Source organism: Carcharodon carcharias, chromosome 11 (genome assembly GCF_017639515.1).
Source record: "Carcharodon carcharias isolate sCarCar2 chromosome 11, sCarCar2.pri, whole genome shotgun sequence".
Classification (NCBI taxonomy): Eukaryota; Metazoa; Chordata; class Chondrichthyes; order Lamniformes; family Lamnidae; genus Carcharodon; species Carcharodon carcharias.
In genome coordinates this window covers 162,819,115-162,890,898 of record NC_054477.1, presented here as the reverse complement: position 1 = coordinate 162,890,898, position 71,784 = coordinate 162,819,115, and the positions used below count along the sequence as shown (strand labels likewise).

Here is a 71,784-nt window from a genome sequence, read left to right as displayed (position 1 = left end):
GAAACAAGCCTTTTCCAGTGTTAATGCTTCAGGTGAGCCTTCTCTCAAAAAAAAACTATTGAGTTAACTGAGGGTTAATGAAAAATTTCAAAACTGAGATTGACAAATCTTTTGTTAGCCAAGAATGTTAGGGTTTATGGAACCAAGGTGGGTAGATGAAGTTAAGATCTAATCAGCCTTGGTCTAATTGAATAGCAGAGCAGGCTCGAGGGAATGAATGGTGCTCCCAGTAAATATTGATTTTTTTTAATGATATACTTGATATATGTACAAAAAATTCTGCTCTTTGCCAATGTACACTCATCATTTTATTAGTCAAACTGCGAGAAGAATGAGAGGTGAAATGACATAAGCCAAGAGAATCTAATCTGAAGTTTGCTTGATCCTTCCATTGGGATCATTCTGTGCCTGACTAACTTATCCATTTTCAGATCTAATTGGGAGTTGATGTTATCAAACTGTCAGCTCCATTCAGCATGGGTTGAGAGAACAAAAACGGTGGCTGTGCTCTTTAATTATTGGACTATCCCATTTCATTTGACCTTCTCTTGCAGGTCAAAGCTGCTAAATCGACAATTGACAACAATTCTCCCGAAACCTTCTCTCATCTTAACCTGAAATTTAAGAAGCTGAAGGTAATGTCTGTTGTGTTCTAATTTTCTGCCGTTTCTTATTTCACTCGTTCCCTTCACATTCTTTTAATTGTTACTGGTGTGAGGCTATTCGCTCCCCAGGACTGTGCACTTCCCAGCGTCCATGTGACTGAGATCCTGTGGAGCAATTGTTATTAAAAATAAATAAATGAAACCAGGGAAAGTTTACAAAGTGCGGAAGGAGCCTTTTAGGATGCATAAACCTGCTTTGGACTGCAAGTCAATGATAAAACTGTAGCCCAAGAGACAAGATGTGGGGGAGCTCAAAAACTAAGGGCCAGAAGTATAAGATTGTCACTAACAAATTCAATCGGGAATTGAGGTAAAACTTCTTTACCCAGAGAGTGGTGAGAATGTGGAACTCACTACCACAGAGAGTGGTTGAGGTGAATGGAGGTGAGGGGAAGCTGGATGAACACACGAGAAAGGAATAGAAGGATATGCTTATAGAGTGAGATGAAATAGGGTAGGAGGAGGCTCATGTGGAGCATAAACACCGGCATCAGCCAATTGGGCTGAATGGCCTATGTCTGTAGGTTTTGTGTTTATACTCATGCCAGTATTAATTATAAATTAGATTGATTCTAGAAAATACAGCTCACAGACTTCTACTTCTAAATACAGCTGCTACCCATGCTAATGCACAATAGGTCTCTCAGCGGTCCATCAGAAGTGCTGGTTCAACTGATTTTACACAGCCAGCTTGTGTTAAGATGTGGAAAAATCTTAATGGTGTTGAGTAACTCTGAGAAACAGTGCAGGAAGTATTATTTGCAGTGCTGATATTAGCGAGACACCCAGTTAACATGTTTCCCAGGCTCCAATAGCATCAGGCAAAGTTGTTTACCACCGGAACTGCACATCAGGGGTGAAACGTTGGTGGAAAATAACTGGAATTTGTGCCAAAATGTGGGATGGAAAATGATAACGTGTAGCACAAATGATGAGGCGATGTTTTGCTTTAATTCATTCTCGGGATGCAGGGTCACTGGATGTAAAGTCTGGAAAGTGAAATTGCTTCAGCGTTTTTAAATTTAATTACCCCCTCCCTCAGTTCCCTCCCCTCCTCTTCTGAAGATAGAGTCACCTTGAGTCACTGTTCAAATTTCACTCCAGAGATTTGAGCCCGTAATCTAGGCTGATACTTCCAGTGCAGTACTGAGGGAGTGCTGCACTGCCAGAGAGGACTTTCAGACAGGACATTAAACCAAGGCCCTATCTGCCCACTCAAGTAGATGTAAAAGATCCCATGGACCTACTTGAAGAGGAGCAGGCGATATCTCCCTAATGTCAGGGCCAATATTTATCCCTCAACCAACATCACTAAAAACAGATTATCTGGTCATTAACAAATTGCTGTTTGTGGGTTAAAAACCAAAAATGCTGGAAATAGTCAGCAGGTCAGGCAGCATCTGTTGAGAGAGAAACAGGGTTAACGTTTCTGGTCGGTGACCCTTCATCAGAATTGCTGTTTATGGGAATTTACTGTGTGCAAATTGGCTGCTGCATTTCCTACATTCCAACAGTGACTACATTTCAAAAATACTTAATTGGCTGTAAAGTGGTTTGGGACACTGAGGTCATGAAAGGTGAATGTGATATCGAGTCTTTTTGGGAGACCGACAAAGTAAGTTTCCATAACAATCAGCCAGGGCCGGAAAGTCAGTTTCATGTCCTTAAATGTAAAATATGGATTTGTACTTTCCATAAAGAATAGAGTTAAAAGGTGCTCATTGTGTTTTATATATAACATCCCAGCTTGAGGAAGAGAGACTGTCCACTATTGAAAGAGATAACCAGCTGTTGCTTCAAAAGATGTCCACCATTATGAGGACCACAGGCCGAATTGACAACAAGAATGAGTATAAACTGAAAAGGTAACAGCCCTTACTTATTTTCTTCCTTTTTAGTTGCAGACTCTGACAGTTATTTAGATATGTGCCAATGGCTTTTCAGTTCTGTGGTGGCAAGCAGTTTGAATTCTTTGTTTCTTTTATTAAATATCTAGGGTTACCAACTCTCCAGGATTGTCCTGGTGCTACCGGGAAAATAATTAGGGAATAAAAAAAAATGTTTCATTTTCATTGACTCATACAGCACAGAAGGAGGCCATTCGGCCCATCATGCTTGCACTGACTGTTTGAAAGAGCTATCCAATTGGACTCGAACTCAAGTTCTGTCGAAGGGTCATGAGGACTCGAAACGTCAACTCTTTTCTTCTCCGCTGATGCTGCCAGACCTGCTGAGTTTTTCCAGGTAATTCTGTTTTTGTTTTTGTTTTGGATTTCAGCATCCGCAGTTTTTTTGTTTTTATCCAATTAATCCCGCTGCCCTGCTCTCTCCCCATAGCCCTGCAAAAAAGAATTCCCTTCAAATATTCTCTCCAATCCTCTTCTGAAATTGAATCTGCTTCCACTGCCCTTTCGGTAGCACATTCCAGATCACAACAACTCGCTGTGTAAGTTTTATATCCTCGTGTCGCCTCTGGTTGTTTTGCTGATCACCTTACGGCGTGTGTGGTGCAATGGCCTCTGAGGTTGCTCTGCGCCAACACAATGTATTTGCACATGCGCCAGCCATGCACCATTTAATGGCTGCTTTGTGTTGGCATCAAATGCAGCCATCATCTTAAACCTGTGTCCTCTGGTTAATTACCAACCATCTTGTCACTGGAAACAGTTTCTCCTTATTTAGTCTACCAAAACCACTCATGATTTTGAACGCCTCGATTAAAACTTTTAACCTTCTGTGCTCTAAGGAGAACAATCCCAGCTTCTCCAGTCTCTCCTCATTAACTGAAGTCCCTCATGCCTGGAACCATTCAAGTAAATCTCCTCGGTACCCTCTCCAAGGCCTTGACATCCTTCATAAAGTTTGACACCCAGAATTAGACGCAATGGGTAGGGTGTCATGCTCCCCCACCTGCAGGTTTGATGCCCTGTCCGCTGCCTACCTGCCCCTGCCCCTCCCCCTGCCCCTGCCCCCACCATCATTATACTTAAGGGCCTCAGCCTGCCACTGTTGGACTTTAACTGGTGACTGGAGAGGCACAGGTCAAAGAGTATGCCTGGCAGGTTTCTCAGTGCGGCCTGGTAGCGGGTGGGCCCTCCTCAGCAGGCCTCCTGCAACAACAGAGGAACCCTCAAGGTTTTACTGCACCTCCAGTTTCCCTACCCCTGCTTGACTGTCCAGCCGCCCCCTGGCCACCATGCACTCACCCTCCTTGCCAGGGCCTGTCATACACTTAGCCAAATCCGTTCCAGTGTCACACACCTCTGTCCCGAAGTGCATGGAAAGTAGCCCGCCTCAGATTAGCCGGCACGTCTCTGAGGTGGGAGTTCCTGTTCCAGCTGTGCTGGTGAGGGGTGGGGGAGGGGGAATCCCACCTGCAGCCTTGTGAAGGCTAATTGTCCATTAAAAGGCCACAGGACAGCTGGTGTCCCTCTTGGTGGGCCTCGCCCAACTTTTTAGCTGGCAGTTGAGGGGGTTGGAGCAGGGAGTCAGCAAAAGACTGCAGATGCTGGAAATCTGAATTCAAGACTGAAAATGTTGGAAATTCTCAGCAGGTCGGGCAGCATCTGTGGAGATAGAAACAGAGTTAACGTTTCGAGTCCATGACCTTTCACCAGAACCCCAGTGTGTTAGAGTTAGAACCCCAGGGTTAGCGTAACTTTCTTTATTATTCTATACCTATATAAATGAAACCAAATGTTCTGCAAGGCTTTTTAAAAACCTCTAAATTTTTCCTGCTACGTCCAAAGATTTGTGTACACACATCGACAGTCCTGTTTCTGCACCCACATTGAAATTCTACCATTTGGTTTATATTGCCTCTCAATCTTCCCACCAAAGTTACGCACTTCACAGTTCCCTGCATTAAATTGTGTTTGCCATGTGTCTGTCCATTTCACAATCCTGTCGCTATCCTCCTGAATTTTGTTACTGATTATTTTTTAACACTGATTAGATATAAAATTATTGGAGACAGGATTAGGAAGGATGTTTGACTGACGGCCATTCACCATCCAATCAGGCAATTCAGAGACTGTGGCCCTCCAATTGGCAGTGGTGGGTGGATCATTGTGAGGATAGACATGTTGGGTGGCCAATGGTGGACCATGAGGTGCGGGGAGGTGGTTGGATAATTGGAGGCAGGAATTCATGGGATGAAAACTCCAGGAATGCGTCCAACCTGTGTTGGCAACCCAAGTGCATATCACATTGCTGGAAATCTTGGTTTAAACAGGAGGCTGAGAAGGCCTGATGGTGAGAGAAAATATATGAACAAAGATGATGGTCTGCTGACGCTGTCACGATGCAATTCAGCAATATTATTCTCGGGTTCATCTATGCTGAGTCTCCCAGTGCCATAGGGAGGGAACACTACACTGTCAGAGGCGCTGGCTTTTGGATGATACATTAAACCGAGGTCCCAACAGCCCCCTGTTGTATCATGATCTCATGACACTATTTTGAATAAGATCAGGAGAGTTTTCCCCAGTGTCCTGGTCGATCATTCCTCAAATGGTCATTCCCCTCATTTCTATTTGTGGGAGCTTGCTGTGTGCAAATTGGTTACTGCCTTTGCCCACGTGATAACAGTGACTACTCTTCCAAAGTAATTAATCCCTGGGAAATGCTTGGAGATGTCCTAAAGACTGGATAAGGTGCTGATTGAATGTGAGCTTTATCTTAAACTGCCGTCTTTTCAATAATCAGTTTGAACAATGAAAAGCGTCAGCGAGAACAACTGCGAGTCAATCGCGAGAACAAGACCATGCGGGAGCGCCTCAAGATGGTCCAGCCCCAGTACGATCATCTCAAATTGCATGAGGACTGGTATAAAGCTGAGAAACTCATGGACCACATTGCTCGATACCCCCGGGGCTGGTACAATGCACAGAACTCAAAGGTAATTCCCTCAGTCTCAATGAGACACCAGTGCTGTTCCTTGCCCAGCTTGTGTAACGCGTGTCTGCTGCTTCAGTGAATAATTTAATTCTCTCCCCTCACTTGATCCTACTCCAGCACCTGCTTCTTTAAGACACCCCAGAATGTCCCAAATACAACATTGTGCTTTGTTCACAGTGGCCAACTCAACCCTGTACCTGCCAGGCTGTTCAAAGCTAAAGAGACTAAGCGCAGACTGGGTGAGCGCTTTGCAGAACACCTTCACTCGGTCCACATGCATGACCCAGACCTTCCTGTGACTTGCTATTCCAATTCACCACCCTGCTCTCATAATCACTTGTCCATCCTTGGCCTGCCGCATTGTTCCAGTGAAGCCCAACACAAACTGGAGGAACAACACCTCATCTTCCGATCAGGCACTTTACAGCCTTCCGGACTTAACATTGAGTTCAACAACTTCAGACCATGAACTCTGTCCTCCATTTTGAATTTTTATCCCCCAAATGCCAGTCTGTATCTTATTCTGGTATATTTACTTTCAAACAGTGTTGATCCCTTTTCTGCTATTAACACATTCTGTTATTTTGCTTTCAGACAGTGCTGACCTTTATTCTGCTATTCACACCTCCTCTGGACCAAGGTTTTAGTCTTTCATACTATCATTACCACTCCCTTTGACTTGTGTTCCATGACATCTTTGTCATTTAATCTCACCTGACCTTCTATTTTGCTCCACCTGCCCCTTTACCACCCCACTCTTTTTAAACAGCATAAACCCCATCACCTTCCTGCTTCTCCCTAGTTCTAAAGAAGCCATATTGGACACAAAACCTTAACCCTGTTTCTCTCTCCACTGGTGCTGCCAGACCTGCTGAGTTTTTCCTGTTTCTCTTTCAGGTTTCCAGCTTCCGCAGTATATTACTTTTATTAACCCTTTACCTGCCAGGCTGTTCAAAAACTTCCATACAACCCTCCGAGATCTGTGCGCTCCTTCAACTCTTGCCTCATACGCATCCCCAATCTCCATCTCACCACCAGTGGCGGCCATGCCTTTAGTTACCCGGGTCCTAAACTCTGGAATTCCTTCGCTTCTCTGCCTCTCTCTTCTCCTTTAAAACACTCCTTAAACCCTACCTCTTTGAACAAGATTTTGGCTATCTAACCTAATATCTCCTAAACAAAAACAGAATTACCTGGAAAAACTCAGCAGGTCTGGCAGCATCGGCGGAGAAGAAAAGAGTTGACGTTTCGAGTCCTCATGACCCTTCGACAGTTCTGTCGAAGGGTCATGAGGACTCGAAACGTCAACTCTTTTCTTCTCCGCCGATGCTGCCAGACCTGCTGAGTTTTTCCAGGTAATTCTGTTTTTGTTTTGGATTTCCAGCATCCGCAGTTTTTTTGTTTTTATCTAATATCTCCTAAAGTGGCTCAGTGTCAAATTTTAGCTGATAACCCGCCTTGGGATGTTTTACAACAGTAAAGTCACTACGTAAATGCACTTCGTTGAAGTTGCTAGATTCACCAGACCCCGCACACTCTCTCTCCCCAAGCTGTCCATCACAGTCACCCCAGGAACAGTGAGAGTGTCTTATTTCCTACGAACAGTGTTGATTTATCCACTTGACTGCACCCACAGAGCACACTGCGCTGTGCTGCATTCCTCCTTAAACACATTACAAACCTCTGCACGGGGTTTTTAAACGATAAAAAAGCAAAGGCAAAAATGACTTGAGTAAATTGAAGGGATCCCTGGGTGAGGGACGTTGGAGTAGTCCCAGAGAGTCCCCAGCCCCCTCAGAACTCCCCACAACTCTCCGCCCACTCATTTTGAATTGACGCTGTGTCTCCTGCCAACGCAAGACAGCCGCTGATTATCATGGTACGCAGTCTTGCTGGGTGAGAGTGCAGATTGAAAGATTAAGGAGTGCCCCATTTGCTGTTCAGATGAAACCATCTCCAATCTGCGTTGTTATCTAGCAAGACAAGGTGCCAGGAGCAGCCTTGCTGTTTGGAGCATTGCTGTAATCCCTCTGCAGATTTTCACCCAGGTTTTCTTATGATACATCATAAGATAAAACGAAGAATCATTTTCTCCCCATACACCAGGACATTCTTATTCGATTCCCTCCCCTTTATTTCTCCTCTCCTGAAGATGCTGCCGCTCATCAGACTTTATATTAAAAAAACAGAGACAGTCAGTTTCAGTTCTCTTTAGGATTGCTGCAAGTTTGAATTTTACTTTAAAAAAAGAAGAGAAACTGAATGGAGAGGATGAGTATCACACTGCGGCTGGGGGAATGCGTAGATTTCTGATCTCTCTCACTTGTAATGACATCACGTCGGCACAACTATGCATGCCCTGCGTTGGCAGCAAACGCAGCCTTGAATTTAAGGTGTCAGCTGTGTCTCAGTTTCTCTTGCCTCTGAGTCAGAAGATTCTGGGTTCAAGTCCCACTCCAGGTCTTGAGTCCTGTCATGAAGCTACTAATGAACATAATATTTTGGAAAATATTTTACTTTTAAAATTGAGATTTAGCCTGTGGGTATGTCTCAATTGGATTAAAGCCAGCTAGTCTGGATGCATGGGTACTAGTTTTGATATGTAAGGGAGATAGCGGCATTTGCATTTTTTTGAATGGAGCATTCAAGAAGTGGGGTGGAAACTGATGCCTATCCGGCAGTTGGTACAATGAAAGGATTTTTATTGTTAGAGAGGTTTAGTTCAGAGGTTGTTGATACAATGAGAATTAACATTCAATGGGGCTGGTAGGTATAACTTCAATAGTTTTCAGGTGTGCAGAGCAGAGGCAATGTGAGATCAAAAGGCAGCTGTAAGCCTCCAACTGGCTCCACAGGAACCAAGTGAAAGGAACCTCATGTTGAATTTGTAAGGTGAAAATGCTTTGCCTGGTGTCTGGTTAAGTCTATGGGTTGCTGTTGCCTTAATGGAGATCAGTTTGGGAATTTGTTAAAAGTTATGATAGTAATAATTTGTAGCCGTGTGTACATATATTTTTAACTTGTGTAAATTAATGAAATGTTTCCTTTAGTTTAACATAAAACCTCGAGAACTGGTGACCTGATTCCTGAATTTAGAGTCGCATCTCAAACATAACACTTAAAATTATTGGTTATGACAGTTGTTTAAAGTTTCCCTCTGGGATTTTTAATAACTCCGCTTTACCAACTGCATCGGTCATAACAAGCCCAAAAATCTAGGCTGACACTCTCAGCTCAGTACTGACGGAGTGCTGCACTGTCAGAGGTGTTGTCTTTCAGATACAATGTTAAACCAAGGCTCTGTCTGCTCTCTCAAGTGGATGCCATCTTGATGAGCAGGAGAGTTCTTACTGGTATCCTAATACATATATCCATCAACCAACATCGCAAAAATAGATTTACTAGTCACGATCACATTGATGTTTCTGGGAGCTTGTTGGGCACAGATTGGCTGCCGTGTTTGCTACATCACAACAGTGACCAGACTTTAATAGTACGCCATTGGCTGTAAAGCCATTATGAAACGTGCTATCGAATTGCAAGTCTTTTCTTCTCTAAATGAGCATTTCTGAGAGTAGCGTTTAATTTCCAATGGAAAATCCTGTGTTTCTTTAAGGATTTGGGGGTACAATTGAAAGTATTCGACTTGTTTTATTTAAATTCATTAACTGTAGGGCTTTTCTTCCCTAACCCACATTTTTCATTTTCTTTTTCCAGCCCAAAGCAAGCAAATCCTCATTGGCCGAAGGAACCAATGAGGATAAAAACAAAGCAGCGTTAAGCAAGGGGCTCGAAGTAAAAGACAACAGGAAACATGGAGCAAAGTGAGAAAGCTGGACCAACTCCACAAGATATCCTCAATACTAACCCTCATTCTTAATGTTAGTGCATCTAAACAGTCTGCCTTTTCTTCAAATGATGGATGAAGCTGAAATCCAGCTGTTCATCTGTCGTTACTTCATGTGAGAATGCTTTTGAAAGTTGCGACATGATTGGACAGTCAGACACGCCTCACTTGTACTTTTCCCAATTTTCCCATCAGGCAAGATCCCACATCAAGTGCACATGTCAAGTTCACGTGTCAACTAATCAGGAGGATCAGCGAGTGACAGCCTATTGGGGGGTGCTGGGGGAGGGTGACTTGGGGGGAAGGTGGGAAGAGGGTATGAGGGAAGGGAATTGGGCAGGAAAGGGGGTTATGGGGATGCATTAGGGGAGAGGAGATTGGCTAAGGAGGCAGATATGGAGGATTTGGCTCAGGAGTTTTGGGTATTATGGTGGAAGCAGAATATTGGGGTGGGGGAGTTGGAGGTTTCGGGGTGTATGGTGGGGGCAGGGAGGATTGTGTGGAGAAATTGGGGGAGGTGGGTTTGAGACAGAATATGATGGGGCCATTATTAATATTGGGCAGGGGAGGGGGAAGCTAGGATGTGGGGGGTAATTTGGTGGGGAAGGAGCTATTGGTCAGGTGAGGGATTCGGGGGGGCTGTGATGGGGATACAGAGGATTGGGTGGGGGTTTGGGGGCACAGATGGGGATAGAGGTGAATGGGTGAGGGAGGGGGTTTGGGGGGCTCAGATCCGGATGGGGCAATTGTGGGGGGGAGTTAGGAGGCTCTGATGGGGATGGGGAGAATTGGGTGGGGGAGGGGATTGGGGGGCTCAGATCGGGATGGGGCAATTGTGGTGGGGGGGAGGGTTTGGAGGCTCTGATGGGGATTGGGAGGATTGGGTGGTGGAAGGGATTTGGGGGCTCTGATGGGGATGGGGAGGATTGGGTGGGGGAGGGGATTTGGGGGCTCTTATGGGGTAGGGGGGTTGGGTGGTGGAAGGGATTTGGGGACTCTGATGGGGATGGGGAGGATTGGGTGGTGGAAGGGATTTGGGGGCTCTGATGGGGATGGGGAGGATTGGGTGGGGGAGGGGATTTGGGGGCTCTGATGGGGTAGGGGGGTTGGGTGGGGGAGGGAGAGGGGGCCAGGAGCATAAGAAAATTCTGGAATATAATGTATAGAAATTTCATAATGACCAGAGCATGGAGCTGAATAGAAATAGGTTCAGTGTAAAGGTGTTTGTGTGTTTATTTGGAGATCTGGTGAAGGTTTCTATATTTTAATTTAATTTGTTGTATAACGGAATGAGATTGTGGTGTGGATCCTCAGTGCTCTGTGAAAGGAAAGCTCTAATTGCTGAGACTGCTCAATGTGTTAGTGAGATCACACATTCAGCAAAGTGTTCCATCACTCAGAGAGGTTTGTTTGGTCTCCTCCCTGGAAATATGGTCAGTGTGTGCAGCTCCCAGCAACATCACTGCTGCTGAGTTTAAGGCCCACGTGGTTAACTTGAGTTTCTGCCCCTCACCTACTCCACCCACATCATCTCCACCCAGAATAAACCACAGAAAACACATCCTGTAACACATAGCAACTTTCATATTTTTCTTCAAAGTAATTTACAGCATTTCTGACTTTGTGACCCACCCTGCACTTAAAAACAACTCCACCTTTCCTGCACCTGAAGGTGAAAGATCGCTTTGTGCAAAGTGTTTGCTGCTAATTTGGGTAGGTTGTTGTGATCTGGAGAGGACAGTGGAAGCAGAATCAACACTAACTTGGAAAGGAAACATTTGCAGGGTGATGGAAGAAGAGGAAGGATAGTGGGACTAACTGAATAGCCTGAAGAGCTAACAGGGGCGTGATGGGTTCAATGGCCTCTCTCTGAGCTGCATCGTTGTATGATTCAGTGATGGAACCTGTGGATGTTTGATGGTTCATCTCCGACACAAGAGACCATTGTTTTGAAAATGCAAATGTAAAGACAGACTTATTAGCCCATCTTCTGCTGCAGGTGATGTGCAATCTATCTCATTGCCACCTCTACCCCATCACATGTGTGTCCCTGGGGAAGTTAATGTGTAAATAATGCTCCAATCCCACCAACATAATGCAGGAAAGCTCCACAACGTTAAACTGATCTCCATGGTTCAGGAACCATTGTATCACACGCAGTAACAAATCATCTCAGCCTACAACCTACAGTCACAATCCTGATTAGATATTTTATCCTGTCAGCCAGCGCCTCTGGGAGAGAAACAGAGATAACGGCCGGGATGTTGAGCTCCCACTGGTAGTGAGCTTGGAGGCAGGAAGGGCGAGCGATTAGGTGGATGTCGGCTTACCAGAACTCTGTTGTCTTCCAGCTCCGTCAGAATTAAGTTCTGGGCGGGAAGGCCCATGGTCGACCTTTCCTCCTGCCCACCAAGTGGCCAATTAATGCCGACTTAAAGGTTTTATCCCACCTGGTATTAACCTAGCCACAGGTGGGCTTGTCACTGTGCAGTGTGCATAACAGCTAAAACTGTGCAGCCAGTTTGTCGCCTCCTGGAGGCGGAAGGAGGTTCTTTCAATCAAAGGCATTCAGCACCTGAATGAGATACTGGACATTGGGAAGTGGGGTCCTGCTGAGAGCCATGCCCCTGCCTTTGCTGCTGACCAAACCTCGCCCCCCCGCCCCCCCCACACCCCATTCCCTACAACCCCCTCCATGTGAACCCCACATTAATTACCCCTGTGGCCTGGGTCGCTCTGCAATCCTGGGGCTCCAGTGCCTGTCCTTCAGGCAGCAGCCACTGCCTCCCCAGTGGCGCTGCTGAGCACAAGTGCTGCCAATCTCTGATTGGCTGGCAGCTCTCGGTAGGTGAGACTTCAGCCCCTGAGGTCTTGGTTCCAGGGGGAGAGCTCGCCATTGGCGTCACCACTGTCTGAATGGTGTGTGGGCTCGGTGGGCCTTCCTAAAAAGAGGCAGAGCAGGTCTCCAGCCAGCACACAAGGCCCCTGACACCAGTACAGTGTTTCAGGCCTGTGACCTTTCATCAGACACTTCCTGTGAGTGCAGAAAGCACAGGAAGAACACATCAAAACTAAATTTCTTTTCTTTTCCGGTCATAATGCTGGATATGGGACAGACACTAAGTTAATGGTGGATATGGGACAGACACTAAGTTAATGGTGGATATGGGACAGACACTAAGTTAATGGTGGATATGGGACAGACACTAAGTTATGGCCGGACAGGTCGGTCACGCGCCCACCCACAGGATGTAAAATTCTGGCCATTAATTCTGTTTCTCTCCACAGATGCTGTCTGACCTTCTGAGTCTTTCCAGTATGTTTTGTTTTTATTTCAGATTTCCAGCATCCACAGTATTTTGATTTTGTATATATTTACCCGGTTCTTATCTTGAAGGGATTTATATTTCAACCTTCACTGCCATAACTTAATGTCTGCTCCATATACACCATTAACTTAGTGTCTGAACAATATCCATCATTAACTTAGCGTCTGTCCCATATCCACCATTAACTTAGTGTCTGTCCCATATCCACCATTAACTTAGTGTCTGTCCCATATCCGCCATTAACTTAGTGTCTGTCCCATATCCACCATTAACTTAGTGTCTGTCCCATATCCGCCATTAACTTAGTGTCTGTCCCATATCCGCCATTAACTTAGTGTCTGTCCCATATCCGCCATTAACTTAGTGTCTGTCCCATATCCACCATTAATTTAGTGTCTGTCCCATATCCACCCTTAACTTAGTGTATGTCCCATATCCACCATTATGACTGGAGGGGGGAAAAAATGTAGTTTTGATGTGTTGATCCTGAGCTCTGTCCCTTTCTGCACTCACAGCTTGTATCTGGATGTGCCTGAATAGTTTTCATTACACCTGGTCTCTTCCAGCAAGCCTCCAGCTATGATGTGCAACACTTAGTGAAAGCTCATTGAGCTGAGGCTACAGTGATGTTCTTCACACAAAGGGGAAGAGAAACCTGGAACTCTCTCCCACAAATAACTGTTGAGGCTGGGAGAGGTCAAGTGAATATTTCAAAACTGAGATCGACAGATTTTGTTGGGTAAAGGCATTAGGGTTATGGAACCAAGGCAGTTAGAGGGGTTTGAGGTGCCGATTAATCATGATGTAAGGCTCGAGAGGCTGAATGGCCTCCTCCTGTCTTACAGTATACTCCTTTGAGCATTTCCCAGTGTTTACCAATCTGATGGTGTCCTGCAACAAAATTTAACCCTCAACCACTTAAAACAGATAATTTGGCCATTGTCACATTGCTGCTTGTGGGATCTTGCTGTGTGCAAATTGACTGCTGCTTTTCCTTCATTACAACAGTAATTACAAGTTGTACTTCATTGGCTGTGAAGAGTTTTGGGACATCTTGCAGCTATTATTGACGCTGTACTAGTCCTTCATTCTTTCCGTTGCCCCCTCTCCCAAGGTCTCTCCTGCCTGTCCTCCTACGACATCCAGTACTTCCTGCTCCCACTGGCTTGGAATTCTCCATGGTGCTGCTCCTTCCTGGGTGGCATTTCTCTGGCACTGTCATGGACCTGCTTTTCCTTGGGAAGGAAAAGAGACAAGGGCCCAGAATTTCCTCAGAGCCTCTCCTGTTCCTGCACCCTAAGAAGTGCAGCAACTCCATTTATAGTCGTCTAGTGGCATTTCCAATGTGCACCCGATAAAGTTATGATATCAGACCAGTCTCAGCTCTGAGGAAATTCTGGGGCAGCTTTGAGGTGCAGATGAAGGGCACTTGAAGAACTGGCAATAGCCCCTGTAACAGGCCCATATGAGTCAGTGGAATGGGTGCAATTTCAGATGATGCCTGTGTGTTTGCACTGGTTCCCCTTTCAACAACAACCTGAATTATATAAATACCAGGCATAGAGCCCAAGGGGTTCTACACAGTTTTCAGCCTCTCAGTGTCACATGACTGAAAGGCCTTAGTGACCTTTCCCCATCCACCTGCCTGGATGAGTGTGATTCCAACAACACTCAGGACAAAGCAGCCCCGCTTGATCAGCACCCCCATCTGTCACCTTAAGCATTCATTCCCTCCACCACCGACACACAATGGCAGCAGTGTGTACCATCTACATGAGCCCAAATTGATCAACTGTCACACACCATCCTGACTTGGGAATATATCACCGTTCCTTCACTGTTGCTGGGTCAAAATCCCGGAACTCCCTTCCTAACAGCACAGTGGGTGTATCTGCTAGATTACTCCTGGTCTTTGTTCCAATGTAGGTCAGTGCTCACTGGAATGATGGGTGTTATTGTTATGTTATTCATAAAGAGCTAATTTCTATCGGAAGCTCCATGTTCACTGTTGTACTGCAGACACGTGTCGAGTAATCAGTCTATCAGTCTATTAGCCACATGGAGAACGGCAAGAAATACACTCGATGAAGCTCCTGCGTTTTGAGTCTAAATTATTTCAAACTTACGGGAGCCAGAAAACAATGGGTCGATGGGGCTTGGTTTGAGTTAGGATATGGGCAGCAGAGTTTGGATGAGCTCAGGTTTATGGGTAACACATAGGAGGCTGGCTAGGAGTGTGATGGAATAATCAGAATCAGAGGTAAAAAATGCACGGATGCAAGTTTCAGCAGCATCTGATGAGGGAGTTAATGTTCCAGAGAAATGGGTTCCGGTGTGGAGAGTTAGGGTGGGATTTTCCAGCCCCGCCCATCACCGGGACCATTCGGTCCTGCTGGGCCGGCCCCTCCCCCTCCCCCTCCCGCCCTCTCCCCCCCACCCTGCCCCCGCCCTCTCCCCCAGCCCCTCCCTGGGGCTGAAGTGCAGCCAGGAAATGAGGAGCAGCCTCCTGAATGAAAGAGGAACTGCAACCTGACATGTTCCACATAGATGTGTGGTGCAGAAATTACAGGTGAGTCTGTGAATCGGCTGAGCAGCCTATTGTCCGGGACTGATGCGTGCAACACGTTTACCTTATCTCTCACATTTTGTTGTTCATTACGAAAACAAAAATGCCTGGAAAAACTCAGCAGGTCTGGCAGCATCTGCGGAGAGGGACACAGTTAACGTTTCGAGTCCGTATGACCCTTCAACAGAACTAAGTAAAAATAGAAAAGGGGTGAAATATAAACTGGTTTAAGTGAGGGGGTGGGACAAGTAGAGCTGGATAGAGGGCCAGTGATAGGTGGAGATAACCAAAAGATGTCACAGACAAAAGAACAAAGAGGTGTTGAAGGTGGTGATATTATCTAAGGAATGTGCTAATTAAGGGTAGAAAGCAGGACAAGCAACCTACAGATAGCCCTAGTGGGGGTGGGGTGGGGTGAAGGAATTGAAAAAGGCTAAAAGGTAGAGAAAAAACAATGGATGGAAATACATTTAAAAATAAAGGAAATAGGTGGGAAAAGAAATATCTATATAAATTATTGGGAAAAAGAGGGATCGGAAAGGGGGTGGGGAGGAGAGAGTTCAAGATCTAAAATTGTTGAACTCAACATTCAGTCTGGAAGGCTGTAAAGTGCCTAGTCGGAAGATGAGGTGTTGTTCCTCCAGTTTGTGTTGAGCTTCACTGGAACAATGCAGCAAGCCAAGGATGGACATGTGGGTATGAGAGCAGGGTGGAGTGTTGAAATGGCAAGCAACAGGGAGGTCTGGGTCATTCTTGTGGACAGACCGAAGGTGTTCTGCAAAGTGGTCACTCAGTCTGCGTTTGGTCTCTCCAATGTAGAGGAAACCGCATTGGGAGCAACGAATGCAGTAGACTAAATTGAGGGAAGTACAAGTGAAATGCTGCTTCACTTGAAAGGAGTGTTTGGGCCCTTGGACGGTGAGGAGAGGGGAAGTAAAGGGGCAGGTGTTGCACCTTCTGCGGTTGCATGGGAAGGTGCCGTGGGAGGAGGTTGAGGTGTAGGGGGTGATGGAGGAGTGGACTAGGGTGTCCTGGAGGGAATGATCCCTGTGGAATGCCACTGGGGGGGGGGTGAAGGGAAGATGTGTTTGGTGGTGGTATCATGCTGGAGTTGTCGGAAATGGTGGAGGATGATCCTTTGAAAGTGGAGGCTGGTGGGGAGATAAATGAGGACAAGGGGGACCCTATCATGTTTCTGGGAGGGAGAGGAAGGTGTGAGGGTGGATGCGTGGGAGATGGGCCGGACACGGTTGAGAGCCCTGTCAACGACCGTGGGTAGAAAACATCGGTTAAGGAAGAAGGAAGACATGTCAGAGGAACTGTTTTTGAAGGTAGCATCATCAGAACAGATGCAAGGAGGCGAAGGAACTGAGAGAATGGGATGGAGTCCTTACAGGAAGCGGGGTGTGTGGATCTATAGTCGAGGTAACTGGGAGTCGGTAGGCTTGTAATGGATATTGGTGGACAGTCTATCACCAGAGATTGAGACAGAGAGGTCAAGGAAGGGAAGGGAAGTGTCAGAGATGGACCACGTGAAAATGATGGAGGGGTGGAGATTGGAAGCAAAATTAATAAATTTTTCCAGGTCCAGACGAGAGCATGAAGCAGCACCGAAGTAATCATCAATGTACCGGAGAAGGAGTTGTGGAAGGGGGCCGGAGTAGGACTGGAACAAGGAATGTTCCACATACCCCATAAAGAGACAGGCATAGCTGGGGCCAATGCTGGTACCCATAGCCACACCTTTTATTTGGAGGAAGTGAGAGGAGTTGAAGGAGAAATTGTTCAGCGTGAGAACAAGTTCAGCCAGACGGAGGAGAGTAGTGGTGGATGGGGATTGTTCGGGCCTCTGTTCGAGGAAGAAGCTAAGGGCCCTCAGACCATCCTGGTGGGGGATGGAGGTGTAGAGGGATTGGACGTCCATGGTGAAGAGGAAGCGGTTGGGGCCAGGGAACTGGAAATTGTTGATATGATGTAGGGTGTCAGAGAAATCATGGATGTATGTGGGAAGGGACTGGACAAGGGGAGAGAGAATGGAGTCAAGACAGCAAGAAATGAGTTCCGTGGGGCAGGAACAGGCTGACATGATCGGTCTGCCGGGACAGTCCTGTTTGTGGATTTTGGGTAGGAGGTAGAAGCGGGCCGTCCGAGGTTGGGCGACTATCAGGTTGGAAGCTGTGGGAGGGAGATCTCCAGAGGAGATGAGGTCAGTAACAGTCCTGGAAACAATGGCTTGATGTTCAGTGGTGGGGTCATGGTCCAGGGGGAGGTAGGAGGCAGTGTCTGCGAGTTGACGCTCAGCCTCTGCGAGGTTGTTGTTGTTGTTAGGCTGACAGCACCATCTCCTGCCGGAACCTGGTAGTACAATACAAAACACAGCTTTGTCCCATTCCATTGTCCCCAAAACTACAATCTCAGTTGACAATCCTGTGCATGACTGAAGGAGTGCTGCATTGTTGGAGGTGCCGTCTTTTGGATGAGACATTAAACCGAGGCTTTGTTTGCCATCTCGGGTGGGTGTAAAAGATCCCGTTGTACTACGCGAGGAATAATAGGAGGGTTCCTCCCTGTGCCCTGGGCCAATATTTCTCCCCCGGTGGACTTCACTAAAGAGAGCAGATTATCTGGTGGTTTATTGCGTTGCTATTTATGGGATCTTGCTGTGTACAAATTCACTGGCAGGTTTCTTACATCACAACAGTGACTGCACTTCAGAAGCGCTTCATTGGGACACTTTGAGACGTGTTGAGGATGCGAAAGGTGCTATAGAATGCAAGGTTTTTTTTGTTGTTTTTGTGGAGGGTCTCTGCAGTTGGCAGTGTAGCCCACCACCAACCCTGAGGCTCCAACTGTGCCAGAGCGCGTAGTCAGTGGGGGGAGGGGGGGGGAAGCATAAGGTGTTTAGCGCAGGTGGGTACAGTCACCACCGTGGGAACTGCTCTGACCTGTGAGGCTGATTGCCCGAGCCTCATGAGTGTCACACTGTGAGCCGATGCAGTATTACATTCCTCTTCCTTCTGTGGTTTGGGGCTTGACCCTGCTCACGACCCCAAGTGTCATACTCACACTATATGAGTTACTAATTAAGAACAGAAATCACTCTATAGGAGTGGCAATCACTAACTGGGAGTAAAAGGAAAGCTTGCATTTATATAGTGCCTTTCACAACCTCAGGATGTTCCAAATTGCTTTCCGGCCATGAACTACTTTGTGAAGTGTGGTCACTGTCATAATGTAGTCTGCAGTCCTGCCACATCCAGTTGTGAATGGTGGTGGACAATTAAACAACTCACTGGAGGAGGATGCTCCACAAATATCCCCATCCTCAATGATCAGTGCAAAAGATAAGGCTGAAGCATTTGCTACAATCTTTAGCCAGAAATGCCGAGTGGATGATCCATCTCAACTTCCTCCAGAGGTCCCCAGCATCACAGATGCCAGTCTTCAGCCAATTCAATTCACTCCACGTGATATCAAGAAATGACTGAAGGCACTGGATACTGCAAAGGCTATGGGCCCTGACAATATTCCAGCAATAGTACTGAAGACTTGTGCTCCAGAACTTGTCGTGCCCCTAGCCAAGCTGTTCCAGTACAGCTACAACACTGGCATCTACCCAGCTATGTGGAAAATTGCCCAGGTATGTCCTGTACACAAAAAGCAGGACAAATCCAACCTGGCCAATTACCACCCCGTCAGTGTACTCTCCATCATCAGTAAAGTAATGGAAGGGGTCATCAACAGTGCTATCAAGTGGCACTTGCTTAGCAATAACCTGCTCACTGACACCCAGTTTGGGTTCCGTCAGGGCCATTCAGCTCCTGACCTCATTACAGCCTTGGTTCAAACATGGACAAAAGAGCTGAACTCCTGAGGTGAGGTGAGAGTGACTGCCCTTGACATCAAGGCAGCATTTGACCGAGTGTGGTATCAAGGAGCCCTAGCAAAACTGGAGTCAATGGGAATCGGGGGAAAACTCTCCGCTGGTTGGAGTCATACCTAGCACAAAGGAAGATGGTTGTGGTTGTTGGAGGTCAGTCACCTCAGCTCCAGGACATCACTGCAGGAGTTCCTCAGGGTAGTGTCCTCGGCCCAACCATCTTCAGCTGCTTCATCAATGACCTTCCTTCCATCATAGGGTCAGATGTGGGGATGTTCACTGATGATTGCACAATGTTCAGCATCATTCACAACTCCTCAGATACTGAAGCAGTCCGTGGTCTGATTTTTGCGCACATTGTGTGCACAGGTTCAGCAGGTCTGGAAACTGTTTCATCCTGTGATCGTCAGAAGAATGTGATTGCACCCTGGCTGGTCAATTAAGGGCTGTTTGGCATGAAACATGCCCCGACACTGGGGAAGGGCTGCAGGCAGGAGAGGGAGCATGGCGGGCATCGGTTTCAATGGACACCCAGTCGGGGAGGGGTTTTAAGCAGCCAAGGCAGCACCCAGAAGGCTGCCAGGCATTCCAGAGGAGGCACAGGGAACTGCCCAAATCTAAACGGAAGGTATGGCATCAGCACCCGCTCGACACGCCAGGCGGGAGGGCAAAGCAGGGTGCACCCTGGACCCCGCTTCTCGGACGAGTTCCTGTGCACTCTCGTGCAGACAGTGGGCGCCAGGTGGGACATCCTGATGCCGCGGGTTGGCAAGAGGAGGCCACCCCACTGAACAAGGAAGGCCTGGGCTGAGGAGGCAGCACAGGTCAGCGGGCACGGTGTGCTGCACCACAGCTGGATCCAGTGCCGATAAAGATTTAATGATCTTCTGCGCTCAGGACAGGGTGAGTACCGATTTGGCACGGTTCTGTGTGGAGATGTCCGGAAGATTGGCCGCTCCTCCTGGCGCTCAGGGGTGTAAGACTCAGAGTAACAGAAGCACAGGTACCTGTGCCTGCTAAGGCTGGGAGATCAGACCGGTAACCCTGGGTAACCCTGGGTAACCCTGGGTGCACAGAAGGTCAGGTCAGCAATATGACGGATACTTCAACCTGCTTCCCAGGAGGTCAGTGGCGGGGGAGTGGCCCAGCCGGGTCTGGTGTTGCGGGTAGAGGGTGGACTCGTGAATGGACCTTTGTCCATCCAGGAGCAGAGAAGCCCAGAACGCTGCTGAGCGCACAGGGACGGGTTTGGGGGCGCGGCCAAGCTGCTCAACCTGAGCCAACGTGAGATGGACGGCCTGGATCTGGAGTGCGAGCGCGCACCATGGTCATCAGGTCGCGGAGAGGCGGGCGTCTCGCAGTCCAGGAGGAGTCCAGTGGACAAATGTGGGACAGTCGCAGACTCCAAACAACGTAGGGTCCTCTCGTCATAAAAGGTAACTTCTAATCAAGAGTCCCGAGTGATCCAGCAATGACGATAGCGCTATGGGCGCTGCTGTCCATAGTGTCACCAGGCTGCCTAGCATGTACATTCACTCCGTGATGATTGATACCATCCTCCAGAGGTACTCGGGAGCCCGGAGGATCCTCAATGGACACCAGAGGAGGAGCCACACACAGATCCGCCCATGTCACACCCTCTCGCTACCAGGCACACCAGTGTAGGTACAGGCGTGGCGATGGGCTGTATCTTGTCAGCTCAGGTGGTTGTGCACCGTGGGGAGGGCACCTCACACGCGCTTGAGGAGCTGGCCGGGGCAGCGAGTGCCCAGGGTGCCAGCTGCTGGAGACCAGCACCGCGCCAAGTCTGAGGCGGATGATGAGCCTCTGGAGTCGTCCATCAGGCAGCAGATGCTGGATGCCCAGCGGGATACATGAGGGGATCGGGCGGAGATTGCTGAGAGTTTGTGTGCCATAGCCTCTGGCATGGGGGAGGCCTTAAGGAGCATGAGCACTGAGTTGAACCTGAACACCAAGCACACAGCCCCCTCCATGGAGAGAGTGGCGACTCTCATGGAGAGACAGCTCCAGGGACAGAATCGGGGGTTCCTGGGGTTGCACTCGGACCTGCAAACCTCACACAGGCTGTAACCTCAGGAGGTCACTGCCGGTGTGAGAGGTGGATGAGGCACCTAGTCTCCCTGCTAGGAGCCCGTCCATCAATAGTGAGCAGGGAGGTCCAGATGTGTCTCACCCTGGCAGACGATTTGCCTGTCATCTCTCTGGGCTCCTCTCCGGCCGCTCTGGGTGAGGGCAGCAGCTCCTCCGCCCCTCTGCCAGTGACCGGGGCATCTGATGACTGAGGAGTGCCCGGACGTGGCGCTGGTCTCACCCTCCCAGGCAGAGCCTGCTCAGGCCCCACCAGCCAGAGGACGACTGCCAAGGTCATCAGGGCCGACACAACAGCGGAGTCAGCGGCCTGGGTCCGCTGTCACTCCCAGTGAGGGGGAGGGGTGTGTGGGCAGGGTGAGGGGTGGTGGGGGGGGGTGGGGGGGTGGTGTTGGGCACAAAGTGTAAGTTTAAGGCACCACGAGCACAAGAGGCGATTTTCACAGGTAAGATTCTTTCATTTCGTCAGTGTTACGTATTACCTTGGTGTGACAAATTAGGTTATGTGGCTTTTTTGCAACTCTGGAAAAGAAACAAATCAAGATTTTGTTTCAATGCCCCGAGTGTGCTTCATGTTTTCCATAGGTGCAGCTTCATCAGTGCCTCATGATAGATGGCAGAGGGCGGCAGCCTTTATCGCCCAGGCTGGGAGGTGACATTGGGGTCATGGGATTGCCTCCTCAGTGATGGGTGTGAAGGAGGCAGCACCCTTGCCCTAAGGGTGAAGCCAAGCCTTGGCAGCCTAGCTGAGAGCGCACTGAATCAGACCCTCCCATGTGTCCCTGCCTCCCTGAAGGTTCCTCAAATCTGCTTCCACGTCCCTGCCTCACACTGTGACCGCCCAGGCTCCATATCAGATCCATCAGTGGAGTCTTCCTCTGCAGCTTGTGGAGCTGTGTCACTATCCTCATCCTGCAGTGGGTCCTCTCTTGCCAGTGCCAGTTCGTCTGCTGTGCCCTGAACAACGACGATTAGTGACTGGCGCTCTGCAGGATATAGCAGGGCACCCCCGATCGATCCAGGCAGTGGAACCTCATCTTCAACAGCCCAATGGTTCTCTCAACCTTCACCCTTGTGGAGGCAGGCCTCCTATTGGACCTCTTTTCTGCCTCTGTCCTTGGGCGCTGGAGTGACATCATGAGCCACCTTTCCAAGGGATCTCCTTTGTCACCCAGCAGCCAACCATCCAACCGAGCTGGAGCCATGAACAGCCTTGGCACCTGGAAGTGGTGCAGGATGTGTGCATCATGGGAGCTGCCAGGGTACCTTGCACAGATTTGCAGAATCTGGGTCTGGTGGTCACAGACTATCTGAACGTTCATGGGATGGTAACCCTTTTTATTCACAAAGGCACACAGCTGACCCGCAGGCACCTTGACGGCCATATGAGTGCAGTCGATGGCACCCTGGATGAAGGGGAACCCAGCAATCGTTGCAAAGCCTCTGGTTCACTCAGCCTGGCTGGTTTGGTCCATCCAGTAATTAACAAAGGTAAGGACACGTCTGAACAGAGCGTCAGTGCCAAGCCTGTGGACAGGTGATAAGGACACTCCAGCTGACCACTGGAAGCAAAATGATTGAGGCTACTGTGACCTTCAGAGCCATTGGCATTGGGTGCCTACCCACATAGTTGGAAGTGATCTCTGGGCCAATCATCTGATGTCACGGTGTCCTTAGAGAGGCAGAACCTCCTGCAGCGCTGGACCTCAGACATGTTGAGGTTGCCTGTACATTCTGGCAGCAGGATAGTGGGGTCTTCTGCAGTCCCTTCTGCCTTGCTCTCCCGGCTGGCCCTGCACCCCCTGTGCCAGTGCCTCACCTCCCACAGGTCTGTCATTGGGGTGTGGCCTGCAGATACATGTCCTGCTCTCCCTCCTTTTTTTTATTCATTCATGTGGGCGTCTCTGGCTAGGCCAGCATTTATTGCCCATCCCTAACTGCTCCTGTTCAGATTAAGAGTCAGGCACATTGCTGTGGAGTCACATGTAGACCAAACCAGACCAGATTTCCTCCCATAAAAGCGGCCGATTTCCCCTAAAGGACATTAGTGAACCAGATGGGTTTTTACAACAATCAACAATGGTTTCATGGTCTTCCTTAGGCTTTTAATCCCAGATTTTTAAATGAATTCAAATTCCACCTTCTGCTGTGGTGGGATTTAAATCCCAGTCCCCAGAGCGTTACCCTGGGTCTCTGGATCACTGGTCCAGTGACAATACACCCTGGCTTCCCCTCTCTTCCTCGGGGGAAGAGGAGCCCCCCCCAGCGGTGTAAACAATCCCCATCTGCTGGAATGCAGGTTCACTGTCCCGTGCACTGAAGATTGCACTCAGCGGAAACGCTCTAAGAGAGTTGACAAAACAAAGGACTCCACAAGACAAAGCCAAGAAAACAAAAACTTCAGAAGAAACCATAGGGAAAGGTCTGAAATCTCAGCAAACAAGCAGCAGCTGAACTCCCAACAACTCACACAGCCGATGCTCCACTTGCCTTTTATCCCACCCTCGATGAGAAAGGTGAAAGAAATGAGTTAGCCGCCCCCCCCTTGTTGTCCTCGTGACGAACGCAAAATCGCTCGGGCAATGTAAAATTTACTTCAGCTGAACTTTTAATTGCCTTAAGTGACTGATTAGTTGTCAGCTTCCAAGTCCCGCATGTGTCCATCAACCAAAATATTGCACCAATGCGCGATGCTCGTGCCCAATGTCTTCTCGCGATGTTTAACAGGCTTCCAAGTCAAGCACATGCCCTCTACTAACGGTTAAAATTCTGGCCCATGTCCAAATGCAGCAAGACCTGGACAATATCCAGGCTTGAGCTGGCAAGTGGCAACCACACAAGTGCCAGGCAAAGACCATCTCCGACAAGAGAGAATCCAACCATCACCCATTGACGTTCAATGGCATTACCATCACTGAATCCCCCACTATCAACACCCTGGGCGTTACGATTGGCCAGAAACTGAACTGGACCAACCACATAAATACTGTGGCTACAAGGGCAGGTCAGAGGCTGGGAATCTTGTGGTGAATAACTCACCTCCTGACTCCCCAAAGCCTGTCCACCATCTACAAGGCACAAGTCAGGAGTGTGATGGAATACTCCTCACTTGCCTGGATGAGTGCAGCTTCCACAACACTCAAGAAACTTGACAACATCCTGGACAAAGCAGCCCACTTGATTGGTACCCCATCCACAAACATTCACTCCCTCCACCACAGGCGCACAGTAACAGCAGTGTGTACCATCTATAAGATGCACTGCAGGAACTCACCAAGGCTCCTTTGTCAGCACCTCCCAAATCCACAACCACTACCATCTAGAAGGACAAGGGCAGCAGACACATGGGAACACCACCATCTGGAAGTTCCCCTCCAAGCCACTCACCATCCTGACTTGGAAATGTATCACCATTCCTTCACTGTCGCTGGGTTAAAATCCTGGAACTCCCTCCCTAACAGCACAGTGGGTGTACCTACACCACATGGACTGCAGCAGTTCAAGAAGGCAGCTCACCACCCCCTTCTCAAGGGCAACTAGGGATGGGCAATAAATGCTGGCCCAGCCAGCGAAGCCCACATCCCATGAATGAATAATAAAAATGCAACAGCAGCCAATTTACATACAGCGAGCTCCCACAAACAGCATTGAGAAAATGACCAGATAATCTCTTTCTGCGTATTAGTTAAGAAATAAATATTGGCTTAGACCTCTAGGAGAATTCCCCTGCCTTTCTTTAATTGTGCCTTTTATGTCTTGGGTAAATGAGTTCATTGTCCAACTGAGCTCTAACTGCACACTAGCTCCTAAATTCTCCTCAGTTGCTGCTTGCAACCAATAAAGGGGAGACACTGGTGTAAACAGTGATGGTTTATTGAGACATAGGGCAGAGCACCAGGTCATATGTGCTCACTCAGATACTTCCAGAACTAGACTTACAGTTCCCAGTTGCCTGCACTGTACAGTGATTCATCTGTGCTGTCACATAATCAGTACACTTGCATTCTCTTAAAGGAAAAGGGTGCCTCACTTCACCACAGTGCCCCCCCCCTGGATGAACTCCCCCATCCTTCTTTAATGATGCCAGTGGATCCTGAAAGAGCAGTGGGAGCCTGGGTTTAATGTCTCATCTGAAAAACAGTGCGTGCCTCCGTTCTGCTCCATAGCACCATCCTACACTCTCCTGCTGAAGTCGAGCTTGTAACCATAACTTTCTGACTGATGGGAGAATACTACCCACAAACCACAGCTGACCCTAGAGTAATGATCACTCATTAAAAGTGACAAACACTAATTCGATGTTGTAGTCATTCATTACGAGTTACAGCCACTAATTAAATGTAGTAATCGAGTCAACTAAACCTGAGCACCCTAGGAATTCGTTGCAGTCTACATAGGATTTACAGCACAGAAGCAGGTCATTTGACCCAAATAGAACAACAACTTATATTGTTGCCTTTAACATTCCAAGACGCTTAACTGAAGGATTATAAAACAAAATATGATACAGAACCACATAAGCAGATGTTAGGTCAGGTGACTAATTGGTCGACGAGGTAGGTTTTATGGAACACTTAAAAGGAGGAAAGTGAGGCAAAGAGGGGAGACGGTTATGGAGGGAATTCCAGACCTTAGGCGCCCAGACAGCTGAAGACACCGCCATCAATGGTGGAGCAATTGAAATCAGGAGTGTTCAAGAGGCCAGAATTGAAAGAGGCCGTGGGGCTGGAGGAGAATACAGAGATAGGGAAGGGCAAGACCATGGAGGGATTTGAGAACAAGGATGAGAATTTTAAAATCAAGATGTTGTTTAAATAGGAGCCAATGGAGGCCAGCAAGCACGGGGTCGATGAAGGAACCAGACTTGCTGCAAGTTAACACACGGGTAGCAGTGTTTTGGGTGACCTCAAGTTTACAGGAGGGCGGAACGTAGGAGACCGGCCCAGAGTGGGTTGGAATAGTCAAGTCTAGAGGTCATAAAGGCATGAATGAGGGTTTCAGCAGCAGATGAGCTGAGACAGGGGCAGAGTGGGGCAATGTTATGGAGATGGAAGTGGGTAGTCTTAGCAATGGTGCGGATAAGAAGTTCACCTTGAGGCTTATGCTCCACGCATATCTCCTCCAATCACAGAACAGTAACAGAAGGAACAATTTCATTTAACTCGCTAAAATCTCCAGTTCAGGTCCCATTGACCTGAGGCAGCCCTAACTAACCGGCAGCAATGGTGTTAATTTGGACTTGTTTCAGGGAAATGCTGCCAGACCTGCTGAGTGTTTCCAGGCATCTTTAGATTTTATTTCAGTTTTATTGCTGGTGGAAATGCAGGGATGATTCCTGTTGCCAATCATGAAGTCAGGTCTGTTTCTACCCAACATTTGAAGGTTGCCAATCCGACCTGAGGGCTGCACAAGCAGGGGGAGACCCCAAGGATGTGGCTGCAGGGGGACAGCGGGGGGGGGAACCATTAGTCGGGGCGGCGGGGTTCCGGGGGGAAGGGATTGTCAGCCGGACGGTGGGGACCGGAAGCGTCCAACCGGAAGTGGCGGCCGGGCGCGGGGAGAAGCGGTGACAATGAGTCAGAAACAGAAACCGGATCGGGAGCGGCTGCGGCGGCGGGTCCGACTCTACCTGGACCAGGTGAAGGGGAGCGAGAGCCCGGGGCCCAAACCTGGGGGAGGGGATCGTGTCCGACATAGAGCCCCGGAAATCCGACCGTGCAGCGCTCCCTCAGCACTGACCCTCTGACAGTGCAGCACTCCCTCAGTGCTGACCCTCTGACAGTGCAGCACTCCCTCAGCACTGACCCTCTGACAGTGCAGCACTCCCTCAGCACTGACCCTCTGACAGTGCAGCACTCCCTCAGTACTGACCCTCTGACAGTGCAGCACTCCCTCAGTGCTGACCCTCTGACAGTGCAGCACTCCCTCAGCACTGACCCTCTGACAGTGCAGCACTCCCTCAGTGCTGACCCTCTGACAGTGCAGCACTCCCTCAGCACTGACCCTCCGACAGTGCAGCACTCCCTCAGCACTGACCCTCTGACAGTGCAGCACTCCCTCAGTGCTGACCCTCTGACAGTGCAGCGCTCCCTCAGCACTGACCCTCCAACAGTGCAGCGCTCCCTCAGCACTGACCCTCCGACAGTGCAGCGCTCCCTCAGTACTGACCCTCCGACAGTGCAGCACTCCTTCAGTACTCAATCTCTTACAGTGTGGCCCTACACTGGGAGTGCCGGCCTGGATATTCTCCAATCGGTTGAGCGGGTCTTCAAACCACCATCTCCACCCACGTTGGACCCATTGAGCCACGGTTGAGACTGATTTTATTCTATCTGTGACTAGAGTAATGATGCTTTTCCTTTTGTTTCCTCACAGCAACAGTATCAGAGTGCTCTCTTCTGGGCAGACAAAGTTGCTTCACTCTCACATGGTGAGCTCATTTTTATTATTTAATGTTCAAGTTGGAAGCTTTCATGAACAATGAACTTGACATGAGTAGCTTGTGAGGATGACCAGTGGCTGTTCTTCTGCCTCACTGGAGGTTCTCTCTTCCACTGATTGCAGTGACGGTGTCCCTTTTGGTCATCTTGCGTTGATCCACTGGCTGGTCGGGGCTGTGCCCTGTCTGACCCTCTGTCCCTTCCCGTTGTCCTCTTACAATTTTTAGGAGGATAATGCATTAACTGGTGAGCTTGAATCTGTGCCCTGTACATTTGTGCTCTGGGTATCTCAGTTTCAGAGAGGTGAGAGATATATTTACTGTTCTCCTAACATTTCTGTGAATGTCTGTCAGTAATGGAGTAAGTGTCAACTGAGTTATATTAGTTTGAAATCAAGAAAGAGTTAAAACCAAAAACGATTGCACGAAAAGAAGAGAGAGAGCAGAAATAAGATTTAACGTTTTGGGTTTTCAATTTGTTATTGTATCCAAACCATTTCTTTTAGTTGTCTGAAGTCACTGTAACTTATGAACTCGTTTAGGATCGTGATAAAATTATAGAAAGTTTATGGCACAAAGAGACCATTTGGCCCATCATGTCTGCCCAGCCAAAAAGTGAGCCACCCAGCCTAATCCCACTTTCTAGCATTTGTTCCGTAGCCCTGCACGTTACTGCACTGGAGGTGCATATCAACGTGCCTTTTAAATTAGTTGAGGGTTTCTGTCTCTACTACCCTTTCAGGCAGTGAGTTCCAGACCCCCCACAACCCTCAGGGTGAAAAGGATTCCTCACCTCTCCTCTAATCCTCCTACCAATCACTTTAAATCTATGGCCCCTGGTCACTGACCTCCCTGTGAAGATAAATAGGCCTTTCCCATTCACTCTATCCAAGCCCCTCACAATTTTGTACATCTCGATCAGATCTTCCTCTGTTCCAAGGAGAACAGCCCCAGCCTCTCCAATCTTTCCCCATTACTGCAGTTTTCCAGTCCTGGCAACATCCTCGTAAATCTCCTCTGCATCCACTCTAACTTACAATTACTTTCTTTCTGTAATGAGCTGACCGGAACTGCACACAGTGTTGGAGTGATATGAGAGCCGGAAACTTAAAATACAAATCTGATGTCAAGTGGCGGAAATTTCCCTGAGCTCTGTGATATCTGATAATCAGTTCCCCGTTAAACTGCTCTATACAAATGGCTTCGTCTGTTTGTTCATTTTTTTTAAATAATGCTCAAAATATCTTTTTTTCTCATTTTAAAAAAATATATATTTTTATTTTTCTTCTGTTTTTAATCCTGTGTTTTTCAAGTTGTGATGCTTTTGGTGATCTAACTGCTGCAGCATGCTTGGACCTCTAATCTATGTGAGATTAGGTATCAGCTGTGGCTCAGTTGGTAGCTTTCTGAAGGGCCTTGACAGTGTAGACACCAAGAGGTTGTTCCAGCCTGGCTAGGGAATCTAAAATATGGTGGCCAAATCTCAGAGTAAGGAGTTGATCATTTAGCACTGAAATGAGAAACTTCTTCACTGAAAGGGTTGTGAACCTTTGGAATTCCTTTTCCCAGAGGGTTGTGGATGCTCCATTGTTGAATACATTTAAGGTTGGGTTGGACAGATTTTTGATCTCTTGGATTTAAGGGATATGGGGAGCGGGCAGGTAGGAAAGTGGAGTCAAAGCCAAAGATTAACCATGATCATACTGAATGGCAGAGCAGGCTCACGAGACCCATGTGGCCTTCTGTTCCTATTTCATATGTTCAGCCTTGCCCCTGAATCTCAAGGTTCTGGGTTCAATCCCATTTCAGGCTTGAACACAAAAATCAAGTCTGATACTGAGGGAGTGCTGCACTGTTGGAGGTGCCGTCTTTCAAATGAGACGTTAAACCAAAGCCCTGTCGACCTGCTCTGGTGGAAGTCAAATGTTCCAAAGGACAATTTTGAAAAACATTAACCCTTTGGTTCTGGCCAATATTTATCTCCGTCAACATAAAACATCATACTCACATAAACATGTGTGATAATGTGAGCTACCATGATTCCTGCGTTACCACAGGGACGACCTTCAAAATGTACTTCATTGGCTGTAAGGCACTTTGAGATGTTTGGTCGTGAAAGGCGATATATAAATGCAAGTCTTGACCTTTTTTTGTTTAATTGCAAAATGGGAAGAATGTTTGCAGTTAAGCACTCAAATGGATTGGCTGGGCATTGCGCGGATGTTATGTTGGTCCATTTAATCTATTATACGAGCCTCAAAGAAATCAATTCTAAGCGCCATGGATTCTGGAACTAATAAATCTTCAAAGAGTCTTAGTGTATTATAAATAGGAACCATTTTTAATGACAAAAACCCAATGACCTTGGCAGGATGTACCATTAGCAGGGAGCTGTGTGCTCTGAGATCAGGCTGCAACACATTAGCAATCACTCTGCAACCCATACTTCCTTCATGTGAGCCTCTACTATGAGCACTGAATTTACACCACCACCCCCCAGGAACTGCTCTGTGTCCTGTCTCTCCCTGTAAGACAGGCTGCATATTTGTGCCCAATTGCAATGTTGACATATTAAATGTTGTGATTTTGTTTTGTGTTGTAGAGGAGCCCCAGGATATCTACTGGCTATCCCAGTGCCTTTACCTCACAGCCCAGTACCACAGGGCTGCCCACGCTATTCGATCTCGCAAACTTGATAAGGTATGATTTCCTTCCCTTTGTCCATGCTGTATAATAACTTCATTAAATCCTAAGAAATTTATTGAATATTATAGGAATAGCACTCTCATAAATAAAGCTCCCATAGCAGCTTCCTGGCTGACAAACACAAAACAGTGAAGGCCATTACCTCTGAAAAGGACCTGTCTCTTGCACAGGCTCTGAAACAAGACATTGTTAACCCTGATAAGATGGGTGGGGCAGGGGGGAGGGAGAGGAGGTGACCTCATGATCCATATGTAAACCAACTGACTGAAGGTTAAACAGAACATCCTAGCAAGCGATGAGCCACAAGATGACTTCATCAGCTTCTGACTAAAATAGGAAGAAAAATAAAAAGTAACTATAAAAAATAATGTCATGGAAAAAATAGATATTTTGAGTATGTATTTTTAAAAAATGAACAAACAGGCAAAGCCACCTTGAATATCTGGCCCTTGCCAATGGACAATTGAATAAATGACATAAGCCTAGAAATAAGGTATTTAAATGGAAAGAAGCTCTCCAGACGGAAAAATCACCTTGGACAGGAGAGAGCTTCTCGAGGTTGACCAATGCTGGCTCCAGCCTAACATCTTGGTTAGCTCAAGAAGACTTCGGACAGAGGCGAGCTTTTCAAAATGATCTACGCTGGTTTCAGCCTAACACTCTAGCTAGCTCGAGAAGACTGACTATAGAAGAGACTGCCACTTCCAGCTCCAGATATCAGCTTCATCTGTCCATTTGTCTGATCCAGGACCAGCAAACCATTCTGAGGAGACTGTCCCCACCAACCATGGAGATCAGCAGCCCCCCCTCCTCTCCCCCATCAGTTTTTCTGATCGGACCAGTCAACCGTTCTCACCTTTTATGGGTCATTTGGCGTTGTATGTCTTTTCTGCCCATTTAGATTATGTATCAGATCGCTGCCAGAGGAGGTGGTGGAAGCAGGTACGATAGTGGTGTTTAAGATGCAGCTTGACAAATACATGAATAGGATGGGAATAGAGGGATACGGACCCCGGAAGTGCAAAATGTTTTAGTTGCCGGGCAATATGATCGGCGCAGGTTTGGAGGGCCGAAGGGCCGGTTCCTGTGCTGTACTTTTCTTTGTTCTTTGTTCTAAAGTGTTGCTTCTTAATAAACTACCTTAAAATCACTTCTGAATTCTTGACCGCCTATTTTGGGTAATCTGTGACTCTCAAACTGTAAGTCTTGCAATACTCATAATTATTTGGGTAACTTCAGATTGTGTGACAGTCTACTTCTTTCCTGCAGAACTTGCTGCTTTCATTTTGCCTGCATGAACTATAAAGGAATAGTATAGAGTTTATTGCACAGAGCAGGCCATTCACTCCATCCGGTCCATGTTGGTGTTTATGCTTTGCATGACCCTCTCCCTCTAACTTTAGCAGCATTCCCTTCTATTCCTTTCTCCCTCATAGGTTTATCCAGCTTCCCCTTAAATGTATCTATACTATTCACTTCTGTTAGGAAATAGAGATAATTAAGTAAGTTATATGTGTATTTTGGTGTGTTAGGAATAAGGTATATCTTTAAGTTTGAGTTTAATTTGTATTTGTGTGTTAAGAAAAGGAGAAGTTGAGTTTTAGCTTCACTTTAAAAGATGCGTGCATTTTAGGGAATATTTTATGATTCTTGAAGCGAAGTTAAAACAAACAAAGTAGAAAAAAACCCAGCAACTGGAGGCCCCACAGAAACAGAAAAGTAGTTTCAGTTCAGTTGGAAGCAGCACAGCAGAGTGACAGATAACCAAGCCCAAACTAAAGCTTAAGCCAGGATTCCAGGGAGGCTGGACAGGAGAGGAAACTGCAGAAGCAAATCCAGGAGAGTAGAACCAGAAAAAGTCCCAAGCAGACCTTCTAGTCAAAGGGAAGAGGATTCTGGATAAGGTCCTGTTCTGTGGAAGTGTAAGTAAGGAGCAGAGATGAAGGCTCCATGCTTAAGGGGACGAAAACTACAGGACGCAGACTTGAAGGAGAAACAGCTTGTGAGAAACCAGGAGATCCAAAGAGGCAGCTGAAGGCCTGTTACTATGGGCACGTGAAGCAGTGGTGTTTTGTTTACCTGGCTAAGTCAGTGAGAGAGTGTGTGTGGAAGGAAGCTTGAATGCATGTGGCAATCCAGGAGAGCTTGAAAGTCTGGAAGTGGACCCTTACGGAAGGCGTCTGAGAGAAAGCGTTGTTTGGGAGACGATTCCAAAGCAAGTTCTTCAAGAGTGAAGATTGGAACCCCCCGTGTGAAAGAAGGGGTTCAGTGAGACCTGTTGGCTAATGGCTATAACTGTGAACTGGCTGCCTTTTTACTGAACGGCTTTAATAACCATTCACAACATTGAGCAGAATATTCTGTGTTACCTGGTGCTGTAAATGTCTATTGTTTTGCCTACTGCCCACAGATCTATGGAGCCTGTCGGTACTTTGCTGCCCAGTGTCATGTGAGTAAAGTAAATTTTAATGCCTTGTTTAACTGTTCCTAACAAATAGTCGTTTGTGATAAAGAACTTGAATATCGCTGAAAAAAAGAAGAGAGGTTTTCTGTCGAAGCTTTTCCTCTTGTACTCATCAGGACAATTCACAAGAAAATACCAGTGTCGGGGAAACAACATATTTCTTCCCGTTTGATTTGGGATGAAGGCACACCAAAAGTGAAACTATGCGCAAGAGCAAACTCCAAGCTTTCAGAGAGTACAAGGCCAGAGAAATTTGTTACGTGTTTAATGGCGCCATTAGCTACGTTGCCAAACCGCTTCTGCTTAAGTGAATTTGTGGTGCAGACGTGTTTCAAACGGGTACTGTTTATGGTCCGGTCATCTATTGAAGCATTAGAGTGGCATAAAAGGATCAAATTGAAAAATGAAAGAAATTTCCACGCCTCAGACTAAGTATAGTTTAGGGCATGGCATAAATTAGTAGCTCTGTGCTTCAATAGATGACGGCACCATAAACAGTACCCGTTGAAAGCACACAGCATCATAAACTCAGTTAAGCAGAAGCGGTTTGGCAACGTAGCTAATGGCGCCACTATACACGTAACAAATTTCTCTGGCCTTGTACTCTCTGAAAGCTTGGAGTTTGCTCTTGCGCATAGTTTCATTTTTGGTGTGCCTTCATCCCAAATCAAACGGGAAGAAATATGGTGTTTCCCCGGCACTGGTATTTTCTAGCGAATTGTCCTGATGAGTGCAAGATGAAAAACTTTGACAAAACAAGTATTTCTTTCAGTTCTGTTGAAGGGTCATGAGGACTCGAAACGTCAACTCTTTTCTTCTCCACCGATGCTGCCAGACCTGCTGAGTTTTTCCAAGTAATTCTATTTTAGTTTTGGATTTCCAGCATCCGCAGTTTTGTTTTTATTTCTTTCAGCACTGCTGCTAACAAAAAGTGGGCTCTGCTTTTTCACTGATCCTTAAATCTTTCAATTCTATTGTGTTCTTATTTATCTCACTATAAAACAAAAAGGCAAATATTTTGTTTGGGTTATTGTTGATATTGGGACACTCAACTGAGGTAAACTCATAAACATTAGGCAACTTTTGATCAGACCTCCAGGAATATGTCAAACTAAAAATTGGCAATCCTATGGCCCAGGTTATTGGAAACTAGGAATAAGACATAGCATAGTGTTCATGTTATGAGAGGCCTGGACTAATCACCTGGAGGCGTCAGTTCAAATCCTGCTACAGCAGCTGGAGAATTTAAATTCAAATTAAAATAAAATCTCCAAAAAAAAGAATGAATTTCAGTAATGGTGATCTTGTAACTACCAGTTTGTGTAAAACCCTAGCTGGGTCGTTAATGTCCTTTCGGGAAGGAAACCTTACCCGGTCTGGCCAATATGTGACACCAGATCCACAGCAATATGGTTGACACTTAACTGCCCTCTAAGGCCTAGCAAGCCATTCAGGTGTATTCAAGGGCAGCTAGGGATGGGCGATAAATTCTTGACCTTGTCAATAATATACCCATATCGTGAATCATCACCAATTCCACCTCCGTAACGTTGCCCATCGTAACATCTGGTGCTAAATTCTCATCCATGCCTTTGTTACCTCCAGACTCGACTATTCCAACGCACCCCTGGCTGGTCTCCCATATTCTACCCTCATAAACTTGAGGCCATCCAAAACTCTGCTGCCTGCTCACTGACCTACGCTGGCTCCTGGCCAAGCAATGTCTTGATTTTAAAATTCTCATCCTTATTTTCAAATTCCTCCATGACCTTGCCCCTCTCTGTCTGTGTAATCTCCTCCAGTCCCAGACCCCTTTGAGATACCTACCCTCCAATTCTGGTCACTTGAGAAGCCCCAATTGTAATCTTTCCACCATTGGTGGCTGTGCCTTCAGCTGCCTGAGCTCAAGCTCTAGAATTCCCTCCTTACATCCTCCGCCTCTGTAGCTCACTTTCTTTCTTTAAGGCGCTCCTTAAGATCTACCCCTTTGACTAAGCTTTTGGTCACCTGAACTAACATCTCCTTGCATGGTTCAGTGTCATTCTTTGTTTTGTAACGCTCCTGTGAAGCACCTTGCGGGGGGCTTTCATTTTATCAAAGGCACAATATAATCATAAATTGGGCATGGATGGGAAATTCCAAATTAATTTTTCTGTCTGTTGCATGAACAAACACAATTCTGATTGTTGAGTGCTTGGAGCCCATGTCCTTTACACTGCTGGGTGGCCCCAGTGAGTGATCAGGTGCAGCACTGGAGTGAAATCCAGCTGTGAGCAAAAAGCCATCCAACAGCTTTCAGCAAATTAGCTCCATCTGCTGGCACTTTTGAGCAGTTGGGCCAAGTTGGACTGACTTTTCGATCTGTACATACCTTTTCCCCAGCACCTTGTACCTGGATATTTATCACCTCATATAAATATTTTGGCAATAAAGCAACTGAGCTAATCCTGACACAGAAGATGCTTTTATATAAAGTTGTTGCCTGAGCTTCTGTTTACACTTTGGCAAAGGATTAATAATTCCCTTTTGCGTGGATTTTCAGTAATTAAAGCATCAGCTGATTGAACAATAGGCAGGATGTTTGAGTATTTACTCAATGGATAACTCTTGCCTCAGAGTGAGTAGGTTGTGGGTTCAAGTCCCACTCCAGAGAACAAGTGACAGGAGCCCCAGATTTAATGTCTCTTCCAAAAGATGGGACCTCCATCAATGTAGAATTTAAATAGCTTACTAGCATATCCCTGGATCACACTATCTACCCTTGATGACTGAAGCTGAATTTAAATCTTTTATTTCCTTTTATTTTTGTGTCACAAAAAGTATGCAGCCAAGGAATATCAGCAAGCCCTTGACATTCTGGATATGCAAGAACCGATCAACAAGATAATAGTGGAGAAGAATGCCAAAGTTGACAACAAAATCAAAGAAGCATCTATTGACTGGGGATTGTCTCCGGCTGCAGTGAGTCACAGTTCCTACCACAGTCTCTGCTGTTCAATAGGGAGACTATAACCGCTTGTCTTTGTCTTTATTGTCCCTCCTGACTAAAGTGTGCACACTCTCCTAGTTGTTCTGTGATTTTATCTGATTCTGTTGAGCTCTCAGGCTGTGAGTGTTTCAGGGTTGACCTCTACTCTGTGGTGAATTAGCTGCATTCAACCATGGGGCAGCTGCTGGCTTCAACACCTTTGGGTTAGCAAGGGGAAAAATTGGCCAGCATTCCTGCCCTGCCCAGTGATTCCCTACTGGAAGTAGGTGCACACACTACTCATTGTATGGATGTACCAGTGCCTTTGGCAGGTTCATTGTGCTTTATCCCTGATTTATAGATCTGAAAATTTGGTTAGCTTTCTTGACTGCTGCTGCACTCTGTCGCTATCAGTGAGCTCTCAACCAACACCTCCAGATCCATGTATGTTGTCCGACAGCCGCCTGGGTGATATTACCATTCCCATTATCTTACATTTGTCCACAGTTAGTGCCAGTTTCCACTCACCAGCACAGCTTCCATCTATTCACGCCTATTTCTATTTGATTCGTCCGTTCACTTTAATTTTATTCTCACCTCCCCTCTCCCTCCAAACTCCAGTTTAGTGTCTACAACTGTAGATAGTTCTGTTTCTGGCCCCAACCCCAAATGTTGAATGGATTGTGAATGGAGTGGTGTCAACTTTTCAAGGAGTCACTAGTGGGACGGCACTGAAGTCACTGCTGGAGCCATTGGTGTTTGTATCATTTGTGTTGACAAGCATATTGTTAATTGTATGTCAATTGGGTGTTAGTCTAGGTGGAGGGCATTAATTGGGGTGCCATGTGTGTGTACATAAACATATATAGTGCGTGTGTAAGACTGCAGTGTTCTATCCATCACCACATGGCTATCTGAGTTTTGCCATAATGATGTCATACATGTATGAACAGACATCAACAAACTAAAGGTGATGGATCTAGCAGTGGAATCCTATCATTGATTCCTTGCCATGTCACAGTCACCTCATTCACTTCCTTCTGTTTCCTTCTGTTAACCTGCTTGGACTTTGAATTAGTGACCATCTATCCTGATGGTTCTTTGAAAACTCCCCCAACTACGTGGTCCTAATTCATTCATCTTGGGTAAAGCAACAAGTAACTGCAGAAATAGGAAAGGAGGAATGGAGGAAACAAGGTCAAAATGGAATTTCAAATGTGAAATTCAAATATTTGCGATGAGCAGATACCAACTATTTTTAAGTTTTTGATAATTAATGAAAATACTGCATTGGGCACCGGTGGGGGGGGCGGGGGGAGAACAGTTGATCTCTGACATTTAATATATTCTTGCTAAGTTGCAGCTTTAACATGACTCCCGAGTTAAGTTATACAAAATTCCTCTTGTAAGCTCAAGAAATGTACTGATCTTCCATTAATGGTTCCCAACATATAACATGGCAACTCAACTGATGACCTGAATAATTTGATACAAGAGAGTATCTTAATAGTTTCTCAGGTAAATATATTAGTCAGTGCATACAAGAGGGGACACAGTCTTAAAACAAGTGAAGAAGGCACTCAATAGAGCACATATCTCCACCACACTGTGTAACTCAGCTACAATTACACAGTGCTTTTTCCCTGCATGGTTGATTCTCTAACTACAAAGCTGAAAAAATAAATCTTTTTATTTTTACTATTTTTATTCATTCTTGGGATGTGGGCTTCGCTGGCTGGGCCAACATTTATTCCCCATCCTTAATATCCTTGAGGGTGGTGGTGAGCTGCCTTCCTGAACTGCTGTAGTCCCTGTGGTGTGCATACACCCACAGTGCTGTTAGGGAGGGAGTTCCAGGATTTTGACCCCGCGACAGTGAAGGAACGGTGATATATTTCCAAGTCAGGATGGTGAGTGACTTGGAGGGGAACTCCCAGATGGTGGTGTTCCCATGTACCCGCTGCCTATGTCCTTCTAGATGGATTTGAAAGGTGCTGTCTAAGGGGCCTTGGTGAGTTCCTGCAGTATTAAGAGGTTCCATCTTAAATGGGCAGGCCTCAGACCAATCCATATCCAACAACTTGTTCTGAAAACTCTGCTCACGTTTTGACAGCCGTGACAAATTGCACCACAGGTGCTGAGACCATTGATGACATTCGAAATCAAACGTCGCACAAAAAGAGTCAATTCTTCCTATCTCCCAATGTTAAAGGATCCTTTTTTCAAAAAAAAAAGTTCCAGGATTCAGGTCTTCATTTACAGCAAAACTAATCAGTTCTTTCTTGAACCATACACCATCTGTGAACCAAGTTTCATTGAAACCCATCTATTTGTTTTTGAGAGATATTTACCAACAGACTGATGGGCCAAAACATCACATCCACCCACTTTCACTGGTGGGGGTAATTAGGGTGAGTCCATTTTGGAGCAAAATCAGGAAACACTTGTTCCCACAAAGGGTAGAATCAATTCGGAATTCTGTCCCCCCCAAAAGGCTGTGGATGTTTGGTGGGGTGGGGGGTGGTGTGGGTGTGGGGGTGGCAGTTGGAGCTTTCAGGACTAGTTAGGCAACTAAGTGGAGTTGAAGCATCGAAACCATGTTCTAATTGAATGACAGAACAGACTCAAGGGGCTGAATGGTTCCTATCCTTCTAGGAGAAGGGATGGTGGTTAGTTTATTGGCATGTTTCAGTATTTTGAAATACTTGTGAATTTATATTGTACCAATTGTAATTTAAAAATAAATTCTGCTATTAATAGTGCAAAGCACCTGATGTGCGGGTGATTTGGTTTGATGTGCGTTCATTGACATTTGTTGAACGATATTGATTGCATTTTAACCTCCTGAAATGTTTCCTGTTAGATCAAGAGCTCTATTTGCCTTTTGCGAGGAAAGATCTATGATGCTATGGATAACCGACCCCTGGCCACGAATAGCTACAGGGAAGCACTGAAGCTTGATGTGTGTTGCTTTGAAGCATTTGATCTATTGACGTCACACCACATGCTGACAGCACAGGAAGGTATGAGCTACTTGTTACTTTGCTGCTGTTTGCTTTGGCTTCTGAAACTTGCTGTGGTCAGATATCAAATTTATGGGAGGTTTGGTCCATTCAGACGTTTGTAATAAATTCTACATCTTGATCAGGCTCAGAGCCTGTCCTTCAGATTTCATGTTTCAAGGGCCTTTCTCAGTTTCATTCCCCGTGCTGTAGAGTTACTAAGAGAAACTTTTCAGCTAATCTCGTCACAGACAAAACGCCAACAGGATTGGCCACGATCTAATTACCAAGTGTTTAAAGCACAGAAACAAGCCATTTAGTCCAAGTGGTCTGTCTATGCTCCACATGAGCCTCGTCCCTTCATTTAATCCCATCAGTATATCTGATTCTTTCTCCTTTGTGTGTTTATCTGGTTTCCCTTTAAATGAATCTATCAGTTGAATGGTGAGACAGGCTCAAAAGGCTGAATGGCCTGTTCCTGCTTTTCTAGGAGAAAGAATGGTGGTCAGTTGACCTTTAGTGGCTATGGTGCATATCTTCCAGTGCAAAATTAAAATGAGGATAACCAGGTAGCTGAAATGATTCGAGGCACGTTAATGGATTGAAGATTTAGCCACAAAACAAATTACTTGTACTAAAAACAAAACAACTGCAGATGCTGGAAATCCAAAACAAAAACAGAATTACCTGGAAAAACTCAGCAGGTCTGGCAGCATCGGCGGAGAAGAAAAGAGTTGACGTTTCGAGTCCTCATGACCCTTCAACAGAACTAGGTGAATCCAAGGAAGGGGTGAAATATAAGCTGGTTGAAGGGGTGGGTGGGTTGGGGGTGGGGGTGGTGGGGGGAAGGGGGGGGGGAGAAGAATGGAGGGGGGTGTTGTGGTTGTAGGGACAAACAAGCACTGGGGGTAGAAGCAGATCATCAAAAGATGTCACAGACAACAGAACAAAAGAACACATAGGTGTTGAAGTTGGTGATATTATCTAAATGAATGTGCTAGTTAATAATGGATGGTAGGGCACTCAAAGTATAGCTCTAGTGGGGGTGGGGGGAGCATAAAAGATTTCAAAATATTTAAAATTAATGGAAATAGGTGGGAAAAGAAATATCTATATAATTTATTGGAAAAAACAAAAGGAAGGGGGAAGAAACAGAAAGGGGGTGGGGATGGAGGAGGGAGTTCAAGACCTAAAGTTGTTGAATCCAATATTCAGTCCGGAAGGCTGTAAAGTGCCTAGTCGGAAGATGAGGTGCGGTTCCTCCAGTTTGCGTTGGGCTTCACTGGAACAATGCAGCAAGCCAAGGACAGACATGTGGGCAAGAGAGCAGGGTGGAGTGTTAAAATGGCAAGCGACAGGGAGTTCTGGGTCATTCTTGCGGACAGACCGCAGGTGTTCTGCAAAGCAGTCGCCCAGTTTACGTTTGGTCTCTCCAATGTAGAGGAGACCACATTGGGAGCAACGAATGCAGTAGACTAAGTTGGGGGAAATGCAAGTGAAATGCTGCTTCACTTGAAAGGAGTGTTTGGGTCCTTGGACGGTGAGGAGAGAGGAAGTGAAGGGGCAGGTGTTGCATCTTTTGCGTGGGCAAGGGGTTGTGCCATAGGAGGGGGTTGAGGAGTAGGGGGTGATGGAGGAGTGGACCAGGGTGTCCCGGAGGGAACGATCCCAACGGAATGCCGACAGGGGGATGAATGGAAGATGTGTTTGGTGGTGGCATCATGCTGGAGTTGGCGGAAATGGCGGAGGATGATCCTTTGAATGCGGAGGCTGGTGGGGTGATAAGTGAGGACAAGGGGGACCCTATCATGTTTCTGGGAGGGAGGAGAAGGCGTGAGGGCGGATGCGCGGGAGATGGGCTGGACACAGTTGAGGGCCCTGTCAGCCACCATGGGTGGAAAACCTCGGTTAAGGAAGAAGGAGGACATGTCAGAGGAACTGTTTTCGAATGTAGCATCATCGGAACAGATGCGACGGAGGCGAAGGAACTGAGAGAATGGGATGGAGTCCTTACAGGAAGCGAGGTGTGAGGAGCTGTAGTCGAGGTGGCTGTGGGAGTCGGTGGGTTTGTAATGGATGTTGGTGGACAGTCTATCACCAGAGATTGATACAGAGAGGTCAAGGAAGGGAAGGGAAGTGTCAGAGATGGACCACGTGAAAATGATGGAGGGGTGGAGATTGGAAGCAAAATTAATAAATTTTTCCAAGTCCCGACGAGAGCATGAAGCAGCACCGAAGTAATCATCAATGTACCGGAGAAAGAGTTGTGGAAGGGAGCTGGAGTAGGACTGGAAAAAGGAATGTTCCACATACCCCATAAAGAGATAGGCATAGCTGGGGCCCATGCTGGTCCCCACCCCCTTTCTGTTTCTTCCCCCTTCCTTTTGTTTTTTCCAATAAATTATATAGATTTTTCTTTTCCCACCTATTTCCATTATTTTTAAATATTTTGAAATCTTTTATGCTCCCCCCCACCCCCACTAGAGCTATACTTTGAGTGCCCTACCATCCATTCTTAATTAGCACATTCGTTTAGACAATATCACCAACTTCAACACCTATGTGTTCTTTTGTTCTGTTGTCTGTGACATCTTTTGATGATCTGCTTCTATCACTGCTTGTTTGTCCCTACAACCACACCACCCCCCTCCATTTCTCTCCCCCCCACCCCCCCGACCTTAAACAAGCTTATATTTCACCCCTTCCTTGGATTCACCTAGTTCTGTTGAAGGGTCAGGAGGACTCGAAACATCAACTCTTTTCTCCGCCGATGCTGCCAGACCTGCTGAGTTTTTCCAGGTAATTCTGTTTTTGTTAAAGTACTTGTACTCATTGGCTAAATGTTCTAAGGATCAGTTGTGCTCAAATATGAGAGGTAAATCATAAGACTGTGGTACTGAACTTGCTGGATGGGAGCTTGGATGTCAGAGCTGGGACTATAACATTTATACAGCCAATTCTCCAACCCGTACTCCCGACCCTACAGGCTCTGATCCCCATGAGACTCTGCGGGGCCACTTCTCTAACCAATGCTCTCTGCTGCTGAAGTCCCATTTGTCTGCAGAGGAACCTCACTTAAGACATTCCTGTTTAATTTAGGCTTTTACCAGATTAGCTAAAGCTCGAATCTTGGTAAAAATTTAGCATCGACAAATTTTGAGGTAATTGATACAGAAATCAAATTAAAGAGTGGTTGTTGGTTGGAGGTACGCCATTTACAGAGTGTGTCTCTCTAAAGAAAAGTTTGCAAGTGAATAAAGACTAGACTCCTATTCACCTGGAAAAACTCAGCAGCTCTGACAGCATCTACGGAGAGGAATACAGTTAACGTTTTGAGTCCGTATGACTCTTCAACAGAAGAGACTTCTGTTGAAGAGTCATACGGACTTGAAACGTTAACTGTGTTCCTCTCCGTAGATGTTGTCAGACTTGCTGAGTTTTTCCAGGTATTTTTGTTTTTGTTTTGGGTTTCCAGCATCCGCAGTTTTTTGCTTTTATCCTATTCTTCACCACCTGGCTGACTGAAGTGTAACAGTGCATTGAGTTAAATAGTGAAGGGGCAGAGCTGAAAGAAACCTATGACGTAGCAATTAAGCAATATGAGAACGGCCAGTTGCAATGACAAGGGCTATGCTGGTGCTGATAATCACATTTAAAACTTTCTTTCCAGAAAAGGAACTGCTTGAATCGTTACCTTTCAATAAACAATGCACTGAAGAAGAACGTGATTTGTTGTACTTTCTGTACAAAAATAAATTGAAAAAGGTAAATGCACCATTTATTTTAATGAGTCAGATTTTTGTGGAAAAATAATATTTGCATGTTTGATTATTTGTTTTTCAAGGATATATTTATAAACTATTTGTTCATCTTGCTGCGTGTAAGTACCCCCTCTTCAGGTGAAGTATGGAAAGTGTGGGGATAATGAGACCAGGGCACTCGGATGTTTTTAAGTTGCACATTCGGCCTGTATTTTTATATTTCTATTCTAAATTCTTGTGTCAACATCCACTGAGGGAACTGCCTGAACAAACTTTTGGCACTGTAATTACATCATCCAGCCAGTAGAGGTGCAGCTGTACCTCCATTGGCAAGAGCATGTAATTACAGCACAACAACTTGCAGTTGCTTAGAAAGCCTTCACAGAGATGCAATCCGTCAAAAAAAAAATGGCGTTGAGCCAAAGAGGAGATATTGGGGGATCCAAAATCTTGATCAAGGAGGGTCTTAAAGGAGAAAGGGGGAGATGGCGAAATTTAAAGAGGGAATTCTGGAGCTCGAGGGTCCAGGAAGAATGTGGGTCAGTAAGGGCAGGGTGGATGAGTGAGTGCGAAAATACACCAGGTTCAACAGATATGCTGATGCCTACCCTACTTCACTGCCATCTCCCTCAGCCAACCACCTCCCCACCTGTCTCTGTGCTGTCTCAAATGCTTGTGCAGCATCCGTTCTTGGATGAACTGCCGTTTCCTCCAGCCCAAGGTTGGGAAAGCCAAAGCTTCAGACTCCACCATAGATTCCTTACCCTCTCCACCAATCCCCCTCCACCAATTCCCCTCCATGATGTACTTTGTTGGGTTGCACCAGACTGTTTGCAACCTCTGTATTTGCAATAACTAGAACATGTTTGTATAAGCAGCTTCTATTTATAAATAGTGGAAATGTAGACAGAAGATGCAATAATTCATATTGGCTGTTTGGAGAGGACATATTCAAAGTATATTTCTTTAGAACTAGGTATCAGTAGTTTCATATCAGTTTCCCTCTCTCGTAAACTGTACTGTCTTTCAATAGCTTGGGTTCCTATTCCTTGGGTAATACAAAATATCATCCTTGCTTTTACATTGTCACCATCTTATTTTTGTTCCAACAGTATAATAAACCGAGTGAGACAGTAATTCCTGAGTCAATAGACGGGCTGCAGGATAATCTGGATGTTGTGGTGTCTGTTGCAGAGCGGAATTACTACAACTGTGATTTTAAGACTTGTTACAAACTCACTTCGATGTAAGTACAGTTTGCAGGTCACGAATAAAATCCTTTACAACCAATTAAACACTTTTGAAGTATAGTCACTGTTACATGTATGCATTCCTGTTGTAATGTAGGATACAGGGCAGCCGAATTTGGACAAAAAGATCCCACAAACAGCATCTGCTGATAAGTAGGTGATCTGCTTTTGGTGATGTTGGTTGAGGGATAAATATTGGCCAGGATACTAGATTGAACGCCCCTGCTCCTCTTCAAAACAGTGGCATGGGATCTTTTACGTCCACCTGAGAAAGCAGACAGGGCTTTGGCTTAATGTCCCAATCGAAAGACAGCTCCTCTAACAGTGCAGCACCTCCTCAGTATTGCACTGGACTGTCCAGCTGCATTCTGGGCTCAAGTTGCTGGAGTGGGACTTGAACCCACAACCTTTTGACACAGAGGTGAGAGTGCTACCTACTGGTTTAAGTGAAGCTGAAGAATATTCATAATTGTTTAAAAAGTAATTGTTTGTACACAGGGTTAATGTCAAAAGAACAGATGTAACCTTAACTTTGGTGTATGTTACTTGATAGGGTGATGAATAAAGATCCCTACCATGCAGTTCTCCTTCCAGTGCACATTGGAACATTGGTGGAATTGAACAAAGCAAATGGTAAGAATTGAGTTAAACCTTTGTTCTGACATTTGTTTTTTTTCCCTAATTTGACTTCAATTGAACTCAGAATCCTCCCTACAAATCCCACCAGTTTCACCCACGTCTGCAACTTTCTTAAGGCTTATGATCCCTCTGCCTCTCCCTCGTTCTGACTGTGTCTCCCTGTCCTAGTTTCCCTCTGTTTCAACATTGGCAAAAGAGCCTTTAGTCACCTCTACCCTTCTCAGTGGAACTCCTTCATCTTCTCTGCTTCTTTCTCCTTCTTTAAATGCCAGTGGCAGTTCCTATATTTTATCAGCTTTACTTGAGAATGACATGAATGTTCTGTTGGATCTGATTCTGTTTCTGTGATTTTCTCACTGATGATTTTTCTGATTGTAAAATAAAATATTTGCATACACTTAATTTTTATTTACATTTTCTTTCTGATTTTCAGAACTGTTCTACCTTGCGCACAAGTTGGTGGATTTATATCCCAATAATCCAGTAAGTAGCTGGACTCATTGTTAATGATTTCCTTTTTATAATTTCTTTTACCAGTTTTCTCCTCTCCTGAAGCTGCTGATTTCTTTTTTTATTATTTGTTGATGGGATGTGGGCATCACTGACTAGGCCAGCATTTATTGCCCACCCCTAATTTCCCTTGTTCAGAGGACATTTTAAGAGTCAACCACATTGCCTGGTCTAGAGTCACATGTAGGCCAGACCAGGCAAGAACCATCTCCCGTGGCAGGATTCAAACCCAGAGCATTACCCTGGTCTCTGGATTACCAGCCCAGTGACAATACCACCACATCACTGCCCCCCTCCGCTAATTTGCTGCGAAATGGATTCCAAGGGCTCCATTCAGAATGGCCATTCATTCAAATATGTACCTTGATAATGTCAGCAAGTTATTTGACTACACGAGGCATCAGAAGTGAGCTGCAGTGTTCCCTTTAAGGGGTGTGTGGCCCCACAGGAAGCGGGACATTATTGTGCAGTGCAGTAAACAAGCTGTGCTACGATTAAAGGGAACCTCGGCCACATCCTCCCTGTTACTTGATTTCTGCACACTTGCATTTCCACCATACCTGCCACTAGACAGTAATTAGGATGGGGATATCCCAGTTGATATTTCCCTTCCTAACCTAGAGCTATTGAGGTCAGTTGAGCCCGTTACCACCCAAGCACTGACCAATGATCAATTCTGGGGACCATGTGAACTCCTGTGGCTCATCTTCCCACTGATTGAGCTTTTGTGAAATCATGTATGCCTTTTCAGTTACATGGAGAGACCAGTCACTTGCATTGATTTCTCTGGGGTGCAGACAGTGCTCTGGGCTGCTATCTGCACGGCCTATGTGCTTTCTTCCTTGTTATCATCGAACAGCACCGTGCGGACTGCTGCCAGTGACATTGTTTGTCCCCAGGGAATCACTATAAGTCTGTACTACACCAACAAATTTCTCCTCTGGATTTACAGCACAGAAACAGGCCATTTGGCCCAGTTGGTCCATGCTGGTGTTATGCTCCACATGAGCCTCCTCTCACCTTACTTCATCTCACCCTATCAGCATATCCTTTTATTCCTTTGCCCTTCATGTGTTTATCCAGCTTCCACTTAAATATATGTATGTCATTTGCTTCAGCCTCTTCCTGAGGTAGAGAGTTCCACATTCTCACCACTCTCTCAGTAAGGAGGTTTCAGTTCCAGTGTGATTCACTTTAAACATTAACTTTCTCGGTACTGATGGTTGTGATTTGTCCACAGGTGTCTTGGTTTGCGGTGGGCTGTTATTACCTCATGGTCGGCCACAAGAACGAACATGCCAGAAGGTATCTCAGGTGAGAGCGTTAGCAGTGTTATGGGGTAGTTTACTGTGTCCTTTTGCTTTTCAAAAACCTACTTCTCATTTTCTTTGTTCATGTTCTCAATTTTGAGAATAGCTGCTCTTTTCTGATATTCCATTTTCCAGTAAAGGGCACATTCATACCAATGTTTCATAATGTCATTTTTACACGTACAAGTGTATGTAATTTATTGAGAGTAATCTTAAAATTAGAGGCAAGCCATTTGGGAGTGAAATCAAGAAACACTTTTTCACACACAAGGGATAGTAGAAATCTGGAACACTCTCCCAAAAAGGGAGAGGCTGAGGGTGGGTGGCAGGGGTGGGGGTGGGGTGAGGTGAGGTAGGGGTTGATGGGAAATTTGAGTTTGATAGATTTTATTGGGTAACAAGAATATGGGTAAAGGAACCAAGGCGGGTAAATGGAGTTAGGTACACATCAGCCATATTCTAATGTTGCTCGCCCCAGATTACCCTTGAACTCTGTAGCTTGCTTGGCTGTTTCAGAGGACAATTTAGAGTCACACGTAGGCCAGACCAGGTGAGGATGGCAGATTCCCTACAGGGCATTAAGTGAATGGCTTTTTATAACAATCAATGATAGTTTCATGGTCACCATTACTGCCGAGCTTTCAATTTCAGATTTTTTAATTGTATGTAAATTCCACAAGCTGCCCTGGTGGGATTTGAACCTGTGTGCCCAGAGCATCAGCCTGGGCCTCTGGATTACTAGTCCAGTGACATAACTATGCTACCAGTAGTCCTCATGCCCAGAGGGTGAGTTGTTGCCCAGAGGGGATAGTTTGTAGTGAGTGATTGTTTGAGAACGGCCTGATGTTTCACCAATTTACCCACCCTGAAGAATACACATAGAGATCTCATTGGTATGCTGTTGGAAAAATGTCCTTTTCAACGTTATGGTTTTGTTAAGATACATTTATGTATTGATTCACATGATCACTTTTTGTGTCCAAATATTATTTAGAGCACTGGGGGAGTTCAAACATAATAGTCCTCTTCAAAATGTAGTAAAACTAACTCAAGTGCTGCTGCAGAAACAGAATAACAAACTCAGGAAACACTGCAGTGTTTTTGGTTTATTGTCAAAACCATCTTGCAGAAATGAGGCTGTGATCTCTCTTTTTAAATATTATCCTGAATTGAATAATAACTGGTGTAAATCTGGTTTAATGCATTGTCCTTGAGGGTATCATTGCTATAAAAGTGTTCATGTCCACTATAATTACCTCACACTAGACAGCAGTAGTCAGTACTTGTTATACCTCCTAGAAGCAGTGTTCAGGCTATTTAAAGGACGAGACAATTTGCTGCCAAATAATATGTTTGAGATTGCCAGAAATTCCAGAATGAGGGGCCTGGGATTTGGCTTAACTGAGCAAAAGTACACATCAGAGACACATTTTCAACACCCAAGTTTGACAGATGTTTGTTGGGCAAGGCTATCAAGGGATATGAGTACAATGCAGGTGATAGAATGAGGTATTGATCAGCTATAATCTAAGTGAATGGTGGGACAAGCTCGAGGAGCCAAATAGCCTCTTCCTATTTCATACATGGGACATGCAATGACTTGAAGCTATTGACTGTTTGAACTTGTTAGAATTTTGCAGAGTAGAAGTTGTGTGCTGGCTTTCTGAAGAATGATCCTATTCGTTAACCCTTTTATATTTAAAAACTATTCTTGGAACCAATCCCCTGTTCCTCTGGAGTTAAATTTGTTTCCTAATCTAAGCCCCAATTCACTTATGACGTTTACAGCAATCGCTGTTAAATGGGACCCCATTGGCTTGTTTTTCTAATCGGAGTTGTTCTAACCCTTCAGTAAAGCCACCACCCTTGAGCGAACCTATGGGCCAGCATGGATCGCCTATGGCCATTCCTTTGCAGTGGAAGGAGAACATGACCAGGCCATGGCTGCCTATTTCACAGCTGCACAGCTAATGAAAGGGTAAGTGTTGGCTGTCCATTGGAATCATCAAACCTCAGTAAATGTTTTAACACCAGTTAGATTGTTCAACTTGCTGGTGATCTCCATCAGATTTTTTGATTTCAAACGAGCAGTATTTTTGGTTAAAAACAAAAACAGAATTACCTGGAAAAACTCAGCAGGTCTGGCAGCATCGGCGGAGAAGAAAAGAGTTGACGTTTCGAGTCCTCATGACCCTTCGACAGAACTTGAGTTCGAGTCCAGGAAAGAGCTGAAATATAAGCTGGTTTAAGGTGTGTGTGTGGGGGGCGGAGAGATAGAGAGACAGAGAGGTGGAGGGGGTTGGTGTGGTTGTAGCGACAAACAAGCAGTGATAGAAGCAGAATATCAAAAGATGTCAACAACAATAGTACAATAGAACACATAGGTGTTAAAGATAAAGTTGGTGATATTATCTAAACGAATGTGCTAATTAAGAATGGATGGTAGGGCACTCAAGGTATAGCTCTAGTGGGTTTTTTTTTTTATTTTATATAATGGAAATAGGTGGGAAAAGGAAAATCTTTATAATTTATTGGGAAAAAAAAAAAAGAGAAGGGGGAAACAGAAAGGGGGTGGGGATGGGGGAGGGGACTCACGACCTAAAGTTGTTGAATTCAATATTCAGTCCGGAAGGCTGTAAAGTCCCTAGTCGGAAGATGAGGTGTTGTTCCTCCAGTTTGCGTTGGGCTTCACTGGAACAATGCAGCAAGCCAAGGACAGACATGTGGGCAAGAGAGCAGGGTGGAGTGTTAAAATGGCAAGCGACAGGGAGGTTTGGGTCATTCTTGCGGACAGACCGCAGGTGTTCTGCAAAGCGGTCGCCCAGTTTACGTTTGGTCTCTCCAATGTAGAGGAGACCACATTGGGAGCAACGAATGCAGTAGACTAAGTTGGGGGAAATGCAAGTGAAATGCTGCTTCACTTGAAAGGAGTGTTTGGGTCCTTGGACGGTGAGGAGAGAGGAAGTGAAGGGGCAGGTGTTGCATCTTTTGCGTGGGCAAGGGGTTGTGCCATAGGAGGGGGTTGAGGAGTAGGGGGTGATGGAGGAGTGGACCAGGGTGTCCCGGAGGGAGCGATCCCTATGGAATGCCGATAAGGGGGGTGAAGGGAAGATGTGTTTGGTAGTGGCATCATGCTGGAGTTGGCGGAAATGGCGGAGGATGATCCTTTGAATGCGGAGGCTGGTGGGGTGATAAGTGAGGACAAGGGGGACCCTATCATGTTTCTGGGAGGGAGGAGAAGGAGTGAGGGCGGATGCGCGGGAGATGGGCCGGACACGGTTGAGGGCCCTGTCAACGACCGTGGGTGGAAAACCTCGGTTAAGGAAGAAGGAGGACATGTCAGAGGAACTGTTTTTGAATGTAGCATCATCGGAACAGATGCGACGGAGGCGAAGGAACTGAGAGAATGGGATGGAGTCCTTACAGGAAGTGGGGTGTGAGGAGCTGTAGTCGAGATAGCTGTGGGTGTCGGTGGGTTTGTAATGGATATTGGTGGACAGTCTATCACCAGAGATTGAGACAGAGAGGTCAAGGAAGGGAAGGGAAGTGTCAGAGATGGACCACGTGAAAATGATGGAGGGGTGGAGATTGGAAGCAAAATTAATAAATTTTTCCAAGTCCTGACGAGAGCATGAAGCAGCACCGAAATAATCATCGATGTACCGGAGAAAGAGTTGTGGAAGGGGGCCGGAGTAGGACTGCAACAAGGAATGTTAAGAGAGCATGAAGCAGCACCATCCGCAGTTTTTTTGTTTTTATCTCTGTGTTTTGGATTTCCAGCATCCGCAGTTTTTTTGTTTTGGATTTCCAGCATCCGCAGTTTTTTTGTTTTTATCTCAGTATTTTTGGTTTTTTGCCATCAAGTGCTTTGTTTCAAACCTTGCTCGCTGCCATAATCTGCCAACATGGTCTTCAAACCTGATGTCAACACCCCTTTTTTTGAAATAACAAGCCTACTCTTCACACATGTATTTTTCCAACTACCATCCATTTCCAATCTTCCAACCAGTGTCAGCTTGGCTGAGTTGGGAGCACTTTTTCCTCCAAGCCCGAAGGTATGGATACAAGCTCCACTCCAGGGTTTGAGTATGCAGTTTGAGCTGACACTTTGGTGTGGTACTGAGGGAGCGCTGCACTGTTGGAGGGTGCCTGAGAGCCAGGGTGCCAGATGAGATATTAAACAGAGTCTCTGTCTACCTGTTTTGGTGTAAAATATCTTGTGACACCAGTTTGAGTCGGAGTGGGAAGTCTGCAAGTGGTCAGCATTGCAAATGTAGCACACTTCAAAATAATCAAAGTGCTTTGGGAAATTCCCAGGATGAGATGAGGCTCTAAACAAAATCAAGTTTGTTCAGTTCTCAAGTCCTGGATCATTTCCTTGCAGTTATACCCCCAGCCTGCCCTGAAATGCTACTCATCTACATTTTTATACATTTATTCAGGGTCAGGATATTTAAAAGTCGTCTTCTTATCGTGTCCACAGGCAGGATATACATGGCCCAGCCAAACCTGGACACATTTTAAAGTAAATGATGTAGAATTATAGAATCTCACAGAACAGAGGGAGGAAATTCTGCCCATGAAGAGCTGTCCAATTTAGTCCCACGTCCAGCTTTTTCCCCCATAATCCTGCAAATTATTCCTCTTCAAATACATCTCCCATTTCCTTTTAACATTCCTGAGGAACCTGATTCCACCGTCCTTTCAGGTGGTGTGAAGAAATTTATCCTCATTTCCCCTCTAAAACCACTTGGCAAAATAGCTAGATCCATGACTCTAGTTAATGACCCATTTGTCAGAAAACAGTTTCTCCTAATTTACTCTATCAAAATCATTCATAATTTTGAACACCTCTACCAAATCTTCCAATAACCATCTCTACTGTAAGGAGAACAACCGCAAGTTTTTCCAGCCTCTCTATTTAACTGAACTCCCTCATCCTTGGTATTTTTCTGGTCAATCTCCTCTGTACCCTCTCCAAGGCCTTGACATTCTTCTTAAAGTGTGGTGTCCAGAACTGGCCACAATATTCAAGCTGATGCCTAACTAGTGATTTGTAACGGCTTTGCAAAAGTTCTTTGCTTTTGTATTCCGTGCCCCTAGTTATAATCAACTTATCAATTTGCTCAGAAAAACTCAGCAGGTCTGGCAGCATCGGCGGAGAAGAGAAGAGTTGATGTTTCGAGTCCTCATGAACCTTCCACAGATCTGTGGAAGGGTCATGAGGACTCGAAACGTCAACTCTTTTCTTCTCCGCCGATGCTGCCAGACCTGCTGAGTTTTTCCAGGTAATTCTGTTTTTGTTTGGATTTCCAGCATCTGCAGTTTTTTGTTTTTATCAATTTGCTCTGCCACCTTCAAAGATTTGCATGTATGCTCTCCCACAGAAACTGGCTCTCTTGCCATTGAGTATTTTCACTGCTAATTTTGCTTTGTCCATTTTCATAATTATGTTAAGCATAAGCATAACACTTATGTTAAGTGTTACGATCAGTGTCAGCAAGGTGTTTTCCTATTACAACCCACCCTGGTCTAGATCCAGCATTGCTTGCTTCCTTGTTGGCCCACTCATTAAGGAAATTCTTGTCCATATTTTAAGAGTTCCTCACCTTACCCACCTTTTACTCTGTTTTGCCCCACCCAGTCTATAATAGCATAATTGAAGTTTCTTCCTACTACCACCTCATTATTATAACATTTATCTGCAATTTGTGAAAGGTTTGCTTCTCTTCTTCCTCTCTCTATAGTAACACCTAGTAATGTAACAGATTATTTTCTGTTCCTTAACTCTATCCAAATAGATTCCATCTCTGAACCCTCTGGTATATTGTTCCTGGGTAAAACTGTAATATTATCCTGATCAATACAGCCATGCACACCTCAGCCCTGTCCCCTTCCTCTGTTTTCTTTTCCGCTTCCCTATCTGACCTGAATACATTCTAACCAGGAATGTTCAGTTACCTTTCCTGCCCATGTTTAAGCCAGATCTCTGTTACAGCCATTATATCATAACCCCCTTATGGTAACTTGTGCCTGTAGCTGGTCAAATTCATCCTCACATTGAGGCATGTGCCTTCCAGCACCATGCTAGATGGCTTTGCTTTTTCCTTCTATCTTAATTCCAGCTTTGTTGCTGTTTGATCCCTCTTTTTGATGCACCTTGCCTCTCCTTTCTTCTGCATACTGGTACCCCTCCCCTTGTCAAATTAGTTTAACTGCACCGCACCCCCTCCCAAGGCATTAGGTGCAACCCATCTGGTTGAACAGGTCCCAGTGACCCCAAAGTCTGAGGCACTCCCTCCTGCACCATCTCTCCAGCTACAAGTTCATCTGTACTATCTTCCTGTTTCTGTACATACCAGCACATGGCATTGGGAGTAACTCGGAGGATACCACCTTTGAGGCCTTGTTCTTTAATCTTTTACCTATCTTCTGAAACTTTGTGTGTTGGGCCTCACCTCTTTTCCTCTTTATGACATGGGTTAAACCAATTGATTTGAGTTAACATTTGTCTAATATTTTTAAAAAAATGAAGTTCAAGTTAATTCCAAAAAAATCTGTGTGGCCATGGGTCAGTTTTTGTGTGGACAAAGCAAGGTTTGGTTTGTAGGTATTTCTGTGCAAGGTTTATAATGCTGTTTTGTATTCACTGGTTTTGATTTTATTTATACCTTCAGAGGATTGCAGTGTTACAGAGATTTTGCATTCTGTTGGCCGCAGGTGTCACTTACCAATGTTGTATATCGGACTCGAGTATGGACTAACCAACAATTCCAAACTGGCAGAGAGATTTTTCAGTCAAGCTTTGAGTACGGCACCCGAGGACCCGTTTGTCCTTCATGAGATGGGAGTGGTGGCTTTTCAAAATGCAGAGTAAGTAGGTGAAAATTTCCCACTGTACATACACGTCAGCTTACAAATTACACAGTAAATCAAGCTTCATTAAATCGAATTCTTTCAGAAATTCAGGGTGATCAAGTAGAGAGAATGTGTGGATTTTAAAGAAATGTTTATTTCGCTGCCATACAGGAGAGTTTTTAAAATATTTTAGAATTCCTAGTCGGGGAAATGAAATTCGTAGAGTTGAGTTCAGGCACCAACATAGACACCACAAGTCAAATGGCTGCTTTCTATTTTGTGCATGCTGTCTGGGTATCCAAGTCTCTATCACTCTCATACTTTCTCTTTTTCTCACAAACTGTGTGTCACACTGGCTATGTCTCTCTCTCGCTCTCTCTCTCTCACGCCATTCCACGCTAAATACCTCTCATCCTTTTATCTTTTTTTGTCACACTTGGTGGCTGTATTAATGCCTAACACCCACAGATCATGAAAAATTATCAAACATTTGTTCATGGGAAACACAAGACAGGCCTGGAACCCAAGCGAGGTCAAAAACCTAACTTATTATATATCCATATGCATTGCCACTTACAGTTAATAAAAGAATTAAAGGGATGATGAGCATTTTTTTTAACGCAGCGAGTTATGATGATCTGGAGTGTGCTGCCTGAAAGGGCATTGGAAACAAATTCAGTAATTTGCAGCTCAAGAAGGCAGCTCACAACCATCTTCTCAAGAGCAATTAAGGTTGAGCATCAAATGTTGGCCTTGCCACGATGTCTACATGCAATGACAAAAAGACTTTCAAAAAGGAATCTGGTAAATCCCACAAAAGGAAAAATTTGCAGGGCTATGAGGAAAGAGCAGGGTGAATGGGACTAATTGGACAGCTCTTTCAGAGAGCCAGCACAGGCACGATGGGCCAAATGGACTTGCGTTGTAAAGTTTATGAACTGATAGGTGATTATATAAGTGTCCTTGTTGGTAGGCTTCTTGTTACTTGAACTGAAAACACGAAATACAAGTCAATCTCCTGTATTGTTCTGTACAGAGTTGAACACTCATGTAGTTATCAGGTGAAGCAAGATTAGGCACTGAGGTAAACTGCGCCATGGACACTTAATGTAGGGAATCCAAAACTGAGGGATAGCAATATAAGATAGTCCCGAATAAACCCAATAGGGAATTCAGGCGAGAATGGTTAGAATGCAGAATTCTCTGTGTAGGGAGTGGTTGAGGCAAATAGCATAGATGCATTTAAGAGGAAGCTAGATAAGTACTGAGGGAGAAAGAAGTAGAAAGATATGTTGGTGGGGTGGGAGGAGGCTTGTGTAGAGCATAAACCCAAATATTGAGCAATTAGATTGAATGACCTATTTCTGTGCTGTAAATATTTAGTAATTCAATATTGATTTGTTCACATTTTCTAATTGAAACTGCTGTAATTTCATTCTCCTGTCACTGAGAGAACCTGCTACAGTGAAAGAGAATGAGGAAAAGACAGAGGAAGGTGGAGCAGCAGTGAGGTGAAATAGGAGCAGGGAGGTGTAAGACACAGAATTAAGTTGCACAAGTTTAAATCAAAAACAAACATTTAAATTTGAAATTTGAGTTGTAAATTCACTTGCTTTTCCAGGAAGATGGCAGAACACAGCATGTGCATTAGACTTATCAGCTATCTCCTAACCCATCAATCCCGAGGGACTGCCTGAGACAACAACAGTTCAGGGGATTTCAGATGGGATTTGGATAACTATTTAGGAAAGAAAAATTTGGAAGGAGTGGGACTAATTGAATTGCCCTTTCAGAGAACCAGCACAGGCATCAAGGGCTGAATGGCCTGCTTCTGTGTTGTATGATTCTATAAAATTGGTACCCGGTAGTCAGATTGTGTATTGCAGCATGATACATTGACAGAAGCTAAACAAATTCTTTAAGACATAATAGGGTGGTGGGGGGGTGGGAATTTTCACAAAAAATGTGACAGGCAATAGAGAAATCAAGTGATTAATAGAGAAAACATTTGCAAAAATAAGGTCTTTAACATAATAATGATGAGATAAAAAGATTTGTCATGCCAGAGGTTCCGAACCCACTGCGAGTTCTAAAGAAGAGTCATACGGACTCGAAACGTTAACTCTGTCTTCCTCTCCACAGATGCTGTCAGACCTGCTGAGTTTTTCCAGCAGTTTTTGTTTTTGTTACTGAATCCACAGTTGGCTTCTAACTTGTCCGCTGAAATTAGTTTAAATAATTTTGTTTCAGCTGGAAGGCTGCAGAGAAGTATTTTCTGGACGCACTAGATAAAGTGAGAGCAATTGGAAATGAGGTAAAGTGTATATTTTCTGTTTCCAAATAAAAAGAACTTTCACAAGCTGGATTTCGGTGTGTCTCACCAAGTCAGACCAAGTGACTGTGTCGCGATTTGTGTAAATGGCTGTGCTGATGCATTGTTCTGCCTAGGCAGAGCAGTGTGTCAGTCTGAATGTTTGATAAGTCTGCCTTTGAACTGCATTCATTTCGAAGTGACTGAAGCGTGTGGGTATAGAATACAGGTGTCACACCCATACCGAAAACGTATAAATAATATATTTATATGATGATCCATCTCGGTCTCCTCCAAAGGTCCCCATCATCATAGATGCCAACCTTTAGCCGATTGATTCATGTGATATCAAGAAAAGGCTGAAGGCACTGGATACTGCAAAGGCTATGAGCCCTGACAACATTACAGCAATAGTACTGAAGATTTGTGCTCCAGAACTAGACACGCTCCTAGCCAAGCTGTTCCAGTACAGCTTTAAGATTAGCATCCACCCGACCATGTGGAAATTGCCCAGCTGTGGCCTGTCCACAAAAACAGGGCAAATCTAACCCAGCCAATTACCACCCCATCAGTCTACTCTCCATCATCAGCAAAGTGATGGAAGCGATAGTGCACTTATTTAGCAACAACCTTGGCTCAGTTTAGGTTCTGTCAGGGCCACTCAGCTCCTGACCTCATTACAGCCTTGGTCTAAACATTGTCAAAAGAGCTAAACTCAAGAGATGAGCTGAGAGTGACTGTCCTTGACATCAAGGCAGCATTTGACCGAGTGTAGCATCAAGGAGCCCTCGCAAAACTGAAGTCAATGGGAATCGGGGAGAAACTCTCCGCTGGTTGGAAGCATACCTAGCACAAGATTTGTGGTTGTTGGAGATCAATCATCTCAGTCCCAGGACATCACTGCAGAGATTTCTCAGGGTAGTGTCCTAGGCCCAACCACCTCCAGCTTCATTAATGATCTTCCCTCCATCATAAGGTCAGAATTGGGGATGGTCACTGATGATTGCACAATGTTCAGCACCATTCACGACTCAGATACTGAAACAGCCCACGTCCACATGCAACAAGACCTGGACAACATTCAGTCTTGTGGCAAGTAACGTTCGTGCCACACAAGTGCCAGGGAATGACCATCTCCAACAACAGAGAAGCTAACCATCTTCCTTTGACATTCAATGGCATTACAATCACTGAATCCCACTGTTAACATCCTGGGGGTTCCTGTTGACCAGAAACTTAATTAGACCAGCCATATTAATACTGTAGCTACAAGAGCAGGTCAAAGACTGGGAATTCTGTCTCCCCAAAGCCTGTCCACAACCTACAAGGCACAAGTCAGGAGTCTGATGGAATACTCCCCACTTGCCTGATTGAGTGCAGCCCCCGCAACACTCAAACTCAGCACCATTCAGGACAAGGCAGCCCACTTGATCAGCACTGCCACCACCACCATCCATCACTGATGCACAGTAGCAGCAGTGTGTACCATCTACAAGATGCACTGCTGCAACTCACCAAGGCTCCTTAGACAGCACCTTCCAAACCCCTGACCTCTACCACCTAGAAGGATGAGGGTAGCAGACACATGGGGAACACCACCACCTGTAAGTTCCCCTCTGAGCCACACACCATCCTGACTTGGAAATATATCGCTGTTCCTTCACTGTCACTGGGTCAAAATCCTGGAACTCCCTTCCTAACAGCACAGTGGGTGTGCCTACACCACATGGACTGCAGCAGCTCGAGAAGGCAGCTCACCACCACCTTCTCAAGGGCAATTAGGGATGGGCAATAAGCACTAACTGAGCCAGCGATGTCCACATCCTGTGAAAGAATTTTTAAAATTGCAATTTAAAAAACATTTAAACCATATTACTTCAGGATGATGTTGAACTTTTGAATACGAGGCAGCTACAGGACTGTGACTGCACTTCAAAGCAAATTTATTGTACATGGCAGATCTGAAATATAATCTTTCTTTCTCCCTCGCCTCGCCTCCCCTCATCCCCTCCCCTCATCCCCTCCCCTCCCCTCATCCCCTCCCCTCATCCCCTCCCCTCCTTCTTCCCTCGTCCCCTCCCCTCCTTCTTCCCTCGTCCCCTCCCCTCTTTCTTCCCTCGTCCCCTCCCCTCCTTCTTCCCTCGTCCGCTCCCCTCCTTCTTCCCTCGTCCCCTCCCCTCCTTCTTCCCTCGTCCCCTCCCCTCCTTCTTCCCTCGTCCCCTCCCCTCCTTCTTCCCTCGTCCCCTCCCCTCCTTCTTCCCTCATTCCCCTCCCCTCCTTCTTCCCTCGTTCCCCTCCCCTCCTCCTTCCCTCGTTCCCCTCCCCTCCTCCTTCCCTCGTTCCCCTCCCCTCCTCCTTCCCTCGTTCCCCTCCCCTCCTCCTTCCCTCGTTCCCCTCCCCTCCTCCTTCCCTCGTTCCCCTCCCCTCCTCCTTCCCTCGTTCCCCTCCCCTCCTTCTTCCCTCGTTCCCCTCCCCTCCTTCTAACCTCGTTCCCCTCCCCTCCTTCTTCCCTCGTTCCCCTCCCCTCCTTCTTCCCTCGTTCCCCTCCCCTGCTTCTTTCCTCGTTCCTCTCCCCTGCTTCTTTCCTCGTTCCCTCCCCTCCCCCCTCCCTCCCTTCCTTCCCTCCCCTCCCTTCCTTCCCTCCCCTCCCTTCCTTCCCTCCCCCCTTCCCTTCCCTTCCCTTCTCCTGATCTGGTTTATTCCTTTTGCTCGCAGGCTGTCATTCTAACCAAATAAATGTGATCATTGACATGGTGAAGGGAAAACCAAAGATTTGTGTGCGCTTTCTTGCCACAGCAATAAGGTTTTGAGGGGTGTGGGTGAAGCGTTGTATATTTAAACTAGCTGCCACAAAACTCATATAATATGTATTTCTCCACCCCATTGAACTCAGACTAAAGTCTAATCTTTATATTTCAAAGTTATTTCATCTAAATTACCTGTTCTCATTGATTTGAGATTGTGGAATACTGCCACCTGTGTTGGTTTATTAAGATTGCTTCATTTAAACTATAACTTGTTTGGATAGTTGTCACAGAAATGTGTTGTGCTCATCAGAGATTATTAAACTAATGGGTGTATCCACTGACGACATCTCTGCTGTATTAACCTCTGCTTCTGCAGAGCTGATTAATTAATTTGATTAATTGTATGAGTTAAGTTGTCTTGATCAGGGGAACAGTGGGGTATGGTTACAGTAACATCTTGTGCTTATTATTTGGCACAGGTTAACATTGAATAAGATCTTGAGGCAGCGGTAGAGAAGGAGCAGACACTGAGCCTTTATAAGGGGGCCATGAGAGGTAGTTGAAAGCTTGCTTGAAGGCTTCCAGGAACAGAAAGCGGCCATTCAGCCCCTCAAACCTGCTCCACCATTCAATTAGATCATGGTTGATCTGATCTTAATTCCATTTTCCTGCCTTGGCTTCTTAACCCTTAATTAACTTACCCAACAAAACTTATCATTCTCAGCTTTGAAATTTTGAATTGAGCCCCAGCATCAACAACCAGACCATGTATAATTTAATTAGCACTTAGATGGGATAAATGGGCTTTCTTCTAATTTTCAGATCAATCGATCTGCCCTGGCCTAGAGCATGTCTCGAACTTCCATTTTTTGCTTTGATGAAAGCAGCTGGCTCCCATTTTAACTCTAATATAAGATGGAGACTGTTCCATCATTCATTTAGAACATTTAGCTGATCTGTCTTTTAACTCTGTAATCTTTGATAGATTTTTTGGGGGAACAGGTATTAATGTCAGTTCTAAAATTTTCAATTTGATTCCCAGCCTCAACAGCTATTAGCAGGAGGTGGTGGTGGGGGGAAAGCAGTGAGAGTTCCAGAATTCCACCATCCTTTTGTGAAGAAGGCTTCTTGATGTCACTTCTGAATGGTCTGGCTCTTATTTTAGTCTTTGTTCTGGATTACCATCCCATCCCCCCCCCCCCCCCCCCCCCCCCCCCCCCAGCCACACCGAGGAAACAGTTTCTCTGTATTGACACTGTGAACTCCTTCAATCATCCTATGCACCTCAATAGATAACCCCTGTAGCTTTTATTCCCTTGAGTATAAAAGATTAGCAAATAGGGAGGCAGAGGATTTGACAAAATTCCATGGAGTTGGACTGAGGCAACTAAAGACTATATTTCAATATTGCCGAATAAAGAGACATGCTTTCAAATTTTTCATCCTGTGCCCATCAGTACAGACGCAAGGTGGTGGAGCAGTAATTCCCTAGTGCATGCTCCATGGCAATACCTCAACCTATCAGAGTTGACTTGACTGCCAATTGGCACCCTTTTCTCATGTAGTATGAATTGTTGCTCCCTTTGAAATTTGGAATTCTTGCGTCTGTCCTGATGTGAGTGCAAGAAAAGCTTCAATATCATGTCTCTTTTTTTCAGCATTGCTTAAGCTCTTTACTACCAAGCAACTAAAAGACTATTCTCAGCAGGAAAGGTTGTGGTGGCTACACCGTAGATTTTGTTCAGGGAAATAGGGAGGATATCTGTTTATAATATCAAAGCATAATTTTCCCTTAATCTCTTGTGGGCTTATTGTTCTAATAACGTGCAGAGGAGTGACATCAAATGCCCAGAGTTTTCCTGTCACTGGATGATTAATCATAACGTTTGCCATTCATTTTCAGGTTGCAATTCTGCAAGTCATCTCCACATCACCGTCACTAACATATTAACACACTCCTACCACACAGGACATTGCCAAATGTTTGTTTTTGTTACAATGAAGTTTTGGGTAGGCTTGTGGGAATTAGTGCAACACATACTGTAAGATATTCATGCTTGAAATACTATCACTCCTGGCAGAACATTTCTTAAATAAAAGTCAAAACTGCTGGAAATATTCTGCATCAGTGGAGGGAAAATCAGGGTTAATGTTTCAGGTCGATGACATTAATCAGACCTGAAGAAGAGTCACCTGGACTTGAAACGTTAACTCTGTCTTTCTCTCCACAGCTGCTGTCAGACCTGCTGAGTTTTTCCAGCAGTTTTTGTTTTTGGACCAAGGTTGAACTGACTGGCCTGTAGTTATTTGGCTTATCCGTACTGCTATTTTTTGACAAGGGTGAAACGTTTGCAAGTCTCCAGTCCTCTGGCACCAACCCTGTAGCCAAAGTGATGGTCACTAATAAATCCAATAATGGGTTCAGGAGAAAGATCCTTACCCAGAGAGCGGTGAGAATGTGGAGCTCGCCACCATGTGAAATGGTTGATGCAAATAGCATGGACATTTAAGGGAAAGCTAGCTTATGTCTGTTTGGCCTTTGTATTATGCGCTATTCAAATAACTCTTGCTGGTGGGAGCTGTGTCCTGCTATGTGATAAACTGGGGGTTCTTGACCTTTTTGCTTTTTGAGAAAACTTTTTCCTTCCCCATTATAAAAATGGTTGTGTTTATTTGTGCCACAACTTCCTGCAGATTGTAGTGTCACTGCTTGTGACAGCACTGATAGTGACATCCTGGCCAGCTGCCTGCTTTAAACCAATAAAGAAAAGGAAACCCAACACTGTTTTGATCCCCACCCCCAACCCTCGCTGCTCCTTTCACCATTTTTCTTCACAACTCCCTCCTGTGACCCCTCACCTGCCGGCTTGCTTACAAAATATCTGGCAGGGAGTGGAAGGGAGCAGTGAAAGTAAAGGTGAAGGTTTGCAGAAGGGTTTGTGGGTGGGGGGAGAGAAGAAGCAGATGGAGCGGGCGGCAAAGGTTGTGAGGGATAGGCAAGAAGTGGCAAAGGGAACCAGTGGTGAAGAAAGCAGCGAGGGGCTGTGGAGGAAGCAGGAAGGAGCATGGGGGACATATGAGGAGCAGCAGTGAAGGCTTTTTTTGGGGGTAGGTAAAAAAAATTATCTAGCCAATCAATTCCAAGAAGTCATACTTAGTAATAAGTGGGGCACCACTGACATCGGCTGTGATCATTCTTGCTATATTTGGTTTTTTTGTTGACCCTGCTCAAAAGGTGGGATTAGTAAAAATATTTTATTCTTGAAAATTGTTGATTTGGTGGACCCCATTAAAACCTCCTCACACTCCCACCTAGAGAGTCCCTGTGTTAAACTACCCTCTCTTCACCTCTTGGACATCAGCTTGAATTCACCCCAAAATGACAGAATGTAAATCTCTTTTCAATTGAGGAGTTGATTCTATGTCAGGTTACCTTAGACAGTTCTAAATGGGTCCAAAACTACAGCAGACAGCTGTCTTACTTTTTCACACAATTGTCAATCTTTGGAAAATCCACAAGGATAGCTGTCATGGGAAATGAAAATGATCCTGGGACTGTTGTCCTGAGGCTAGGATAACACATGTTGTTGGACCAGAATAGACGACACTTTATTCAGCATTTAGCTCATGGCATGTCTGATCAGGATGTGCTTTCTACATAGATTTTACAGCACAGAAACAGGCCCAACTGGTCCATGTCGCTGTTTATGCTGCACATGAGCCTCCTCCCACCTCTACAGCATATCCTTCTATTCCTTTCTCGTGTTTATCCAGCTTCTCCCTTTAAATATATCAATGCTATTCACCCAGACCGCTCCCTGCGGTACCACTCTCTTGGTAAAGAAGTTTCTCCTGAATTCTGTCAGATTCATTATTGAATGTCTTATATTCATGGATCTAGCTTTGGTCTCCTCCACAAGTGGAAACATCATCCACCCCATCAAATCTCTGTTAGGTACCCGTCAGCCTATCTTTTCTAGAGAAAAGAGCCCCAGTAAGTTCAGTCTCACCTGATAGTTGTTCCTCCTTAGTTCTAGTATTATTGGCTTCAAAATTGGAAAAATATTTCAATCCCTGAGAGTTCAGATCAAGTTCCAGAGGATTAAATTTTAGTTAAGCATTTCAGTGCTAAACTTTTTAGGATCACATCACTTTTTACTAAAAGTTCAAATAATGTTTTGACTTCCCAATGCCAAAGAGAGTATCCATAGGTATTGCTTCTTACTAAAGCAATTCTTATATTTTAATTCTGTGATTGGTGGTTTCTATCTGAATTCTTTTCAAGAACTCCTTTCAGAGAATCTCCACATTTATTCACATGTGCATTCAAATCATAATTACCAAGTTAGTGATTCAGGAAGTTGTTTAAGTAGTCTTTTCTAATGGAATCCTGTCAGGATTTGCTTTATAATTGAACATGCTGGAAAACATATGGGCTAAGGCTGAATTAAAACGCTCTCCATTTTCAGATTGGTCACACCCAATTTAAAATGGGCGGGAACTTCCCTTTGATCTTTATTCAAGGCCGGTGGGGGGGCAATCTGCAATCCCCTACTGATGCTCAGGAACGATGGTTCTTAATTGTGCCGCATTCCACTGGTCATCCAGGGTTGCTGGCAGCAGTTGGAAGGAAGATCGTTAAAAGGATACACTAATATTAAACAAAGTGTGTTTTACCCATTCTTAACCCTTTTTTCTTTTGTCTTGCTGATGTTTGGGCTCTAATGAAGCTTTGTGTCGGCTAGCACACTGCTGTTACCACCAAGCTGCCATCAAGCATATCTGCAAAGCCATGGCACACCTACCCTGTGATGCTGCATCGACTGTGGACTGATGCAGATACGCTGTGAAGAGTTTTCTACCAGAGTTGGAACATCCATTGTTATGATACAGGCAGCTACCATGCCGTGCAGAGGCTGACACAGCCAATGATGGTGCCAGTCATTGTCATCTCCTTTACAGTGTACTGCAATACTGTCTTAGACTGTGAAAAGGCATCCTCATCAAAATCACCATATGCCACAAGACCCCTATTTCAGCAGGGGTTGTGTGCTGGGCATAACACTCACACCTGTACCTTAAAATTCCCATTACCGTTCATTTCTGCATCTTACCTTTTGATCCTCTGGGTAAAAGCTGCTAATGTTTCACTCTGATACTTAGAGATGTTTTGTCGACCTATTCTACCTATTCCTTCTAATTGTCCCCATTACAGATTTCCAGTCTGCCCTAGATATTCTCTTGAATTCCTGACAAGGAGCTGTCCTGTAAGTGGATCCCATGCCCCTTATGCTCGAGTTTTTATCTTTACTTTCTAATATCTAGTCATGTAATAATGTGAAAACTCCCATTCATACAAACTGGTTCCCAACCTCGTATACAGACTTCTCCAATATTCCCAGAGATGCACTGAATTCATACTTCAGTGAGACAAGGCCAGATGTAAATCAACAAGAGAGCTTATTTTAGAAACCTTTGAAGCCTCAACATTCCTCCAATCCTGGCCTCCCACACATCCTTGTTGTTAATCACTCAGCCATTGACGATCTTCCCTTCATCTGCCTTGGCCCTAAATTCTAGAATTCCCATGCTAAACCTTTTACTATGTTCAAGGTGCTATATAAACGTAAGTTGTTGTTAAGTGAATGAGCACGAAAGGAATTGAATTTATATAGCGCCTTCCACAACCTCAGCTCAAAGCCCTGTAGAGCCAATGAAGTCCCTATGAAGTGTAGTCACTGTTATAGGAAAATGTTGTAGAGGAGAATAACGTAAGTAATAAATTTTAAAATACATCGATCTCATTTTCTCTTGAAGAAAATAATTAGTACTCCACGCTGTCCCTTATGGCTAGCTAGATATTCACTTTTCTGGTCAGCCTTTCATCTGTCTGGCTGGTTCTATCTTAAAATGGACGCTTTAGTTACACTGCTAGACTTTCCTGAACCATGTATTTGTTCTCAAAGCTGGTCGGGGAAGCCTACAGCTGGACTTCTAGCCATGTCCTGACCCTGGATTAGCTGAGAAAAGAAAGATTAAGACTTGCATTTATATAGCTTCCTCCAAAACCTTGGGATGTTCAAACATACTTTGTAGCTATTTAAGTACCTTTGAAGTGTACTCACTGTTAAAGGAAATGGTGCAGCCAATTTGTTCAGCAAGCTCCTATAAACAGCTTTGTGATAACCAGAAAATCTATTTAGTCTTGTTGGTTGAGGGACAAGTATTGGCCAGGACACCGGTTGAATTTCCCTGCCCGTCTTCAGAATAATGCAATAGGATCTTCTATGCCCACCTGAGAGGGCAGATGGAGCCCCAGTTTAATGTCTCGTCTGAAAGATGGGATCTCTGACGCTGTACTTCCTTAAGTTGGCTTGGGGTGCAAGAGGCGCCATTCTGCTTTTGTCTGAACTCTAATCCATGTCTCTCCGCACTACTGATCAGAGAGTTTAACCTGAGAGCAAGCTCTAACTTCAGAATAATGTTTTTGCATAAATTGTACCTTGGCAAAAGGTCAGAAATTCTGGAATCTTGACGGTGCCCATCCCTTTAGATCTGGCTAACGCACAACATATTTGCTGCTAACATTGATGTGCGCCCTCCATGCATTCAAGTCTACACTGAGGCTATGCTAATGAGCTGACCATGGAAGTCTGAGTTCACACAGCACACTTTCCCCCTCAGCCCATTAGATTTGGGCTGCATCCAGATTGGAATTTCAAGGCCAGTGCCTCCTCACTCCACATCTGTGTGCATGTACCCTGACTTGTAGAGTTTTGGATAATATCTGACAGTTTGACTGGTTTTGTTTTGCAGGTAACTGTTGATAAATGGGAACCATTAATGAATAATCTGGGACATGTATGCAGAAAGCTCAAGTAAGTGTTGATCTTAGCCAAAAGGTAGTCAGCCCTCACCACAAGGAAGGGTGGCGCGGCCCCATTGTCACTGGAATAGTAATCCAGAGGTCCAGACCAATGCTCTGGGTCCATGGGTTCAAAACTCACCATGGCAGCTGTTGGAATTTAAATTCAATTAATAAATCTGGAATATAAAGCTAGTCTCAGTAATGTGACCATGAAACTACTATTGATTGTTGTAAAAACCCATCTGGTTCATTAATGCCCTTTAGGGAAGGATGTCTGCTGTCCTGGCTTGGTCTACATGTGACTTAACTGCCCTCTGAAATGGCTGGCCAAGCCACTCAGTTCAAGGGCAATTAGGGATGGGCAACAAATGCTGGCCTTACCAGCATCCCATGAAAGAATTTTTAAAAATTACCTCACTTGCTCTACTGGTCTTGATTGGTAAGGGGATCAAAGGTTACGGGGAGAAGGCGGGAGATTGGGGTTGAGAAACCTATCAGCCATGATTGAATGGCAGAGCAGACTCGATGGGCCAAATGGCCTAATTTCTGCTCCTATGTCTTATGGTCTGTTGTGTGGTTGAATGTGGTTGAATTCCCTTTGCTTCATAGCAATGCAGAATATGTTAATCATGGAGTTACAGCAGTAGGGGAAGAATTTTCATTATATTTTGAACTTTCAAACTGGACTTGACATAAACTTAAAAAGGAAAAAAGCAGGGGGAGTGGGCCTAATCTCTTTCAAAGAGTGACAGCACAGTGGACTGCAGAGTCTCCTCCTGTGCTACAAGATTGTGATATGGATATCTGCCCAACCCCCACCCCAACCTTCGAGGACTCGGACAATATTCGTGTGTCTGGAACTGTGTTTTAACCCTTTCTGGCCGAGGGGGATCTAGTCTGGTTACACAGCAAGAATGGCAGATGGTTTTCAGTAGGGACAAAATTGGAGTTGGGGACTGACCTGAACACGTAGAGGCCAGTGAACCCATTAGTTAAGATTTGGGAAATTTGCCTTTGGACAACAGCAGTATGAAATGCCATTCCTGATTTTAACAGTGCGCATGAGAGACTGGCCCGGGCTTCCTGATCCTTTGAGTATACCAGGCCTGACTCCTGCCCAGCAATGATGACAGGGCTGCAAGTGAGAATCAGGCAAGTGTGGCAATGAACCCATGGGGGCACGTTGGGTAAGTTGGGGTGAGTGGGCCATTGCAGGTGGGAGTGGGAAGTGCAGAATCTGAGCTGTCCTTGTGGCACCCGCCAAGAGCACTCTTACCCCGTCACCAGTCTTTTATTTAAGAAAAAGAATGACTTGCCTTTGTGGCCATTATCTGTGCCTGTTCTTCAATGACACCAATCGCACATTGCAATGTTAAAATGGCATCAGAGTGTGACATCATCAAACATGCGACTTTCGAAGCTCAATGAGATGCTCACAGAATAGCCAGAATCTACCCGCTGAAATGGTGCGAGGCGAGATTGTGTAGACTTGCACACTGCCTATATTTTAACCATCTCTCCCCCGCCCTCTAAATCATACATCAGGCACAAGGTTGGGGTTGGGTAAAATCAGGCCTGTTGCTTCTAAAGAATGTCAGTGTAAATTTGAGTTTCTCTAATTGACAAGAGACACTCAGATGAGTTTGGTAATTAGCTGGTCTTTTATCAAGTGCTTCACTATTATGGGCCATTATTGTTAATTTGGGTCGTTGGTGTTTCCAATGAAACCTTTCTAACACTGTTTAGGAATGGTGCCTCTTTTGACAAACAGTAAATCACTCAGCAAGAAAAATAGATTTCTTTTTGTTTAAAGCAACAGTATTTTCATCTCCCTCTCTCATGACTAAACTAAACCACGATATCATTAATTTACTTGAACCACTTCCTTCATTTTTAACTAATGTACAATTGGCTACATCGGCAGAGTCGACATATTAGAATGGTCCTGACTTTCACTTGAGGAGTATGGTGTCCAATTTTGGGCAGCACACATTAATAAGGATGTAGGACCTTGGAGAGGGGGCAGAAGAGATTGACTGGAATGGTACCAGGAATGAGAGACTTCAGTTAATGTAGAGAGACTGGAGAAGCTGGGACTGTTCTCCTTAGAGCAGAGAAGGTTAAGAGGAGATTTGATAAAGTAAAAAAGAGGTTTCCACTGGCAGGAGGTTCAGTAACCAGAGAAACCAGATTTAAGATGATTGACAACCAGAGGAAAGATGAGGACTTTTTTTTTTTACACAACTTGTAACCTGGAATGTGCTGCCTGAAAGAGCGATGGAAGCAAATTTCAAAGGAGAATTGGATAAATAATTGAAAATGAATACTAAAGGGCTCTGGGGAAAGAGCAGGGATGTGAGATTAATTGGATAGGTCTTTCAAAGAGTTAGCACAAGCACAATGGGCCGACTGACCACCAGTGCTGTGAGATTCTGTGATACTCACATCTCTTTAGTTTCTGCATCATATGAAGCATATTGTGTGTGAGCAAGGCCGTTCTTAGCCCTGAAACCCTTCATAACTAATGGAATCCTTACTTTCCTTTTAGGAAATATGATGAAGCATTAGATTATCACCACCAGGCTCTCGTTCTCATTCCCCAGAATGCGTGCACCTATTCTGCTATCGGCTATGTGATGAGCCTCATGGGCAATTTTGAGAGTGCCATCAACTATTTTCATACGGTATGGTTTTCCGTTGATTGAACAACCTTCGGATATAAAACACACAAACATTGAATAATTCTAATTGCTTCCAAAGTCCATGATAGATTGATATGTTGTTTTCTTTACATTGCTTTGAAAGTTATTGAAATGGGGAACTGGGTGGAGTCCTGCATTAGAAGGTGCAAGTTTCCTTTGTCTGATGGTAGTAAAGGGTTCTCTCTGCGAAATGAGTTTGGGGTGAATTGTGGGGAGGGGGGGGGCGGTGGGGGGTGTGGTGTGGCCAGAATGCATTTGGAGTTGCTCTGATTTTGGGGCAGTGTCGAGAGAGCTTGACTCTGTATCTGAGCATTGCCATATGTCTCGGAATTGAAGCTGGATAGGAGATGATTATTCATTTATTTACATGGTCCCAGTGAATTTCACACAAACACCTCTATTTACAATCAGTGTATTAGGAATGTTGGAACATTGTAAAGTACAGGATCACAAAAGATCCTGCAATCCTCATATTCAGTTCCCGTCCAAGCCTCTCACCACCCTGATTTGGAACTATGTCACTGTTCCTTTACTGTCGCTGGGCCAAAATCCTGGAACTTCCTCCCTAACAGCACTGTGGGTGTACCTACACCACATGGGACTGCAGCGGTTCAAGAAGGCAGCTCACCACCACCTTCTCAAGGGCAATTAGGGATGGGCAATAAATGCTGGTTTAGCCAGCGACACCCACATCCCATGAAAGAAATCACTTCACATATCACCCCTGTTTAAGGTAGTTATCTTAACTACATGTGACCCCCTTCTCTAGTTTATAACTGCATTATTACATCAATCCTACGTACATCTTAAACCAGTTAATTACTGGAGCTACCTCTTTTTTAAGAAAAGAGAATGCATTTTCACTTCCCATGAAGCTTGAATGGTTTGTGTTTGATATTGTGTTCTGTTTTTCAGGCCCTGGGTCTTCGTAGAGATGATACCTTTTCAGTCACGATGCTTGGCCATTGTATAGAGATGTACATTGGGAATGCAGATGCCTATATTGGTGAGCGACATTCTTAAAGCGTTTCTGTAGACTTTTTAAACCATTATAAAGGTTTGTTTTGCTCTTGATTCAGAGAGATTGGCACCTGTGAGGTGGCTCCCAGCATCTCCTCTCTCAATCCCCAGAACCTATTAATATGGTCTATTTGTAATATACCTGGAAAAGATGGTGCAGCGTTTTGAACTGCAGCCTGGATGGGCCCCAATAAAGAAGCAGATTTTTGTGACCAGTTAATCAAAGCATTTCTTTCCCTTTGTTGCTTGATCTCTCTTAGTGATGTCAAGTTCCAAAGGAAAGAGTTACATTTAAATAGAGCCTTTCACAACCTCAGGATGTCCCAAAGTGCTTTAAAAGCAATTCATCTTTGAAGTGTAGTCACCGTCGTAATGTAGAAAACTCGACAGCCAGTTTGTGCACAGCAAGATCTCACAAGCAACCATGTGATAAATTACGAGGTAATCTGTTTCAGGTGATGGTTGTGGGACACTGAGGAGAATGCCCCTCTGCTCTTTGAATACTGCCACCAGGGGAGCAGATGGGTTGGTTTAATGTCAAATCCGAATTCCAGAACCTCCGACAGTGCAGCACTCCCTCGGTACTGCACTGGGAGTGTGTCAGTCTGGATTATAGGTTCAGATCTCTAGAATGGAGCTTGAACCTGCAACCTTATGACTCATGAGAGAGAGCACAACCCACTGTGCCACTGACAGGACCTGGGGACAAGGTGACCTTTCTATAGACACAGGACCTGTGGTAAAGGACTGGAAGATGCAAATATAGCAGCCCTGTGCAAGCTAAGGGGAAGAAAATAAGTCAGGACATCACAGACCAGTTTTACCTTAGCTGTGGGTAAACTCCAAGAACACAACGCAGTATTGGGCAAGTATGTGTTAAACGGGAAAAATCAGTGAGGGTCACTAGTGGGGAAATCGGAGGGTGTTGGTGCCAAACAAGACTCATGATATTTAAAGCAAATAAATTCAATTGGAATTTGTTGAGGGATCAGTGTTGGCCAACACAGTGAGAGAATCTGCAGCTCTTCAAATAATGTCATGGGATCATTTACCTAACAAGGCATATAGTTGCTGGTGCACCATCTCATTCCATATTCACTCTTGAGATGTGAACATTACCAGCAAGGCCACTATTTATTGCCCATCCCTAGTTTCCCTAAGAAAGAGCTGTAATTTCTGACACAGCAGCCAAGCTGACGATATCTGATCCCTTCAGCGATGCCATTGTTTAATATTCAAATTAAGCTTGGTGAAAATATATTACTTTCTGTCCGTTTAAGTGGTAGAACCCCCAAAAAGCAAACAGGAGGAGTCCACTCAGCCTATTGTGCCTGTACTGGCTCTTTGAAAGAGCTGTCCAAATGACTTTTTTAATTGCCTCAAACCACTGCATTGCAGGGACGGAGTTGAAGGAGAAACTCGGTTGCTATGAGCTCGACATGTCTGCAATGAAGGCACCAGTGATCAGGAAAATGATTTACCCCTCTTGGGAGGAGAGGGAGTGTGATACTGAGTTGGAACGACAGCCCCTTGAAGAGAGTGGTATCATGGCCCTTGATACCTCACCCCAGCAGGGCAAATTAGCAAATGCCGGAGCTCCTCCTGAAGACACCCCGCTTTTCACAGAGATGGAAATGAATGAAAGTGACATGATATTAGAGGCGTCCTTGTCCGACCATAGCACCTGAGTGCCTTTTAACCAGGAATTCAGGAACCTTCCTCACCTCTTTGGCAAGTTCATCGATCTGAGCGGTGCTGATATCCTGTATTGTCTCTTGTTGAGTTAGAACTAACAGCAACCCTGGTGCGACAGCAGACAGCAAGCTACTCTTGCTTCACCAACATTTTAGTAGCAGTAAGCGAATAAAAGGGATGGTTCGTTAGGGATTTAATGATCTCGTAGTGACCTGCAGAGTAAAAAGTGATTGTGATATTTTGAAATATTGCCATTTCGTTGTATTAAAATCTCAAATAATTTTGGGCTGTGCGTTGTTCCATCTTTGTTCAGTGACGAATCATGGTGTGAGCCCATGCCAAATGTCAGTACTTTATTAGTTGAGATATTCCACATGTAACTATATATCAGAACATTCGGCCCATCATTCAGCTCCACTGCTCTGCATCACAAGCCCTTTTCAGACTTCACTACAGCTTCTTAAAGTATCTATTGTTTTTATTGCTACTGCATATATTTCTCAATCTTGATGTGTTTTGTAAGTTAAAGTGAAAAATGAATATATCTCCGTGCTCCTGCATTTTCCTCCACCAGTATTTCTCAGACTTGCATACAATGGGATATCTATCAACCACTTGTCATTCTGGTGTCTTTCCCCTGGTTCACTCCTTAAAGTCACGAGTAGGAGGCCATTCAGCCCCAGTACCTGTGTTATCTGTTCCCATTTCTAGGCATCTTTTCCCTATCATTCTATCTTTCATGTAAATGTTTCTATTCCAATCTTCTACAGAACCTTATTACAGTAATGAAATGTTTGATTAAAGTTTATATTTGAAAATGTTTCCTGTAAATAATGGAGCAATGTCGAGGCAACAATCAGTAATACATACCTTTTGAACTGGATGCAAACTTATCCTGCTTCCAAAGCTCTTCTGCAAGGGCACTTCATTTTCTTCCTAATGGATTAGTTTGGAGACTTCATCCCCATGATGATATTCTTGAAGGAACTTCATGAGGTTTGCCATTGCTCCTGAGGAACCAGGATCTTGATTGGCTACAACATTGGAATTCGAGACGCCATTGGTGCAGGACTCCAGGAGTACGCACAGCACTTTAAGATGCTGGCCTTGCCTCCATTGAAGAGGGCACATGATTTCATTTCCTGGTTCTCCTTTTCCGAGATTGGTCGACTGTGTCGCTGGGTCAAATCCTGGAGTTCCCTCCCTAACAGCACTGTGGTTGTTCCTATGCCACATGGA

The 71,784-nt window shown here is 45.2% G+C and overlaps 2 protein-coding genes across 2 annotated transcripts in view; both read left to right on the top strand.

Moving 5' to 3' along the window:
• LOC121283794 (sperm axonemal maintenance protein CFAP97D1-like) overlaps positions 1 to 9,400 on the top strand; it is a 16,252-nt gene extending 6,852 nt beyond the window's left edge. The window contains exons 2-5 of the mRNA XM_041198516.1: positions 555 to 635; positions 2,412 to 2,530; positions 5,373 to 5,565; positions 9,282 to 9,400. Of these exons, the coding sequence (XP_041054450.1) occupies positions 555 to 635; positions 2,412 to 2,530; positions 5,373 to 5,565; positions 9,282 to 9,392 (504 nt within the window). The 3' untranslated portion in view covers positions 9,393 to 9,400. The remainder of the gene's footprint in view (positions 1 to 554; positions 636 to 2,411; positions 2,531 to 5,372; positions 5,566 to 9,281) is intronic.
• A 17,406-nt stretch (positions 9,401 to 26,806) lies between these two features.
• cdc16 (cell division cycle 16 homolog (S. cerevisiae)) lies at positions 26,807 to 70,826 on the top strand. The gene is made up of 18 exons (XM_041198487.1): positions 26,807 to 26,933; positions 27,671 to 27,725; positions 30,337 to 30,434; positions 32,851 to 32,889; positions 35,725 to 35,865; positions 38,736 to 38,895; positions 42,545 to 42,639; positions 43,748 to 43,881; positions 44,439 to 44,518; positions 44,958 to 45,007; positions 46,275 to 46,348; positions 48,197 to 48,322; positions 53,065 to 53,217; positions 55,453 to 55,516; positions 65,077 to 65,138; positions 67,677 to 67,812; positions 68,746 to 68,836; positions 70,249 to 70,826. Exons 1-18 carry the CDS (start codon positions 26,868 to 26,870, stop codon positions 70,536 to 70,538), a joined length of 1,914 nt encoding a protein of 637 aa, XP_041054421.1. The 5' UTR covers positions 26,807 to 26,867; the 3' UTR covers positions 70,539 to 70,826.
• The last annotated feature ends 958 nt before the right edge of the window (positions 70,827 to 71,784 follow it).

Coding starts and splice junctions, on each gene's coding strand:
- cdc16 (XM_041198487.1), top strand. CDS start 26,868: ATGAGTCAGAAACAGAAACCGGATCGGGAGCGGCTGCGGCGGCGGGTC. Junction 42,640..43,747: donor ACAAAAATAAATTGAAAAAG/GTAAATGCACCA, acceptor TTGTTCCAACAG/TATAATAAACCGAGTGAGAC. Junction 44,519..44,957: donor GGAATTGAACAAAGCAAATG/GTAAGAATTGAG, acceptor TCTGATTTTCAG/AACTGTTCTACCTTGCGCAC.